General features: G+C 46.0%; 2 protein-coding genes across 2 annotated transcripts; both read left to right on the top strand.

The window, feature by feature from the left end:
* The first annotated feature begins 3,626 nt into the window (after positions 1 to 3,626).
* On the top strand, positions 3,627 to 18,966 carry UMOD (uromodulin). The gene is made up of 11 exons (XM_064590372.1): positions 3,627 to 3,648; positions 5,119 to 5,316; positions 7,436 to 8,212; positions 8,314 to 8,421; positions 9,898 to 10,106; positions 11,063 to 11,211; positions 13,110 to 13,355; positions 15,868 to 16,030; positions 16,625 to 16,706; positions 17,458 to 17,499; positions 18,650 to 18,966. The coding sequence occupies exons 2-11, from the start codon at positions 5,223 to 5,225 to the stop codon at positions 18,709 to 18,711; spliced, it is 1,932 nt and encodes a 643-aa protein (XP_064446442.1). The 5' UTR covers positions 3,627 to 3,648; positions 5,119 to 5,222; the 3' UTR covers positions 18,712 to 18,966.
* A 5,243-nt stretch (positions 18,967 to 24,209) lies between these two features.
* GP2 (glycoprotein 2) lies at positions 24,210 to 40,560 on the top strand. The gene is made up of 10 exons (XM_045870691.3): positions 24,210 to 24,309; positions 27,852 to 28,238; positions 29,108 to 29,218; positions 31,369 to 31,580; positions 32,068 to 32,216; positions 33,433 to 33,678; positions 34,725 to 34,887; positions 35,741 to 35,825; positions 37,059 to 37,103; positions 40,037 to 40,560. Exons 1-10 carry the CDS (start codon positions 24,210 to 24,212, stop codon positions 40,093 to 40,095), a joined length of 1,557 nt encoding a protein of 518 aa, XP_045726647.3. The 3' UTR covers positions 40,096 to 40,560.
* The last annotated feature ends 30,941 nt before the right edge of the window (positions 40,561 to 71,501 follow it).

The following is a 71,501-nucleotide window of genomic DNA, read 5'->3' as shown; positions in this document are numbered from 1 at the left end:
CCACTTATCCCTCATGGCTGAGCACGGAATGCTTTTTACCCCAAGGAGCGCAACGCATCATAGAAGTAAATCTGAATAAGGTAAGGGCTATAGTATGGATTTACCACGGGCTAGCTGGGTAATCTCATGGAAGCAACTCATTATTTCTGAACTACAATCTTCTTGGTAACATGTGTTGTGGCTCATTGTCTGAGACAATAAATGTAAAAGCATTCAACATAGTCTCTGACCCAAGAGAGGCACTCAGTAAGTGACAACTGTCAAGATTATTTTTTTTTAAGATTTTTATTTATTTATTCATGAGAGACAGAGAGAGAGAAAGAGGCAGAGGGAGAAGCAGGCTCCCAAGGAGCAGGGAGCCCGATGTGGGACTCGATCCCAGGACCCTGGGATCATGACCTGAGCCGAAGGCAGACGCTTAACCATCTGAGCCACCCAGGCGCCCAACTGTCAAGATTATTAAGATCAAGTTTCTTACCCATGTTTAAAAGTTAAGAGGGGAAGAGCATTCCAAGAAGATGGGAACTTTTGATAAACTGAGTAAGGTTTGTTCAGAAACAAATATTTTTTGGCTACTTTTCTGGAAGTAAGCTAAAGAAAAAAAAACAGCGATTGAATTTGGCAATGTGGATGTCTTTGGTGATCCTGATGAGCAAGGTCAACGGAGCTGGCAGTTCAGGAAGCTTACCAGAATGAATGTGAGTGGAAAGTGTGCAGATAAATCTTTTGTGAAGTTCGGCTATGAAAGGTTGGAAAACAGGATGGTGGCTGGAGGGAGTGTGGGGTCAAAGGAAGCTTTCTACAGAAGGGACTAGCAGAAAAAAATAATTAAAAAAGGAAAGGAAGGAAGGAAGGAAGGAAGGAAGGAAGGAAGGAAGGAAGGAAGGAAGGAAGGGAGGAAGAAAGGGACTAGCAGATGAGAATACTCCAAGTGCTTATGAGAAGAGGAAGTTACAGGAGGAAGGGGTAGGTGAAGGTGAGGAAAAAAGGTTATCAGCCCAGGAAGAAGGATGCTGCTTCCATCATGGGAGAGGAGAAGTGGTAGGTGAATCCAAGGCAGGAAGATGGAGAAGTTGAGGGAGGCAATGCTTAGTGACTCCAGTGAGAATGCCATGATGTCATTAAATGTGTGGGCTGGGCGACGGTAGGAATTTTGAAGAAAGAGTGGAAAAACAACAAACTAGAGGAACACCACAGGATGCTCCAGCTGTGTTGAGGGCAGGTGATGCTTACTGTTTTAAAATGTAAGTTTTGTTATTATTATATGACAAGGTTAACAGATGAGAAGATGAATGCCATTGAAAACATAGTTGATTAGATTCCCAGATCACAAGAGGAGGGGGCACACGAAGAAGTACCAGAGTCAGTCAGGAGGCCAAGGGATAGGGGAAACATGAGCAAGAGCCTTTCTTGTGGTTCCCATGGGAAGGAACAGGAGAGGCAGGGAAGCAGGCTGAGGACTGGATAGTTTGAATAATTTCAGCAGGTCTTGGGATGAGGGACCGGTCCCGGTTGTCTGGTGCCTGGCCCTGGGGTGATGAAGGCAGGGGAATAGTGGCCCTGAGTGTGAGAGCCCCCAGCAAAGGAGGGCTGATGGTGGGGGGGGGGGGCCCTCTGGGTGGTCAGTTTGCATATAGAAGGCAGATCTCTAGCCAGCTGTTGGCAATCTCTAGGAATTAGTTAGCCTGGGAGGGGCAATCCCTCCAGGGTCAGCAAAGCCCCAAGATGTACAAGCATCAAATACAGAAACTGGAAAAATGTGGTTATTAGACTTATGAGTAATCTATAACACAAATGCCCCATATTCCTGCCTATGGCCTTTGCCCAGACAACTCCAGGAGCCACCCGGAGCCTCCATTTTAATCCTTTAAGGACACCCGAACTCGGGTTTAGACAGGACCTCATATGCACCAACCAGAAATTATATTCACCATCCAAAAATGGAGAAAAAGAATATTAAGAACTTTTATTTTCTTCTTAAGCAGTAGGGGGAAAAAAAGAAAGAAAGACACAGCCAATTCAGAAAAGAAGAATAAGTAACACACATGAAAAGATAATGATTTCCCTTTTCACTGAAGAATTACAAAAGTAAGCAATGAGATTTCTCACTTCTTTTTTTGACAAAGATGAAGGAAAGTGTACAACGCTCAGGATTGGTACTATGGGATTGTAAACTAGTTTATTTTTTTTAAGATTTTATTTATTTATTTGAGAGAGAGAGAGAGAGCACGAGTGGGGGGAGGGGCATAAGGAGAGGGAGAAGCAGGCTCCCCGCTGAGCAGGGAGCCCAACACAGAGCTCCATCTCAGGACCCCAAGATCATGGCCTGAGCCGAAGTCAGATGCTTAATTGACTGAGACACCCAGGCGCCCCTAAACTAGTTTATTTAAAAAAAATCTCTCTCTGGGGGTGCTGTTTGGGAAGAGGTATCAAAATTCTTAAAACTGCACCACCTCTTTGACCCAGAAATTTCACTCCTACAAAATTATCCTGAGGAGATGATTGCATGGTGCTGATGGTTACCCTACCACTAAATGAGACAGGATAAGAAAGATCCTGAAAAAGTAAATGCAATGGGTCATTGTTCTATTTCCTGCTCAGCCCAAAAGTTTACACATATTCAATTTTTCTCTATGGGACTGACTCTTAGACTGGATTGCCATCTACATGGGACTGCGTCAGGAGCCATGGGGTTGAGCCCAGTCTCTGCCATTTCGACCCCTGTGACTGTACATCAGCAAAGCAGCACTGACAGTGACTTCCACGGGTAGAATTGTTACATCACCTCTGTTCTTGCATCTTCTCCTTTAACCACCATAACAACTCTAAGAGATGGGTGCTTTCCTTTCACAGACAACGAAAATGACCTCAGGAAGATTATTAAAGAAATGAGTCCTCTGGCACACAATAAATGGCTGATCAGGAGCCAGGCGGACGGACTCAAAAGTCAGTCTACTCAGTCACAAAGTTACCCACCTCCCAAGGGGGCCTATCCTCATGGGAACTCAGATTCTTTGTTTCGCAGAGTGGGTCTGGTCTGGTGATGTCTCAGTTATCTTCAGGCTTTGACTTTCAACCATTGTCACCTCCTCTCCTGCTCATGTCCGGACCACAGAGGAGCTTGCTGAGCCATGAGGATGGAGTGTACTTCAGCAGGGTGCCCTCCCCAGGGCAAGAAACCCAAATGGCCACAGGTGCATGTCCTAATGGGGGCAATAAAAACCCCCTTTTGCCCCAGCGCAGCCTGGCTTCAGATACAGGCCTCTGCCGGGCTCCTTAGGTCCACCTTGTCCTTCTCAATGACCAATAAAACGCCTAGTACCTTGGCACTGCTTTTCCGGTTAATTTCTAACTAAGGAATCTCTTTGTATCAAAAGGTGCAAAACAGAGGCCTTATATTTGCGGGCACAAGTTTGACCCCCAATGTCAGTCATTTGGGGCGTCCACATATTAGGAAAAAGAACAACAATCTGACAGCCTAGGAAAGGAAAACACTGTGCCCACAGGGGAAAATATCCTACCCTCAAGAATACAATCTCAAGAAACAGAACTAGAGAATAATTGGAGGAAAGACTGCCAGCCAGGGGCAGATGTATATATAGGAGGCACACACTTGGAAACAGACTAATTCTACCTCTCTGGCTTCAGGTAAGGCTATCTATGGCTCTCTCTTCTCCCCCACCTAGTTCTCTGCTAATTCCCATTCTGTTTGGGAGAGGGGGGAAGGAAATGAAGAGATTGGACACCTGGGTCAGACCTAGATTGGGTCATTCCTCTGCTGACTATTGGCTTATCTTCAGTTGGTCAATCTCCCTCCCTTCAAGGCTGCACTTTACTAATAACAATGACTACTATTTCTTCACTCATTCAACAAATATTAGCAAAGTGCCTACTATGTACTAGGCACTGGAGATATAGCAGTGAACAATAGCATTTGCTATGTGCCAGGCCCTGCTTTGCTTATATCATCTTAGTTAATCCCCATGACAATATGCAGTCAGTTATCATCTGCCACAGTGTTTTCACGACCCATTAGTAGATCATGAAATCGTTTGTGGGTTATACCCAAAATTTTCTTTTAATTAAATGTTAGAGACTATGTCAGCAAGCAAAGCATACAATATTAAGATTTTCATAAAACTTATTATTTTGTGTGTGTGTGTGTACCCATGCACATACACAAGCAACTACACCAGGTTATGGCAAAAAGTATTTTCCTTATAGCAGATCGTGATCATAAAGGCTTGGAAAACACAGCTCCAGAACACAAGTTCTCTGATCACAGGGACTTCAAACTGAGCCTGGCACATCATAGGCACTCAGTTTGTGAAAGCAATGATCCATATTTCATAGATGAGGAAACTAATTATTAGCAAGTTGAAATACCTTGCCCAGTGTTACAATGTCAGTGATTAATAAAACAGGGATTTGGATCCTGGTGGCAGGCTCCAGGTCCCACACATTTAACCACCACTTACTACCCTAGTTTGCTGCTGTAAAAATTGAGGCAATAGTAATACCCACCTAGGATTATTTCACCAATTGAGTGAAATAATAAGTGACTGCTCTGGAAACACCAAAATCCATTGTGAAGGTTAATCATCTCTGGAGTTGCTTATCTAAAGCAACTTCTTTACAATATGGGTTGCATGAAGTCAGGGATCTTGCCTGTCCTATTCATGGCCTTCCTCGGTGTGTAGCTCCCTGTTTGGCACATGGTAGCTACTCAGTAAATGTTTGTTGAATGGATAAATGGATCTGGGCAAGTTGAAAGTATCCCAGCAGGGGATCAGGAGTGGCTGTGAAAACCTAAAGCTGCCTCCGGTAAGATGAGGAGTCCAGAACACACTACCCCACCTTGCTGCTTCCTGTTCCAAATGAGACTCAGTTCTTCCAGATTCGCTGAGACTGGGGGAGCAGAGGCTAATATGGGGGTGGGAGGATGGGTGGGGTAACAGAAGGAAAAACAACAAAGCAAGGGCCACAACACTGTACACTTCCTGTAGTTCATATAAATGGCACCTTCTGGAGTTGTGCAGTGCAGGACCAAAGCACTCCTCCCAACTGTGGGAAAGTGAGTTAGATCATGCATCTATCCCATCCATCTCTGTTCCACAGGACTCCAGGCATCACAGACAGGGAGGAAATCCCAAGGGGTCAACCTGTCTTTGCCTTTGGGCAGGTTCTCCCCAGACCAGAAGAAGCTGTGAAGAGCAGAAAGAATGGGGCAGCTTTCCTCTCTGATCTCGGTGTGGATGGTAGTCATGGTAACCTCTTGGGTCATCACAGCTGCATCCACTGACACCCTGGAAGCAAGTAAGTGGGGGGAGGGGGGTGTTTGTGTGTGTGTGTGTGTGTGTGTGTGTGTGCAGGGAACAATGCTGCTGTTAACAGAGGAGGTCTGGCTTCCTCTCCTATCATGCTTAGAATTTATTTTTTTTTAAAGATTTTATTTATTTATTTGACAGAGAGAGAGACACAGCAAGAGAGGGAACACAAGCAGGGAGAGTGGGAGAGGGAGAAGCAGGCTTCCCACCGAATAGGGAGCCCGATGCGGGGTTCAATCCCAGGACCCTGGGATCACGACCTGAGCCGAAGGCAGACGCTTAACAACTGAGCCACCCAGGCGCTCCTCTAAATCCATTTCTTATACTTTAATGTATACAGGACTCACATGGGAGTTTTGCTAAAATGCAGATTCTGATTCAGCAGGCCCTGCATAGGGCCTGAAATTCTGCATTTCTGACAAACTCTCAGATAATACTGATGCTGTGGTCCTTGGATCACACATTGGAGGCAAGAGACTACCACTAGGTCCCCTGGCAATTTACTGGAAGGTCAAGATCTGAACACACCAAAGTGGCTCCCAAACACCTTCCCCTGCATTCTTTTTTTTTTTTTAATTTTTTTATTCTTATGTTAATCCCCATACATTACATCATTAGTTTTAGATGAAGTGTTCCATGATTCATTGTTTGTGCATAACACCCAGTGCTCCATGCAGAATGTGCCCTCCTCAATACCCACCACCAGGCTAACCCATCCTCCCACCCCCCTCCCCTCTAGAACCGTCAGTTTGTTTTTCAGAGTCCATCGTCTCTCATGGTTCGTCTACCCCTCCGATTTCCCCCGCTTCATTCTTCCCCTCCCGCTACCTTCTTCTTCTTCTTTTTTTCTTAACATATATTGCATTATTTGTTTCAGAGGTACAGATCTGAGATTCAACAGTCTTGCACAATTCACAGCGCTTACCAGAGCACATACCCTCCCCAGTGTCTATCACCCAGTCACCCCATCCCTCCCACCCCACCCCCCACTCCAGCAACCCTCAGTTTGTTTCCTGCAATTAAGAATTCCTCATATCAGTGAGGTCATATGATACATGTCTTTCTCTGTTTGACTTATTTCACTCAACATAATACCCTCCAGTTCCATCCACATCGTTGCAAATGGCAAGATCTCATTCCTTTGGATGGCTGCATAATATTCCATTGTATATATATACCACATCTTCTTTATCCATTCACCTGTCGATGGACATCTTGGCTCTTTCCACAGTTTGGCTATTGTGGACATTGCTGCTATAAACATCGGGGTGCACGTACCCCTTCGGATCCCTACTTTTGTATCTTTGTTCCCCTGCATTCTTAAGAGGTCATTCCATTGGGTCTTGCATTATCCTCATCTAGCTTTCAGCTTCTCCCTGGGGAAGGGAGCTGGGCGTCTCCCCTGAGCTGGAGTACTTTGGGGCACAGTAAATGCCATTTTAGTGTCATGGTAAAGAGGCTAAGAGCATATACTCTGTGGTCCTGCCACCTAGGTTTCTGTCCTGGCTCTGCTGCTTACCAACAGAGCAAGTGGCTTAAACCCTCTGAACCTCAGTTTGCTTATCTTTAAAATAAGGGTAAATACAAAAGCGATCCCACAGGGCCATTGGGGAGGATTCAACGAGATAATGAGTGAAAAGCATACATCCCAGTGTCTGGCATATTGTAAGTGCTTAATAAAGGACAGCTCGTTATCTTTACTGTGTTTATTGTCATGGAGGATGTCACACAAAGTGCGACTGTCAGGGAGAGTTGGGGAAGTCTTCAGAGGGGAGGCAGGGAAGATCTGAGCAAAAGGCATTAAATGTTCAAAGGTGGGGAAGGGGCGACAGGGTCACCTAAATCCTACCAAAGTGTCAAGAACTCTTTATTATTCCTCTGGATGTGGAAGCGTGGATATTTTAAAAGAAGACATACTTTGAAAGCAATGCTTAACAGAGAAGAATGCACAGTGGAAGCAACGGGGGAGTTTTGTTTAGTTGTTTTGGAGGGAGTCATCCAGGGACCAAGTCTTAAAAGAACATGATACCCTAATGGATGCAGGAGGACTCTCTGAGTGACCACTGGCCCAGCTGCCCCCATCTGAGGCCGGACTCTTCTGTCCACAGGAAACTGCTCTGAATGTCACAGCAATGCCACCTGCATGGAGGACGGGACTGTCACAACATGCTCCTGCCAGGTGGGTTTCACTGGTAACGGCCTTGTGTGCGTGGACCTGGATGAATGTGTCATCCCTGGGGCCCACAACTGCTCCGAGGACAGCAGCTGCGTGAACATGCCGGGCTCCTACTTGTGCACCTGCCCTGACGGCTTCCGACTGACGCCCGGGCTGGGCTGCACCGACGTGGATGAGTGCGCAGAGCCCGGGCTCAGCCACTGCCACGCCCTGGCCACCTGTGTCAATAGCAAGGGCAATTACTCGTGTGTCTGTCCTGAGGGCTATCTGGGGGACGGGAAACACTGCGAGTGCTCCCCGGGCTCCTGTGGGCCAGGACTGGACTGCGTGCCCGGGGGCGACGCGCTGGTATGCGCAGACCCATGCCAAGAGTACCGCATCCTAGATGAGTACTGGCGCAGTGCCGAGCACGGGGCGGGTTACACCTGCGACATGGGCCTAAGCGGCTGGTACCGCTTCGTGGGGTCGGGCGGTGTGCGCCTGGCGGAGACCTGCGTGCCGGTCCTGCACTGTAACACGGCCGCGCCCATGTGGCTCAACGGCACGCACCCGTCCAGTGACGAGGGCATAGTGAGCCGCACAGCCTGCGCGCACTGGAGTGGCCACTGCTGCCTGTGGGACGCGCCCGTCCAAGTGAAGGCCTGTGCTGGTGGCTACTATGTCTACAACCTGGGCGCGCCCACCGAGTGCTATCTGGCCTACTGCACAGGTGAGTGGGCGTCTCCCCCTACGCCCCACTCCAGACCTGGGTGGGCCCCACGGGAGACCGGGGAGCATCCCTGTTGACTGACAGTGTCTGTGATCCTGCAGACCCCAGCTCCGTGTTGGGGACATGTGAGGAGTGCAGTATAGACGAGGACTGCAAGTCGGATGATGGCACATGGAGCTGCCAGTGCAAACAGGATTTCAACATCACTGGTGAGACCAGTAGGAGGAGGGCAATGTGTTGAGAAATGTCAGCAAGTGGGGGAGGCACACATTCCTATGCGCGAGTTGGGGACATACGGGGATGATGCAGGGATGCATATCATCCCATCTGAGTGAAAAGTGGGTCCAGTAATATCTGTTAAAACCAGGAGAAGCTCTCTGGGCTCCTGGGATCCCTTTAGTGGACCCCAAAGCTCCCAGAGCTTGAGGAGCCTCCTTAGCCCCAGCCTTCTTCCTGAGGCTCCCACACCACAGTACAGGTGGCTGCCACTTGTTGGCCAAAGGCTGCCTAAGCCGGATTTCTGCAGCTCAAGAACACAGGACTGGTGGGGCACCTGGGTGGCTCAGATGGTTAAGCGTCTGCCTTCAGCTCAGGTCATGATCCCAGGCTCCTGGGATTGAGCCCCACATCGGGCTCCTGGCTCAGCGAGGAGCCTGCTTCTCCCTCTCCCTCTGCCTCTCTCCCCTGCTCATGCTTCCTCTCTCTCTCTCTGTACCTCTGTGTCCCAAATGAATAAATAAAATCTTTAAAAAAAAAAAAAAAGAAGAACAACACAGGACTGGTGACCAGCCTGCGGTTTCTAGGGCTGGGCCCTCCTCTGATCAGCAGAGGATCCCGAGCAGGGCTCTTTGGGTCTCCAAGCCTCAGTTTCCCCATATGTACAATGACTGAAGCAGGATAGTATTTCCCAAACTTCAGTCATGATTTTAGTACCAATTTTATAATTTCGTTTTATCCAAGTACTACCTAGACTGTGGTTTTTATTATTAACTTGTTCTTCTTTAAGTTGGTTGAATCCTTCTTCTTTTAAATAAACTTGGGACACTTATGGCCACTGCTGCATCTATCTGTGGCAAGTAACTCTTACTGTAGATAGAAGGTAACAGTAAAAATAAATACAATGAAAGAAAATTATTAAATTCCAGCAGCTGTGTAATACTTCAATTTAAAAAAGTTTAAAAAAAATCCACCTGGATGTCACTGTGTGCCCCAAACACTTAGCCTGATGTCTGCACTCTGTTGTTTTAAAAGGGAAATTAGCAAGTATATAGCATTAAAAACATTAGTAGCTAGTGTGGACTATCTCTTTGATATACAAAGGATGGAAAGATACTGCGATTAATGTGTTAGTGTGTTTGTTGTTTTCTTTTACTGAGATTCAGTGTATTTAATGCTGGCGGGGGGGCAGTGAATGACCTGAAAATAATATTGTTTTTTGCATACAATCCACACTTAGGGTAACATGGAGCTGATGGTTGGCCATTTGGATCCATCCAGTAATGCTGGGAATCCAGTCTTGCGTCTCCGTCCCTCTGAGAGAGGAGACCACAGCAAGATGAGACGGGGCTAAACTGAGCGCCCCCAGCTAGTGGCCAGCCTGACCAGCTGGGCCTAGGCCCTGGGGATGTGCTTGATGCTGAATTGTGGTCCCAGGTTTCCAATCCTGCCTTCCCTGCCCATTTCAGATCTCTCCCTCCTAGAGCGCAGACTGGAGTGTGGAGCCAATGACATCAAGGTGTCCCTGAGCAAGTGCCAGCTGAAAAGCCTGGGCTTTGAGAAGGTTTTCATGTACCTGCGTGACAGCCAGTGCTCAGGCTTCCGTGAGAGGGGAGACCGGGACTGGATATCTGTGGTGACCCCAGCCAGGGGTGGCCCCTGTGGGACAGTGATGATGGTATGTCCTGGCCAACATGGGACAGGGTTGGAGCACTGCCTGGTTCAAGCCCCAGCTTTACCACTTCCTAGTCATATGAGCCTGGCTGTGCCTCAGTTTCCTCAACTGTAAAATGGAATAATGATACTAGTACCTACTTCACAGGGTTGTTAAGAGGATTAAATGAGTTAATGTGTGTGAAGTGATTGAGACACCGGCAGGCACAGTGTAAGTGCTCAATAAATGTTAGCTTTAAATAAAGAGAATGATCCGTGGTGACAGTGCCCCATTTTACAGATGGGAACGGAAGGGCCCAGATAGGACAGTGATTCTTCTCAGCCAGGAGGTATCAGCACTGGGCTCAGAAGCAAGTCTGCCTGTCTTGGGTGGTCCTCAGAGGCAAGGTCTGCATCACCACTGTTCAGAGAACCAGGACCTCACCTCCAGAAACTTCCTCAAAAGGGACCCAGAGGTCAATATTTGAGTGGAATACTGCTTCTCCAACTCCCTCATCCCCCAGAAAGAAAAGGAAAGAAGACAAAAGAAAGGAAGAAAGAAATTGTTATTTGCTTAGCACAGTGTTTGAAATTCCAGCATTAATAATGAGTCTGGAGGTGGTTTTTAGTGTTTTTAGTGTTTGAGAGGAAGCGTGGCCTAATTTGGAGAGCTCAGGCTTATTAGATCCCACATACTGTGGGCAAGTTACTCAAGAGTTACTCAGCTTCTATGAACCCCCATCTCCTCATCATGAGGCAGGGAGATAGTAGCCCTGCCTCTTAGGGTCATTGAAGAGGCTAATACAGTCATGCAGGACCAGTGTTTAGCTCAGGGCCTAGTTCATAAATGGTTGCTGTCCTTGTAACTTTTGATTATGACAGCTCGGAGGGCAGCTCACAGGTGGCCATAGAAACCCCTTTGACTTTGAGTCCTACTCAGATTCTCATGCCCCTTTCTCCCGCTCCCATCCCCCAATACAGAGGAATGAAACCCATGCCACATATAGCAACACCCTCTACCTGGCAGATGAGATCATCATCCGTGACCGCAACATCAAAATCAACTTTGCGTGTTCCTACCCCCTGGACATGAAAGTCAGCTTGAAGACCTCCATGCAGCCAATGGTCAGGTGCGGCCAGAGAGGGTCCCCAGTGCCCCCAGCCATCTCTACCCCCACAACCTCTTAACCACCAGGCCCTCAGCTTCCCTGTTAACTGCCATCCATCTGTTGCTGGGTGGGGGAGCTGGGAGGCAGCATTTTCCAATGGGGGAGCCCAGTCTGGAAGGAAGGAGCCCAGATTCAAATCCAGGCTCTGTCACATACTAACAAGATGGCTCTGGAAATTGACAGCCCCACTCTGGGTGTCAGTCCTCTCATCTGTGAAATGGATTTAGCAGTACCCGTACTGCCTTTCTTAGAAGCACAACAGGGCTTGGCATGTGTGAATTAAATATTAGGGCCTCTGGCTTATCAGAGGGGCAGGGTGGTTGGACCAGATGGAAGGAGGGAGGGCTCTTGGTCCAGACCTGCTATTTATATGATATATAAATCATGCCATATTTGGACCTTAGTTTCCTTCCTTCTCTATAAATAGGAATTTGATTAAAAAAAAGGGGGGAGTTATAAATTATGCCTCTTAGAGTTTGAGGGTCTTTAAGGAAGTACGTCTGGGGATGCCTAAAGGGTGAACCAGAGACGTTCCACCCATATTGGGTGTCCCATGAGATTTTATTATTAAAAAAAGTAGTAAAAGGATCCTGTTGCTAAATAAAATTGGAAATCTCTGACTAGGACGAATCACAGGCCAATGATGCAAATGTGACGTTGGAAAAAATTACAGTTGTAACTATAACAAGCACTTATCAAGAGCTGACTGTATGTCAGGCATTGTGTTAACTGCTCTACAGGAAACCTCTCACTGAAATCTTAAGAGTACCTTAAGAGCTGTAAATATTACTATTATTAGTAGTGTTCCCATTATACAGATGTGGAAATTGAGGCTCAGAGAAGACTGAGTAGCCTGTCCAAAGTTAGAGTCTAGTAAGTGGCAGAGCTGGGATTCAAACCTAGGGCATTGTGCCCAGAGCCCCCACTCTACCATGACCTTCATTATGAAGCTCATCCACGGCTACATGTTCTTTGGGCCAACCAGACTCAGGGAAGGGCACGGCACTGATGAGGGTGCATGGCTGACCTGGGGGAAGAAGGTTGCTCATTGTCTGCCTTTGGCTGGAGAACCACCTGGCCAAGCAGTGCCCTGGAGCACTGTGGCCGTGTCTCAGGCCTGACAGACGTCAAGGAGCAACACATCTATATGGAGATGTCTCTCCAGTTTGAGCTGGAAATCTTGCCCTAGTCCAAATCTGAGTCCAAACCAATAACCCAGTTCTCACCTGCAAAATGGACTTCTACATTACTGAGTTTTTATCATGTGCCTTACTTCCTAGCGTTATCAGTCTTACAGGGTCCTTTATTGGCTCATTCTGTGAAGTCTCATCAGTGTAGCTATTTTCAATGTGGTGAAAAATAACCCATTTACAAAAAACCCCTATCTTCTGCTGTAGGTGGACCCAGAACTCTGACCTAGGCCTGTAGGACTCATAGCCATCCCTTTTAACTGCTCCAGGTTAAGACCAAAGAAGGAATGTAGGTGACTCCCTTGAGAATTTGTTTATTGGACTCCTTGAAGGCAAGAGTCCCCAAGTGAAGGGGATGGGCATGCTACAAAAAATGTGGTCTGTGGATCAGCAGCAGCAGCATCACATGGGAGCTTGTTAAAAATGCAGAACCTTGAGCCCCACCTGAACCTACCAAACCAGAACCTGCATTTCAACAAGATCCTGAGGTGACCCATGTCTGCTCATCACAGTTGGCAGCCATTGCAGTGGTTGGTGGGTTCCAGTCCTCCTGCTAAATAAACACGCAGAGAACTGCCAGGGATGGCCTGGGACTGCAGACCAGAAGGGGTGGCCCATCTGTTGCTGTTCTCAGCTCTGGTTTTCTCACCAGCTCCTCTCCCCCTGTAGCGTCCTAAACATCAGCGTGGGAGGGACAGGCATGTTCACCGTGCGGATGGCACTCTTCCAGAGCCCTGCCTACACACAGCCCTACGAAGGCTCCTCCGTGACCCTGGCCACAGAGGCCTTTCTCTATGTGGGCACCATGCTGGATGGGGGTGACCTGTCCCGGTTTGCACTGCTGATGACCAACTGCTACGCTACACCCAGCGGCAACGCCACAGATCCCCTGAAGTACTTCATCATCCAGAACAGGTAAGTTCCGTAGATGGAATTCTGGGGCAGGAGGGGGCAGCCTTTGGATTTGGATTTGGGGGCAAGTACATCTTTATATTCACAATGTCTAGCTGAAATTTAGCATCACCATCCATTATGAACATAGGCAACAAACCACAGTATTAGCAGGACACGTGAAAACATTTACACATGTCAGTACTTTTTAGTTACTAGAGTATTAGAGTTTCTACTAGAAATTATTATTTAATGTATTATCAAATATACATCCTTACAAATATGTGTTTATATATAATAGATATGTAAATATATAATGCATATATCAAATGCTCTAATATTTTAAGAACTATACTTCAGTTGAACTGGTTTCCTTTATAATCTTAGGTACTTTATGCACTTAAAACATTATTTTTGAAGAGGGAGGCATGGGCTTCACCAGAAGGTTGGAGGTGTCCAGGACTCAAGAAAAGGTTAAGAAACCTGATTGAAAGGTGCACTCACCCAGGGTAGGAAGCAAGATGGCACTTGGCTGGGAGGAGTGAGCTGGAGACACAGTTAACCAAGGACCAGTTGTAAAAGGGGGGACACAGGTGGCACTGGAGAACCGTGGACCACACTGTGAGGAAGTAATTCATGTCATTCAAATCAGAATAGATGTCTTTGGAAGCTTGCTGTGTGCCAGGCTCTGTGCATAGCACAGTGAATAGAAGGGACAAAACTCTCTGCCCTCATACAGCTGATATTCCAAGAGGGGGGACCAATAATTAAACAAGAGAAATCTGTAGCATGTCAGTGGTAAGGGGGCTATAGGAAAAACCCAAAGCAGGGAAAGGGGAGGCGCATATGCTATTTAATAGCATAGTCAGAAAAAGCATCCCCCAAAGGCACTGACCTATTCCTGTTTCCGTTCTTAGAACCTGCCTGGTTACATCAAGGGAAGAGTATCAGTTGGGTGCTCATCTGACACTTATACCTCTCTGTTATTGCTCATTCCCTTTGCAACAGAAAGAAGTCTTTTTAGGGCCTTCTGCTGTGATGGGAGCTAAGATTTAATAGCACTGTTTTACTTTGTATAAATAAGATTTAATAGCACTGTTTTACTTTGTATTTATCTGTAAATGGTCATGTTGTGCTTATGGCAAGTGATGCTGGTTTGTTATTTGTGGTCAGGACCTAAAGATTCTTCTAAAAAATAGATGTATTCCAATAAAAATATATGTATATTTAAAGCAAATAGCAAGTAAATTATAATAATACGGATGCTGGGAAACACAGGAAAACATACACGAAGGTGGTTTCTAGGTAAGGCCAAAAAAGCAAATTTGGAAAGGGGCATTGATGGAGATTGGAGCATCATGGAGATTTGGGTCCACATCTTGGCTTTGCTATTTCTTAGTCTGGAGACACAATTCATCTCATCTCTCCAAATATTCATGTTCTCATATGTGAAATGGGCATAAATAATACCTACTGTGCAGGGATTTGTAAACTTTTTTTTCCTGAGTAAAAACATTGAGCATGTATGTCATGGGACACTTGGAAAGTTTTGGAAAAGAAGCAGGAAGAAATGCTGAGTGTGCCTGTGTTCTTCTGTCTGGGCATGTGTGGGAGCTGGGTTGGGGAGCACCAGTCCAAGAGGGGTGGCGAACATCCCAGGATGTGTAAGGAAGAGCCGGCTGAGGAGACAGCAAGGGGCTGGAGGGGACACTTGGATGCCCTGCTCAGGTTGCGTGCATGGGGCTTTCAGGGGGTGGGTCCCCTGAGCCTCAGAGCTTTTATTGTGCCAGGTGGAGTCTGCACTTTTACAAGCCGATCTGAATTGTTTGCACAAAGCAGGGAGTTCCCTTCCCAGTTCTTCGTCTGTGCAGTCAGCATTCCGCCCCTCTCCTAAATCAATTTTGAGCAAATCTTATGTAAAATAGCGGAGAAAATGCCCAATTTGCCTGCCCTTGTACCCTGATCCAGCCCAGCACACACACGAGTCTCTTCATGTGCAATTTTGAGTTTCGGTACAATTGTGTATGTCTATAGATGGGCGCCGCGCACGCACGCACACGCACACACACACACACTCACTCACTCCCTTTTGGTCACGGCCCCTCAGGACTTAGAAGTGTCCACTGTTATCATCAGAACCGGGCACATAGGAGATAGCCAACAAATGGTAGCTAATGATCCTGAATGTCATTTCCTGGGAAATCAGAGGTGCTGACTTTATAGCATAGTTTCAACCCTGTGCTGATGACATTTTTATTTCAGCGTTATATATATGCATTAAGGTATGTAGCATCTACTATGTGTCATATACTGTAGTACGCTCTTGGAAAAGTTAACTCATTTAATCTTCCCAGCTATCTTATGATATGGGTTACAAATAGTATTTCCTGTATATAGATGGGGAAACTGGGGCACAGAGAGATTAAGTTGCTCAAGGACACATAGCTAATAGGTGGTGGAGTGAGATTTGAACCCAGGCAGTTTGGCTCCAGAGTAGCTGCTTAACCAACCATGTTATATGACTTAACCCTCCCAGATGTCCACGCACTAAGGACTCAACCATCCAGGTGGTGGAGAACGGGGAGTCCCCTCAGGGCCGATTTTCTGTTCAGATGTTCCGTTTTGCCGGGAACTACGACCTGGTCTACCTGCACTGTGAAGTGTATCTGTGTGACACCTTTACTGAAAAATGCAAACCTGTGAGTTGCCTCTCCTCCCTCAGGCTGCCTGCCATGATTTCCCCCTTGCCCGTCTCCCATAACCAGACATTTGGCCACAACATCTAAAAGAAAACAAACATTTCTGCTGTGTTTCTCTTTTAGTCCAGGAATAGAATGAGCAGTAAGATGGGGTGGGCAGAGCACGGGAGGAGACCTAAGCTGTTAGGAAATCAGGTGGAATCGGTGCAGTGTGACAGGCTGGTAAATGCTCTGGCTTATCTGCAGGCTTGTGTTCTGGTAATAGAAGCTGACATTTTAAAGCACCAGGTGCACCTTATCTGTGTTAACTTTTTAATTCTTTGCAGTAACTAAAGGGGAGGCATTTTTATTAGCTCCCTTTTCTATACGGGGAGAGCAGCTCAGAGAACTTAAGTGATTTTCCTAAAAGATCATAAACCTAACAGAAGGTAGAGGTGGGGCATGAGCCTAAGTATACAGATCTCCTGACAACTCCTGCCTCGACCATCCTCAAGCCCCAACCTGAGGCAGGAGGAGGCCCCTGTGAGGAGTGCAGCCCACTCCCCATGGCAGTCTCCCTCATGGAAGGCTTTCTTTGTTGCCCTCTTCCTGCAGACCTGCACCGGGACCAGATTCCGAGGTGGGGGCAGCATAGATCAAACCCATGTCCTGAACCTGGGTCCCATCACACGGAAAAGTAAGAGAGCCACTCCCTCCTCCATGTTTCTGGTAGGGAATATTCTCTGGAGATGATAAGGGATGACAGAACCTGGCACGTGGAACTTACTGGGTTCTGAAGAACCTGAACAAGTGGATTCTGTGGGGCAAGGTGGACTATAAGCTGCCTTCCAAAATTTTACCAGTTCCTAGTCATTCATTCATTCCATTGCGCAAATTTGTTTTTGTACCTCCTGTGTGCTAGGCCCTGTGCTAGTGTTTGGGGATCTTGTGGTGAGCAAAAGCAGAGACAGACCCGGTTCACATGTAGCTTATAGACCAGTGGAGCAGTCATTATTCAGACTGAGGAGAGATTAACCAAGAGGTGTCAGGGAAAGGGGGTGAGGGGAAGAGAATCCCAGGCAGAGGGTACAGCATGGGCAAAGGGCCTGTGGTGGTGGGGCTAAGGGGGTGGGTAGCCCAGCCTGCTAGAAGAACTGAGAAAAGGCCAGGCAGGCTGGAAAGGGGAGGAGATTGGTATGGGATGAGCTGATGCAGGTGGGCCCAGTCCATGTGGGGACATAGAGTTGTTGCTAAGGTTTGGGGTCTTTCTCCTGAAAGTAGCAGGGAACTCCTGAAGGGTCCAAAGCAGGGAAGTGACATGATCGGATCCGGGTTTCAAAAAGACCACTCTAGCTGCAAAGAGAAGAGCAAACTGAAGGGATATCTCTCAGGCTTCTTGCCATCTGCATGCCCTCTCCTTGCACTGATCCTTCTCTTTCCCTTTACAGGTGTCCAAGCAGTAGTCTCGAGGGCTGCTTCCAGCAGCCTGGGTAAGTTCAGGTCCTCTTTCCAGGGAGACCTCCACTAAAACCTTTCTCTGGGGCTTTTATATGTGGGCCCAGAATGTGCTGGAGTGCCTGGCCTGCTTGGCCTGAGCTCTGAAGAGGTGACTGCATCTGTAGAAACACCTGGTTCTGGGGCTGTCCATAGGCACATACACCTGTGCAGTCCCACAGTAGTGCATAATGTGCACACAGACACAGGCGTGCCCAGACGCAGAATGTATATCATCCAGACATGTTTGCACACATACACACACCAGGTCACATGCATATGCTCATATTTGCACACACAGATGCACAGATAGCTGGAGTTACATGCATGCATATTTGCAGGGACAGACATACACATACTCATACAAACTTATACCCAGTAGACATGCACACGCTAGGTCTGTACCTTGAGCACTTCCTGAAGCTTTGTGATTCATCTCTAACACCTTTTTTAGGATTCACTCAACAGGTGACAAATACATGTTGAGTGCTACTACATGCCAAGCACCAGGCTTAGTTCCGGGATGAACATCACAGACAAACAAGAAACCCTGTTTCTCTGCCTCTCTGACCACAAAGGCTAGGGACAGGTGGCATTTTATGGCCTTTGATTTTCACAGACACTGACTTGTCTGAAAATCTGGATGAAAAGTGAATTCATGTAACTGTTGCCCTTCTTGGCTCCTGGCATCTAGATCTGAAGGAGTTGTTATACCAACCTAGTGTTTTACCTGAGCTAGGCCAACTCTGTACCAACTCTGTAGTGAGCTTGGAGCTGAAGATTCAAGATGTTCCTAAGAGGCTTGTCCTCTGTGAATATCCCAAGGTCACCAAGGATGGTTGAGTAGGTTGGGCACTGTACATGAATGTCCTTTTGAGGGGCTACCAATCCTAGTGCCAGAAGAAAGGCTGTCTTCTTCAATCTGGTCCACCTAGGAGGGCACCTTTTTCCTATTTTTCCACCCCGAGTGGCACCTTGTTCTAATTGGTTTTCAGGGCAGATAAAGAGAAAGTTTCCCTTTTCTAACTGATCAGCCCAGATGGGGTGTCCTTTCCTAATTGGTCAGTCTAAAGGTGGCATCTTATGTTAGTTTTGCACACAGGCACATCAGTGCTAGCAGCAGCCCTATAATTGCTTTCTTTGCAGGGTTCCTGAAGGTCTGGCTGCCTCTGCTTCTGTGGGCCACATTGACCCTGATGTCTCAGTGACTGGCAGCTGGAAACCCTGTGCTCTGTGGCTTCATTCCCTGCTGGCTGGGAATGATGCAGCTTAGTGCTCCAGCCACAGAAAAGGGAGCTCATACTTCAGTCAACCTGCTCCTCTTTCCCCCGCTTTAATCCTCACTGTCGCAAAATATCCTGTATCTTTAAATTCTGCCTTCTCTCAAAACGGGACTTGTGACGTGTCTGCACATAAGGTCCCATGTCTCCTTAAAGAATGTGGCAAAATAATAATAATTTTAAAAGCTCAGTCTTTGAAGTCATTCATTCATTCAGCAAGTATTTATCGAGCACCTACTATATACAGGAACTGGTCAGAGTGCTGAGGATCCTGTGGTGAGAAAAAGCAGACTGCATCCCTGCACTCATGGAGTTCACACCCTGGTTGGAGAAACTGGCTTCAACTGGTTCTGCTGTGTAGTCAGATAAAATACATGATGTCTCTGAGCGTCATCCATCCAAGTCTTTCATTCATCCATCCATCCATCCATTTATTCAAGAAATATTTGCCGAGCATCCTATGCGCCAGCCCTGTGCTAGCTGCTGGGGATATAGCAAGGGATGAGCCCCACACAGCCCCTCCCCTCCTGGAGCTTACAGTCTGGCAGGAAAGGGAGAACTTGAGTGGTGATTACAATGTGGCAGGCGTGGGGGAAATGGCAGACGTGGAAGGTGTAACTGGGGGCTGCTGCTGTTGTATAATGGGGATAATAATGATGCTTTCACAGGGTCCATTCAGCTTTGCAGAGACATTTATGTGAGCACCCAGTATGTGCCAGGTACCGTGACAGGTGCTGGGGAGACACTAGTGAATAAGACAGACACAGTCCCTGTCTTCAGAAGTCTCACAGTCTTTAGAGGTGATGTACTGACCCGTCCTAGGGACCTCCTCCCTCCACTGCACTTGTCCTTCTCCATCCAGAAGATGGAGGCCTGTGTATAGAGCCACAGCAGCAGTGGAGAGCAGACCCACTACCCACATTGGGCAGGGCCGCTTCATGAGGGGGCCTCCAGGAGGCTCACTGAAGGCACAGTCAGAAACCAAGAGGCTGCTGGGCCCAAGAGCCCCAGATATTCCAAGGGACTTCTTTGTCAAGGCCAGCGGAAGCCGATGCTGATGGGAAATGTCTGCCCTGACACCAGCTGCTTCCCAGGACTCCAGCTGCGGCTTTCCAGGACAGACCAAGGCCCTATTGCGTTAGTAGAGTCTTCTGACCTCAGGGAAAACCACACGTGTGTATCAGCAAACAGGGGCTATGGGGACGTGTATCTGGAGTTAAAGGACCTCACAGGCGGACACGCAGACATGCACCGAATCCCCATACCTGCTGCCTTTACAGAAGAGCTTTATGTAGGAGGACTTTGGTGCTGAGCCCCGCCCTGTCTATGGTCAATCCGTGGTCAGTGGAGCCTGGCTGGATTGTGTGCAGATTCACTTTGACCCAGGTACAATAGAACATGAAGAAAAATAAAAACAAGGGCCAAAGGCAAGAGCCAGGGAAAAGAAAACATCAGAATTAATCCCTTTGTCCGTCTGTTACTTTTCTTTTCTTTTCCTTTCTTTCCTTTTTCTTTACTTTCTTGTTTTTTTTATCCTTTAGGTATTCAGCTCAATATTCAAGAGATATTTTAAACATAAATTCAATGCCAGGCACTTTTATAGGCACTACGGAAAAAGCAAGTAATCAAAACAGAGACCTTGATGGTAAAGAGCTCAGGTTTAAAAGGGGGGAATACATTTAAACAATATGTGAAATGTCAGGTGGGGACAAGCACTTTGGGGAAAAAAAACAAGGAAGAGAATAGAGCTATGGGGTGTTATTTTATATAGGATGGTCAGGGAAAGTCTCTCTGATAAGCAGAAGCTGAGAGAAGTAAGAGAACGAACCAGGGGGTTATCTGAGGAAGAACATTACAGGCAAGTGCAAAGGCCCTAAGGCAGGATCTTGTGTCTTCCCAGCAAGGTTTCACTAAGACTTGGACAACCATAAATTTTGAGGCATTACTCACAGGAGAGGCTCTGATGCATGTATGTTATTTTTTTTTCCATTTGTTTACTCAACAAGTACTTACTAGGTGTTGGTTAGAACTGCAGACAAGATCCCTGTCCACAAAGAACTTACAGCCTTCAGAGGGAGACAGATAAATTAGTAGGTAATTGAGTGGGATTGGAATCAGCCCAGAGAGGCACAGGAGCAGAGAAAAGATGCACCAGCAAGCCTGTGGTGTTCAGGAAAGTCTTCCTGGGAGAGGTGGACCTAAATATGTGGTAGGAGGCTGGGCATAGTATGATCTAGGCAGAGAGAATAGCACATGCAAAGGTTGGGAGGTGGGGAAGAGTTCAGAGAGCCACAGATTGGCTGGAGCATAGAATGTGTGGGGGATAAGCTGTAGGTGAGGTAGGAGCTGTGGCCAGGGGTCAGATCCCAGGAAGCATGAAGTGGCGGGAGTGGGGGATAATGCTGAGAGGTGATGTTATGGCATCTGGCTGCAGGAGAGGTAACAGAATCAAAGGGGGACAAAGAATGAAAGCAAGGAGACCCACTAGGCACCTGTTAAAAATCACCCTCATAAGATGACGGTAGCCTGAATTAGGGTTGGTGAAATGGGGCTAAAGAAGGAAAGACAGATTCAAGAAATACTTGAAAACTGAGTGACAAGTTGTGGTAATTACTGGAAATGTGAGACTGAGGGAGAAAGGAAGGAACCAGGTTTCCAGCTTGGGTGACCAGGTGCATAGCGGTGCCATGGATTAAGACAGACGATGTAATGAAAAGGGAGAGATTTGGAGAATGGATGAGTTCAGATTTGAACCTGCTGAGTTAAAAGTGCCTCAAGCATCTCAGCCCAAGGAGAAAAGTCCAGCAGGCAGCTGGGTGGATGGATCCGATGTTCAAGGGAGTGGTCCAGGATGGACATACAGATCTGAAACTCACCAGCCTGTAAAGGTACTAGAAACCAGGAGATAACTTGACACCTTCCAGTGAGAGTTTATGGAGTGATGAGAATAATGGGATCTATTGAGGACATCTGAAGGAAGAGGATAATGACAGAGCAAGAATATCCAAATCAAGAAAACAATAGCACAGGGGAGTCAGGGAGATGCAGAGTATCTGGAGGAAGTAGCAAAAAAATGTACTGACAAGGGGCCAGAAAAAAATGCCTTAAGACATGGCCTTAGCAAGACAGCTCTAACCACATGGTTCAGACTGGAATGGAGGAGTTGGAAGAGGGAAGGAGGAATTGATTGTTTTGTGGGCCCAGATGAATTTTGGAATCCTGCATTTGTGGTGGTTATAAGTTCCACATTTAGGGGATTTGTCTCCAAATGCACTAGGAGTAGAGAAGGTGGCTTGTAGCACCTTTTCTTTGCCCAGGTTGGGGTTTTGCTTGAAAGTGTTACCAATGCCAGGACCCCTGTGCTCCCTGCCTTCAGTAGCCTTGGCTCCTTAAGGAGTCCCAGAGAAACAAGAACAGGCAATGACCACTTGTTCTGCAAAAGCTTCGACTCCCTTATTAATGCCACAATACCATGCCATGGAAGCCAGGTCCAAGCCTGACATTTCCAAGTCCAAGATCTACGGCTTCCTCTCTGTTCCATACCTTCCAATCTCTAGGGTAGCCCACTATTTTAGGAGGGATTGGAGGAGAGGTGATTCTGACACTTATTTGGTCTGTCCTTTGGTATTATTCCATGATTCAGCATCACCAAACTGGCCCTTCCCATACTCCTCAACACTGAGTATCTGAAGGTGGGTAGAGTCTACAGGCCAAAAATAGGAAAACACCCATCCCCCACTTCCTTATTTATTCCCTTGCTCTAACTAGCCCCAAGTGGAGTGGCATCTAGACAGAAGCAGAAGTGTTCTAAGGTGATTAGCTAAGAACACAAGGTACAATTGGAAATCTATTGTGCAAACAGTGCCTGTTTGATTTCTCTCACTTCCCTTTGGGTGTTAAGCTCCCTTTTGATTAGTGTTTGGTTTCTGGTAATAAATATGGCACCAGCTTCACTGGTTTATGGAGGGGGGCATTCTTCCACTCTTTTCTGTGGTAAATCACTTATCTTACCTACGCCCAACAAGACCAATGTATACCTGGGAGATTAACTCCAGTCCTATCTGGGCACCAATCATGGAGAGCCACGTGGGTTGGAAACTGCAATAAAAGTATGGTACACAGCAGGCTTTCCCACGCTGACCAGAGGAGAACAGCTCTGTGTTCTTATCCCAAGGTAAGTCCTATTGCAAGCCCCAGCAGGCTTTTCTTCCAATCTTGGGGGCTCCCCCACCTCCCTTGACCCACTGGATGTGCTAGGGTTGTTTGTTTCTGGAAACTTTCAGAACTTTCAGCCCAGTCAAGTGCTCCAGATGTCATTCTGTGTCCAGCTCAACCATAATTCCCACCACCTGCTGGCTACTCCAGGTCTAAAGATGCCCCCTCACCCTGTCCCTCCTCCAGGAACATAGGCACCTACTTGGGATCTCATCCCTAAGAATTACCAGCCCTGGGTGCTCTCTCCTAACATATTCATGGTATCCCCTCCAGAAACAGATGTCTAGCTTGAGTCTTCCAGAGGCTTTAAGAAGTCATCAAAGATTTGCCCGTTGGAGGGAAGTTTCCCAGAAGGGGGACTGTTAATAATTTGAGTGTTGGCAGGCTCTTCACAGCTCTTTGTTTCTGCCCTCCCCATCCCCATTTACTTATTAATTATTGCTCAGACCTTTATTGAGCACCCCCTGTGTGCCAGACACCATGCTAGGAACAAGCAATGGGGGCACAGTCTGACATGGTCCCACCCTCACAGGAAATCTGTATGCATCTAGGACACTTCAGGAGTCTCTTAGGACAGTGCCCAATACACCAGAACTAAGAAAGCAGCTGTTACTTTTGTCTGTAGATATTCATAGCACTGTAACTTTCCCTCTATCCAGTCTCCCAGAACCTATACCCCTACTTGAGTTGGAACCAACCTGAGGGATTCTAGGATGTCCTGCAGTGCCAGCCAGCTCTAAGCTTACCTTTGGTTTTCTTGCTGTCAATCTCATCCCCTTGGCAAGCCTCCTACCCTCATTACCCCACCTCCTCTCTGCAAGTCACGCCTGCTTTAAAACAATACAGCCCTTCACGAAAGAAGTCTTGGGTCCATTTCTGCAAACATGGGCCTGTGGCCTTAAGCAAGCTATTTAACTTCCAGCATAGTGCCTGCATGTAGAAGGAGCTCAGTCAATATTTCTGGGATTGATATGCTCTGAGTCCCATCTCCCTCTTTATCTGGGGGTGGGAGCAAGAATAGTACTTTCCCTGGCGGGGGGTTCAGAGCCTTAAATGAGCTAATGTATCCGAGGGGGTGAGTACAAGTCATGGTGCTGAACTGATGTGAATTCCCTTCTTAAGCTTATCCCCAGAGGAATGACCTCTGTCACCCTCATTGTATCTGAGTCTCTCCCTTCCCCTAGCTGCATGGAGAGTCTGCACGCTGCTGAATGACCTGCACATCTCAGCTTATGGAAAGGATGGGCTCTTATGTCTTGTGGCTGGCCTTGGCCTCCTGCATTCTGACCCTGGCATCTACAGAACAGCAAGGTATGTGCTCTGCTCACCTGGAATCTCAGATGCCCCGTAATACCTGGGGAGAGGGGGAGCGCAGAGAAGGCAGTTCAGGGTCAGTGAGGGGAACAGGGACATGTCTAAAGCGAAGACTTAGCAGCTAGAAGTCAAGGGGTGCAAGATGAGGGAAACTAGAATACAGCAATAAACTCTCGAAGAGCCAAATTGGAAATCCCCCATGCAAGGACCATGGAGTTGGTTAACGTAACTTCCCATGCCCAGAATATGTGCAGCTCAGAGAGCCCAGATTCATGGGGACATGAATCACCTAGTCACTCTGTGCCTTCGCTTTGGCAAGCACCTTCTCCTTCATCTGAAGGTTTGCTCATATGTACAAAGAAAGGACTAGAGGTACTGATCTCTCCGTGATCATTTCAAAGATCTTTGGACTGGGCATCTTAGATGCTTGTAGGAAGGGTCCTCAGGCTTAACACCAGGCTGAAATTTCTGCCTGTGTCACCTGTGGAGGGGGCTGTGGGGAGGGGAAGGAGGGACTCAGCTCATGGCCTCCCTTGGGAAAACACAGTGTGTGTGCAGGAAATAATCCAAGAACAACAAGTACAGTGACTCCTTTCCTTAAAATAAGTACATATGTAAGCAAGGCTTGAAAATCTCTTTTTCAAAAAAGTCCCTCTAATGTGTATTACAAGAATGTGATCCTGTGTGTGTACTCAGTCCATAATTCAGGCGTCACATTGTTCAATAAATCAGAACTGGAGAAGAGAACCAGCCTGAACTCCTACTAGGCCTCAGGGGCTGTGTTTGGCATTTTACACTTATTATCTCATTTAATCCTCTAGCAATGCTTTAGGGCTTTATTTCTCTAAAACAGGGGATACATCCTGAGAGGAGTACAGTGGTGCATGGCAAACTCTTAAAGAATTTTTTAATGGCTATGTATATTTTTTCATGTGTATCAGAAAAGTGTAACTAAAAGGGGAACCCTCCTACACTGTTGGTGGGAATACAAGCTGGTGCAGCCACTCTGGAGAACAGTATGGAGGTTCCTCAAAAAGTTGAAAATAGAGCTACCCTATGACCCAGCAATTGCACTACTGGGTATTTGCCCCAAACATACAAATGCAGTGATCCAAAGGGATCATGCACCATCAAACATGGAGCCCAATGTTTTTAGCAGCAATGTCCACAATAGCCAAACTATGGAAAGAGTCTAGATGTCCATCAACAGATGAATGGATAAAGAAGATGTATATATATATATGTGTGTATATATATATATATACACACACACACACACACACACACACAATGGAATATTATGCAGCCATCAAAAAAATGAAATCTTGCCATTTGCAATGATGTGGATGGAACTGCAGGGTATTATGCTAAGCTAAATAAGTCAATCAGAGAAAGACAATTACCATATGATCTCACTGATATGTGGAATTTGAGAAACAAGGCAGAGGATCATAGGGGAAGGGAGGGAAAAATGAAACAGGATGAAACTGGAGAGGGAGACAAACCATAAGAGACTCTTAATCTCAGGAAACAAACTAAGGGTTGCTGGAGTGGAGGGGGGTGGGAGGGATGGGGTGGCTGGGTGATGGACACTGGGGAGGGTATGTGCTATGGTGAGCACTGTGAATTGTTTAAGACTGATGAATCACAGACCTGTACCCCTGAAACAAAAATATATTATATGTTAATTAAAAAAAAAGAAATGTGTAACTAGTATACCATACCTACGGTATCACAGATATTATGCCTTAAGATGAAACAAATTTATAGAGAGTCATTGAAAGAAACATATTAGGAGCGCCTGGGTGGCTCAGTCGTTAAGCGTCTGCCTTCGGCTCGGGTCATGATCCCGGGGTCCTGGGTTCGAGCCCCACATCGGGCTCCCCGCTCGGCGGGAGGCCTGCTTCTCCCTCTCCCACTCCCCCTGCTTGTGTTCTCTCTCTCTCTGTCAAATAAATAAATAAAATCTTTAAAAAAAAAAAAAAGAAAGAAAGAAACATATTAAGTAGATAATTGGACAGGCGGACACAGATGTGGCAAACATTGTGACTTGAGGCTTAGGAATGGAGGGAGTTTGGGAACCACTAACTTGCAGGTGTTGTTTTGCAGACGAGTCTCAGGGGAGTCAAATCACCTGTCACGGTCATCCTTGATGACCTAAATCCAGGAGGTGTGGAGCTGGATTTAAACCCAGACTGACCAATACACCCCTTCACTTCTCAGCCTCCTCATAGATCATAGTTCCTGAATCTGTTAAAAACCATGAGATCGGGGTGCCTGGGTGGCTCAGTTAGTTAAGTGTCTGTCTTTGGCTCTGGTCACGATCCCAGGATCCTGAGATAGAGCCCCACATCAGGCTCCCTGCTCAGTGGGGAATCTGCTTCTCCCTCTCCCTCTACCCCTCCCCCCAACTCCTGCGCTCTCACTCTCACTCAAATAAATAAATAAAATCTTAAAAACAAAAAACATGATATCAAGGGCTCCTGGGTGGCTCAGTCGGTTAAGAGGCCAACTCTTGATTTCGGCTAGGGTGGTGGGATCGAGCCCCGCATGGGGCTCTGTGCTCAGCGGGGAGTCTGCTTGGGATTCTCTCCCTTCCCCTCTCCCTCTGTCCCTCTCTTCTCCTCTCTCTCAAAAATAAATAAATAAATCTAAAAAAAAGCCCCATGAGATGAGCAAAATCAGAAATGGTCCTGTTAGAGCAATGGTTCTCCACTGGGGCTGATTTGGGCAATGCTTGGAGATAATTTCCAGGAGGAAGGAACTACAGGAATCTAGTGAGAAGGGCCCAGGAAAGTTGTTAAACATCCACCCACAACACAGAATTATCCAGCCCCAAACATCAGTAGGGCCCAGGTTGAGAAATCTTGTGTTAGATCTATATCTATTAGTAAGGGGGAAATGTCTATGATGTATTAAGTAAAATATGTAAGTGGGAAAAAAAAGTTGTACAGCATTAAACCCATTTTTAAAAATCCCTATATTTTAAACATATGCACAGAAAGAGTCTGAAGACTATACAGCAAATTTATGGTTAAATGACCATAAATTCATGACCTGAGCCGAAGGCAGACGCTTAACAACTGAGCCACCCAGGCGCCCTGCCCTTGGTGTTCTTAATGCCTATAATATATCACACACAAAGTCCTCATTATTATTCTGACCCTAAGGTGATGAAGGCTGACATGTAATGAATGGGTTGTGTGCCTCATTTCTTCATTAGGGTCCTTATGCACCTTTAAAATTCAAAACAGAGTGTGTGGGGGACATCTGGGTGGCTCAGTGGCTTAAGCATCCAATTCTTGATTTCCGCTCAGGTTATGATCCAAAGTCGTGAGATAGAGCCCCACGTTGGGCTCTGCACTAAGTGTGGAGCCTGATTGAGATTCTCTCTCTCTCTCTCTCTCTCTCTCTGCCTGCCCCCTCCCACTCTAAAACAAAACAAAACCAGAGTGTGTGTGTATGTGTAGAGGGGGAGGGTTAAAATCCTGTGGGCTCTGAGGATGCTCAGTAAACCCAAGCGCACTGTTGCTTTCCAGATGACAGAAACTCCACCCACATTCGTTCCTATAACCCCTGCGAGAGTTACACCCGCCTGGATGAACCCTCACGGAGTATGGAGTACACAGGACAGGGCCAGCTGTGTGACAGGGACAAGAATGGCTGGTACCGCTTTGTGGGAGACGGAGGAGTGAGGTTGCCAGAGACCTGTGTCCCAATGTACCGATGCCAGACAGATGCCCCTATGTGGCTGAATGGGACTCACCCCACCCTGGAGGAGGGCATTGTCACCCGCACCGCTTGTGCCCACTGGAGCGGCAACTGCTGTCTCTGGAAGAGCAAGGTGCAGGTGAAGGCCTGCCCGGGCGAGTACCATGTGTACCAGCTGCAGGGCACCCCCAAGTGTAGTCTGAGGTACTGCACAGGTAAGTGGCCAAGAGCCAGGGATGGCTGGGGGGCGGGGCCCCCTGGTGAGGAGCCCAGGCATCAGCGGTGAGTGAGGCAGATCGGGAGACGAAGCGGAACAGCCTGGACTCAGCTCCCGCGTGTTACTGCCCAGTGGGGATGTCACCCAAGGTTGCCAGGCCTTCCAACATTTCAAGGAAAGCCAGAAATTCAGAGTTGAGGGCAAAATCTCCTGATATAAATATGTATCTCCATATGTGTAGCATGATATGAAGAACACAAGCTCATTCAGATTTAGATCCCATTTGGGCAGTTTAATTTACCTCTCTGAGCTTTAGTTTTCTGATCTGAAAAAATGGATGATGGCAAAAGTCACAGCCAATGCATAGTGTCCCTGCTCCAATCCAAGTGCTTTACACTATGAACTCATTTAATGCTCTCACCAGCCTCATGAGATACAAGTACTATATAATTACACCTGATGAGAGGTCTGGGGCACAGAGAGGTTAAGCAGCTGTCCCAATGTCACAGAGCAGGAACATGACAGAGCTGGGATTTGAACCCAGATACTCTAGTTCCATGATCTATATACCTAACCATTATGCTACCCAGTTTCATACACTTACCATGAAAACTGAATGAGCTAATTTGTGGAAAGTCCTCAAACAGTGTCTGCCACGTAGTAAGCCTTAGGATGGCAGCCTCTAGGTTCTCACTTCACTGGACTGGGAGTCAGAAAATCTGAGTTTGAGGCTTGACCCTTCCACTATGTATCACACACCCTTGGGCAGGACTTCTGGGCCCTGGTAGAATGACAGAGTTGGCCTTGGTGGCCTCAGATCGCTTTGTTCTGCATTCTAATCCTCTTCCTCTGTGCCTCACCCCGGAGACCCCTACACTGCGAAGAACAAGTGTGAGAACACCTGCCGCCCGGAGGAGGAGTGCAGCTTTCTCAACGGCACCTGGGACTGTTACTGCAGACAGGACCTCAACAGCTCTGGTGAGTGGCTCAGCAGGGCTGGACAGTGGGAACGATGCCGGTCTGAGCAGGCAAGGCAGCAAGGAGGAAGTTGCAGAGGGTCAGGACAAGGTGTGGACCAGAGCCAGTGGGGATGGAACAGAGGTCAGGGAAAAGGTTCTCAAAGCCATCTGTAAGGATGGGAGAGCAGGGATGGAACAAACTGCCAGGTCAGTCTTTGGATCACAGCCTCAGGAAGCAGCTCTGGCATGGGTGAGCTTGGCCCATGAGGGACAAAGGTACTAAGGACAAGAACTCTGCAAGTGTGGGAGCTGCATTCAAATATCTGCAGAGTCTGCATGTGAGGACACGGGCAGACTCCTATGCCAGTCCTGGATTTGCGACGTGGGGCCTGGGACAAGGTACCTAGACTTTCTGAGCCTTAATGTCCTCATCTGTAAAATGGGACTCAGATAATAGTAAAAATAAGCACCATACAGGGCAAGCAGTCCAAATGGGCAGGCTTTTAAGGTGATAAGGTTCTTGTCCCAGGAGGTAAACAAGCAGAGGCACATGACTCATGGATACAGATGCCATAAACAAGCCCTAAGCCCTGGATGGGGGTTGGATGAATTTCCCAATGAGATTATTTCCTTCCCACCTAGAATTCTAATTAGGGCCTTTGACTCTTGCCCTTCGCATAAGCATGCTTTCTCTGAGCACACTCCCAGTCCCTGTGGAAAAGAAAGTGTTCTAGACAGTGGGGCAAGAACAAGCATGTGTTTGGAAAACTGGGCTGCAGTGTGGACCAAGTGGTGCTTGGGTGTGCCTAGCAGGAGTGGGGTGGGGATGAGGGGCAGGACTGGAAGGAAACAACCCCGCTCTCCATGAAGGCTCTTTCTGCTCATTGGGTGGACAAGCCCCCAGAGGCTCGGGGTTGTCTCCCAGGATTTGGGCCATCACAGAATCAGATGTTGGATTTCAAGGATGCTCTTCCTGTACCTGGAGACTCCAAGGGCATCCTTGGCAGGTCCTCTCCGATTGGGTGGGCGGGTGGCCTGCCTCGAGTCTTCATTAGTGGCTACTCAGCAAGTCCCCATTGCTTCCAGGCACAACCCAATTGTGATCTGGCTTTTGCTTACTTCTCCATCTCTCACACTCCACCCCCACCCATTCTAAGTTCCTGTACCTCTGAGCTCCGCATCTCTGTACACACACCATCCTCTCTCCCATCACCACACTTTTGCCCCTGCTGTTCCCTTAGCCAGGGGTGCCCTCACTTGCCCTATGCACCTGCAAAACTCCTACTCCCGACCAAGTTCCAGCCCTCAGTGAATCCTTCCCTGACGTTAACTAACAGATTCAGATATACCTTCTTGTGTTTCCCTCTGTACCTAGAACTTACTTCGGTTAGTATTTTCATCATACTGCACCTTAATAAGCTGTTGACATGCTGATTCTGACACAAGACCAAGCAATCTTCATGGGCTGGGTCCATGTTTTCTTTATTTTTGTGTTGAATGTGCCTCACACATGGAGAAGGTGGTTAGTAAATGTATTTGAATCAATGCATTCATGAATACAATCAAAATGGTATTTCTCTTCATTTACTATCTATCCCCCCATCAGAATGTTAGCTCCATAAATAAGGGTGGGGATTTTGTCAGTTTTGACAAACACTGTATCCCCCGTATCTAGAACAGTGCAGACAGTAAATGCTCAAGATGCATTTCATGCATAAATGCTGAATGAATGAATGGAATGAATCAGTGAATGAACGAATGAATGAAAGAAATGAGCAATGGCTCTGAACCTGGTCAGATATGCTGGCTTCACAAAGCCAGGGAGTAGGAGTAGTATGTATCTACCCTTGATTCTAATCTGGAATGCAGGATAGCCCTGCTTCTCTAGAGACCCCGATCCCCACAGACCCTGATCCCCAATCCCCAAGACATGAAAGCCCTCCCTATACTTGCACATAGGATGCTTAGAAATCTTGGACCAGGGGCTTTTTTGCCAACCTCACCCACTACAAGCCTAGGTGTGAATCCCACCTCGGTCTCAGGCCCCTATTAGTCTACCCAACTCCCCACTGGGTATGATGGCTTTTCCAAAGGGCAGGGAATGTGGGCTGTGCCCACTGCTTCCAGAGCCCTGTCCACTCCACCTTATCCCCTTTCTCAACTTTCCAGATGTCCACAGTTTGCAGCCTCAGCTGAACTGTGGGGCTGAGGAGATCAAGGTGTCACTGGACAAGTGTCAGCTGGGAGGCCTGGGTTTTGGGGACAAGGTCATTGCCTACCTGCGAGACTGGAACTGCAACAGCATCACGCTAAGAGAGGAGAGAAACTGGATATCCGTGACTAGCCCTACTGAGGCTAGGGCCTGCGGAAACATTCTGGAGGTGAATGGTGTTTACACCACTGCTGCCAGAGGGTGGGAGTTGGGCTGTGGAGCTATCTCAGTAGCTATGAGACCTTAGACAAGTCACTTAGCCTCTCTGGGCCTCTAGTAGTATGTGAGATTACACATGTTGGTTCACATAAAGAGCTTAGAACAGGTTTGCTGCTTGAGCTGAATAAATGTAAGCTATGATTATGATTATTTTAATTAGGGGTGATGTGGTAGGGGTCGACATGGGAGCAAGCATGGTGGTTGCTGACTGTCCCCAAGGGCCAAAAATTATTGTTCTAGTTTTTGATCTGGGATTCTCACTCCCCTTCCCATAAGGCATTAGAGCCACTAAGGGAAGAGGCCCACATGCTTCCTGGAGATCAGAAGGCAGGGTGGCAGCATGATGGAGAGTATCAACCTTGCAGTCAGGCAGGCCTGAGTTCTAGATACACCTGCACACACATAAACATATATGTGGTCTTGTTTTTATGCCAAAGAGAAATGGAACCCATGCCATCTACAAAAACACCCTCTCCGTGGCCAATGAGTTCATCATCAGAGACACCATCCTCAACATCAATTTCCAGTGTGCCTACCCACTGGACATGAAAGTCAGCCTCCAAACCGCCCTGCAGCCCATTGTAAGGTATGGCACTGACCCTTGCCCTTTGATCTATAACCCTGACACTGATCACATTCACTTCAGGCAAAGCTTAAGATGTCCTCAGATTGCTGCCTACCTCCTACAGGAGCTCTCACTCTTTCCATCATTCATTCTGCAAATATTTGTTGATCATAGATTAATGTTCAGCATGCACAAGGCAGACATAGAATATTTTGTGGCTATTAAAGATTATTATTAAGAAGCAATGCAGCAACATGAAATAATGTTAATTAAATATGCTAAGGAACAAAAACACACCACAGTTTCATTTATCTTGAGGAAGACAGGAATTAAGCAACTAATTATACCAATCATTATTTACAAGTGAGATGAATGCAATGTGGGAGAAGCACAGGGTGCTGTGGGATCAGGGAACAAGGGTCCCTGATCTAATCTTTGTGGGGCGGGGATGGTGGGAGCAGGAAGGCTTCTCCGCAGATGTGGGATTTAAGCCAGGATTAGCTTTGATTGGATAAACAGCACCCTCAATTCACTAGAAGTAGAACCAAGTAGCAATTTGGGTGGGGATCCATTTCGAAGAGGCTTTCATCTATTTTGGTCACTGGCTTTCATCTATTTTGGTCACTACTATCGTCCTGTGGAATGGATTCCTCAGCATTTAGATACCAATAGACTTGCCGGGGGATTTTCTGAGGGTGTCAGAACTCCATGGTGCCCTTTCCATCCGCTCATTGCCTCCTGGGCTCACAGAGTAGCACAATTAGGACTAGTAATTTTCTAGTTCAGTGGTTTTCAGACTGTATTGTGTTGGGGCCCCAAGTTTCATAATAAATAAAAATTAAAGCCATTCCTCTTTTAAAATGGATGTTTCATTGGATGATTCCCTGGTGGAGGGAGGAGAACTGCTGCTAAAACGGTGAACCCACAGGACTGATCCCATTGTACAGGGGGGAAGACAGAGGTGTGCACTTGCAGTTATTCTGTGAGTGAAGGAGATATGAGTGATCTGTGAGGCAGGGAGAATGGGTGGAGATCCCAGAGACACACCCGTCTGCTTGTCAAGTTTAGTGCCTAGCAGATACTAAATGCTTGTTTTAAATGGGTGATTGAATAGTTCCTTTAGGAACCAAATATGTGCCTTCACCTTAATAGCCTCACACAAGTGCAGGGCTGGATTTATTTTGTTCTCACTGGTGGAAACCTAATGTTTCCACTTTTATGGCTTTCCTCTTCTTAGTTCTCTGAACATCAGTGTGGACGGGGATGGAGAGTTCACTGTCAGGATGGCCCTGTTCCAAGACCAGAACTATACATCTCCTTACGAAGGGGCCGTAGCTGTGCTGGCTGTTGAATCCATGCTCTATGTGGGAGCCATCCTGGAGAGAGGGGACACCTCCCGGTTTAACCTGTTGTTGAGGAACTGCTATGCCACGCCTACTGAAGACAAGACTGACCCTGTGAAATATTTCATCATCAGAAATGGGTAACGGGCAACTCTGGGTTATCTTTTGGCCTGAAAAGGATTTTGGGGGGAGAAAGATCACCATGGCCCTGCCTGGCAGTTGTGTAAACTGGCTTACCTCTTTTGGAAAATAATTTGGCATTACATATCATGACCATACTTTTGACCCAGGAATATCACTCCTGACATTTTAGCCTAAAGCATTAATACAAAATAGGTCAGCAAGAAAGAGAAATGCCAATTATTTTTCATTTCAGTATCCTTTATAACTTTGGAAATAGGTTCACAGTTCAAAAATAGAGATCCATTAAGTAATGATGGGCTACTATACAGATATTAACACTGACTAATCAACATGAAAATGGCATGACAAGTGTTATGGGACAAAATATCATTGAAATTGCTAACTGGCAAAAACAAAGGGAAAAGGCATATCCATAGATCATGATTCAAACCATGGTAAGTAACAATATTAGCTAATATTTATCACTGAGCTTAGTTATGTGCCATGCACTGTGTCACTAAATGCTCACATCAACCCCAAGAGGTATGGATTACTGTCTCCGCTCTAGACAAGAAAAGTGAGGCTCAGACAGGTTAAGTCATCTGCTAATGATATTTAGCTAGAAAGTGGTTCTGGCTGGAATGTGAAGCAGTCTATTTCACCTCAGAGACTGTACCCCACAAAACTGAAACCACATGGGCTGATGAATAGAGGGGGTGCCTGGGTGGCTCAGTCGGTTAAGCATCTGCCTTTGGCTCAGGTCATGATCTCAGGGTCCTGGGATCGAGCCCCATGTTGGGCTCTGCGCTCAGTGGGAAGTCTGCTCCTCCCTCTCCCTCTGCTCCTCCGCACCCCTCATGCTCTCTCTCTGTCTCAAAAAAATAAACCTCTTGGGGGAAACCCGGAGGAATAAAAGTCTATGTCAGGAGGGAGGGAATCAGGGAACTCTTTAATTCTCTGTGATGATGTTTTTATACTGGATACAGATTAAAGATACAGCGAAGGGCCTCAGGTCCCTTAAGCTGTTCTAAAAGTTAGACCCTTGCCCCTGTCACCCTCCCAGCTGCCCAAATCAATATGATTCCACCATCCATGTGGAGGAGAATGGGGTGTCCTCAGAAAGCCGGTTCTCAGTTCAGATGTTCATGTTTGCTGGAAATTATGACCTAGTTTTCCTACATTGTGAGATTCATCTCTGCGATTCCCTTAATGAACAGTGCCAGCCGGTGAGTAACTCAGAGTGAACGATTCAGAGTTTCATATGGGGCCTGGTACCTGGTAGTCTCACGATATATATTTATTGGAATTATGGATGGATGGAAAGGAGGGAGGGAGGGGAAGAGAGAAGGAGGGGAAGAAAGAAAAAAGGATAAATGGATGGACAATCTCCAAAAAGCCCATGTGTATATAATTATTGTGTCCCCAGGAAGCAGATTAGACAAAGGAGCCTGCCCACTAAGTTTCCTTGGCACAAGACATATTTTGAATGATTTCGTAATAGTTGACTTTTTAAGTGCTTATTCCATGTCAGGAATTGCACTAAAACTTTCATATGCTTTATCTAATTAAATTCTCACAACAACCCTTAAGTAGATTCTTTTATTGACCTCATGGTACAGATGAGGACACTGAGCTTCAGAGAGGTCTTTTGCCCAAGGGCAACACAGCTAGAAAACATCAGAGCTGGGAGGTAACTCCAGGGTCCATGCTCTTAACCCCTGTTTGGTACTGCGGGCTAGTAGTTGGCATTTGTTGAGTGCTGACTATGTGCCTGGGTGTTACAGACACATTCATTTTAACCTTTACAACCAAGAAGGTACTACTTAATAGTAATAGAGAGGTGAAGTCATTAGTCCCAAATTAGACAGCTAGAAGAGAGTGGAGATGAGATTCAAACCCATGTTTGTTTGACTTGACAGTAAGAATTTTCTCGATTGAGAAAACCACAGCCTCAGAGTCAGGGCCACATGGTGGGTGGGGTCCCATTCTTGGGCCAGATTCTTGTCCCATTGCAGGGACAGCCTGGATAGGAACTGTGACTTTAAATTTTGATATAATGAGATTTCTCCATCCCCACAGTCTTGCTCAAGAAGTCAACTCCGCAGTGAAGTAGTGGCTATCAACCCAGCCCAGGTTCTAGATTTGGGACCCATCACTCGGAGAGGTGAGTGGCTAACTTCTGGTGAGAAGGCCAGCTGGTCAAGTTCTGAGAGTTAACCACAGATGCCTGGGGTCACCACCCTAACAACCTAGAGCCTTTTCTGCCTCCTCACTGCAGCCCCCACCAGTAAATCTATCTTTCCATGAGGTGCTCTGGATAATAAAATAGCATTTGCCATTTGTGCTGAGCCTCCTATGTGCTAGAGACCAGGCTAAGCTTTCAGTATCCATCAACTCCCTTCATTGTCCTGACTGAGTCCGTTTTACAGGCAAGAAACTGAAGTTTGGAGAGATTAAGTGGCTCACCCCAATCACTCAGCTCATGAGGAGCTGGAGTTAGAATTGAACCCAGCTCAGACTGATTCCACAGCGTATGTCCTTTCCCTTATTCCTCCTGCCAGGTCCCCTTACCTCAGCCCCTTTTGGGTGAAGTCTAGGTTCTAACCCAACTTTGTTTTCTGGTGAATGACTGTTTTTCAAAATCCAGTTATAATATTCTGGGGCATGATGTAGGGGAAGCTTTCTAACTGCCCCAAAATGCTTACCCATCCTACCCATGGGTTAGCACTACTGTGGTGGTTTTTATTCCTGCTGGAATGGAGGAGTCAAAAAACCCAGAAGAATGAAAGCAATTTTTTTTTGTCCTAAAGAAATTAGGACGCAGTAATGCTAGTAACAACAGCAATGACAGTAATAGTAATAACACATGTGGCTGGCACCATACAAAACATTTATATGCATCATCACATGGAAGGCTCACAACAGCCTACGGAGGTAAGCACTATTTCCACTTCCATTCTCCAGGTGAGTAAACTGAGGCTGTCTTGTAAAAAAGGCTTTGCCCTGAGTTGTCCTGCCTCTTTACTGAGCCCTCAACTTGAAGCTTCATGTGGTATCACAGGGTAGTTGGAGGGTTAGGAACTTTCATTTTGGAATCAGAGAGATGGGAGGCTCAAATCCCAGTTTACTACCTACAACAAGGTCAACTTAGCCTTGGTCAACCGAGCCTCAGTCTTCTCACAAATATTTTCCTCACAAATCTGCTGGAAGAACTAAGTTTCAAATGCATGAAATGGGCTTAGAAATGGAACTGCTAAAGAAAAGACACCTCAACAGTGTGGGTGGCCAGGTCAGTGGCCGTGGTGGCCAGGTCCAGGAGGACCTGGAGCAGCTACAGCCACAGTGCCAGTCACAGGCACATGACTGAGGAAACCTTCACCTCTGCTCTTGTCCCCAGGCACTCCGTCTCTTGGCGTCGTGAACGGAACCCCCAACTCTGCAGGTACATCGTTATCTCCTGCCTATCCCACTGCCCTCCCTCCCAACCCTCTCTTCTTCCTCTTTTCAATTCAGTGCACATTGATTTAGCCTGTGCTAGTGACTATGGACACTGAAATGAATCAGTCCCAAGTGTGGTTCTTGAGATGCTCATAGTCTAGCGCAGGGTCCAGTCATTTAACAATAAATACTTATTGGGTGCCTACCATGTGCCAGGCATTGTTTTAGATGCTGCAGATATAATAGTGAACAGGATAGACCAGGCGCCTGCCCTCATGGAGCTTATGTTACAGTGTGGGAAACAGGCAATAAAAAGTTAACAGGATAATTTAGAAAGAAAAGAGGGTGATGTGATAGAAAGTTACCAACATGGGTAATAGCGTCTTAAAAAAGATAGTCGTTTATTTTACTCACATGTAAATGAAGTCCAGAGGCAAACAATCCAGGGCTCCTGGGGTGGCACCACAAGGTCATCAAGAATCAAGTTCTTTTAAGCTGTCCCCCTCCACATTCTTCATCCTCACGGTCCAAGATGGCAGCCAGAGCTCCAATCTTCATATCTAGTCAGCAGGATGGAAGGAATATGGAAAAAGTCACAGAGCGTTAAGGAACATTCCTGGAAGCTGACACCTTATACTTCCACTTACATCTCATTGGCCAAAGCTTAGTCACACCTGGCTGCAAAGGAAGCTGGGAAATGTAATCTTTATTCTGGGTGGCCATGTCCTGAACCAATGTTTGATGGTTCTATTTATAAGGCAAGAAGGAAAAATAAATATCGAATGGGTAAATGGCCAGAAAAATGTTCAGAGGAGGTGATATTTGAATGCAATGAGAAAAAGGAACCAGGTTTGCAAATAATAAAGGAACAAGCCCTATAGGCAGAATGAACAACAACTGCAAAAATGAGACACTCATATAAGCAAATAAATCATAAGCAATTAGATAGTGCGGCAGGAGCACATAGAAGAGTAATTAACCGTACTGGATAAGGTCAGGCAAGAATTTCAGCAGGTGGCAATATCTGAATGGGGTTTTGGTGGGTGACCTGGAGTTTAACAGGGAGACCAATCCAAGAAATGTATTTTGGACCCAAGGGAAAGCAATGCTACTAAGATTTTACTGCCCCCTCTTCCCAATACACAAATGACCTATATTGGTGAACCCACACATGAAAAAGTTCTTTCCATCCTTAATTTTCCAGTTAGATAACAGCCTAAAAGTTTCCAAATAAGGTCAAGATGGCCTCTCCACACTTAGTGCTAATATTCAGACAACACTCAAAAAAGTAGCACTCATCAGAGAGAGGGGTTAGAGCTCAGACCAAAAGGAGCTTGAGAGCAGACCTCACGTCTCGTTCACTTCTCCCAATATTTCAGGTTAGCGCAGTGCCTGCAGCAGCCTGGTTTCCCAGTAGAGTTTGCCAAACTGACTAATTTCTAGAGTGGGCAGTGGATTCTGGAGCCTTCTGGAAGAAAAGGGGAACAATCTTATGTGGTATGAGACCACCACAAGAGGGCACTTATGGTGTTCATTGTTTGCTATCTCCCACAAACATGTTTGACGTTTTAAAATTAACTGAACATCAGCCTGTGTTTCATAAATACAAACTGGTTGTCATACACTAATATTTCAAAAAAATTATGATATTCTTCACTCCCTTCTAGGACATCACCAAGTTACTTTGAAATTTATGGGATGGAGAAAAGTTATAATCTCGTAGTACAGTGGGAGGGGGTACACACGCCTCCCCAAGGCCCCCAAATACAAGGCATCTATCACTCAGGATCCACACCCTTCATTAACACTGAGTATATGGTCATTTTCAGAGGAGGTATGATCCCAACCCTCCCAGATCTTAGAGTCTAATATTCAAAACTGACACTTATATGGTGTTTATTATGTGCCAGGCAATGTTCTAAATGCTTGATATGAATTTACTCACTTAAGCCTTAAAAAAGTCACATGAGGTAATAGCTGCTTGTGATATTTCAATTTTGCATACAGATAAACTCAGTCATGGTGAGATGGTGAGGCTCAGTAACTTGCCTGGGCCTGCACAACTAGTTGTAGAGCTGTGATTCTTTTTTTTTTTTTTTTTTTTTTTAAGATTTTATTTATTTATTTGACAGAGAGAGAGCGTGCACAAGTGAGGGGGAGAGGGAGAGGGAGAAGCAGACTCTCTGCTGAATAGGGAGCCCGATGCAGGGCTCGATCCCAGGACCCTGAGATCATGACCTGAGCCAAAGGCAGACGCTTAACCGACTGAGCCACCCAGGCACAACTAGAGCTGGGATTCTAAGCTAAGAAGTCAGGCCTCAGAGGTTTTTTAACCTCTGTGTCTTTCTGCCTCTTTAGTATTAGCATAAGTAATGTTAGCTGCTATGATAAACAATCCTCAACTTTCTGTGCCTTTACACAATAGTTTATTTCCCACTAAATCACTGGGGGATGCAATTCTGTGCTTTGCAGTCATTAGGAAGTCAGGCTCTTACCTTCTGGTAACTTCTGGCAACTCCACTGTCCCCGGCAAGTCCTCTGCTGGATCCTTGGCATCTGGTCCCTAGATGGTGGATGAGAGAGTATGGAAAATTATGTAGGAGGTTTTAAGGACCAGGTCTAGAAATGGCATGTATAATTTTTACCCATATTCCACTGGCCAGATTCAATCATGTGATCTCACCTACCTGCAAAGGAGGCTGGGGAAAAATTGCCTTCCAATGTGCCCAAAGGAATATGAAAAAGTGTTTGATGATTAGATAGCTTTGCCTCTACCACATGACCCCTTTGCCACTTCCCAGGGGCTGTAACCTAGAACAGATATTAAGGATACTTTGCCTTTCTTGTCCTTGTAAGGTAGAGGATAGAAAGGCTAGCTTGCTTTGGCTGTTAACTTCCAAAGCCCAACACTTGACAGACATCTCTCTTATATTTCAGGGTTCCTGGTGGCCTGGCCCATGTTTCTCCTGCCTGTGCTCCTGGCTGGGCTGTTCTGAGAACTCAGATTAGCAACTAGCCTTGAAGCTCATGTTCTTCCCTCTGGTGACGGCTTCCAGTCACCCATCAGTTATGCCGGTTCTCTCTCCAAATCACATTGAAAATCTTCATGTTTATAGATTCTGCCAGGCTAGGTTTGGGGAAAGGGAAGGTATTTCCCTTGTTCAACACTCTCTGTGCCTTTATATTCCTCTTTTTCTCATGGTGGGGGCCCTGTTGGCCTGGCCTGGCCTGAGTTCCTCATTTATTAGCAGGATCTTGGAGCCAGAATTGCTTCGTACCTCTGTAGCTCCAGCCTTCACCAGAAATGTATTATGTGTTAGTCTGTAACTCCAGGAAAGAGGGGCTGTGTCATTGGGCAGTGCGGGGGAGAAAGAGGATGAGCTTGTAAAAAAGGCACCTCCCATGGTTCCTTCCCAAGAACCCCCTGTTCTTACTGCTGATGAATTGAACAGACTGATCCTTGCTTTAACCTGTGTCCTCTGATGTATTTCCATCATGGTCTCAATAGTGGCCATGGGAATAAGTTGTAAAGGGTCCACTTTTGGAGACTCTACTCCAGGGAAGACTGGTTCCCATTGCTCCTCTGTCCCCCACCATACTGTAGACATGCTTTGATGTGCCTAGGAGTAGGCAAAAACCTACCCTAGGACCCAAATGCTGGAGGAACTGCTTGATTTGGATGCAGGGATGCTGTCACTTCAGAATATACCTCTAGCTGTGAATAGTGGTGCACTTGCTCTGAAGTAAACAAGAAGTCCCAGCGGAAAATGCTGTGTCGATCCTGCCATGGGGATATAGCAGCAGCACCTGGGGATGAGTGAAGTCCCTTTCTGGAAACCTCTGATGGGCCCTCATAAAACACTCCACAAAGATGCCACAAATAGAGAACGCTTCCCCTTCCCATAGCTATACACAAGGCCCCTCCAAGTTGGCCTCAGGAAAAAATGATCAGATCAGGACCAGGCCACAGGGGAGTGGAGCCTGTTTATCTGCCAGGAGGAGACTTTCCAAAGTGCTCTCATGTTCAGAGATAGTGTGGTTGCAAGATACAGAAACGCACTCTAATTAAATCAGGCAAAAGGAGAATTATCAGAATATATGAGCAAATAGTCCAAGAACAGAAGATACAACCTGGCTGTAAAGGAAAACTACCAGAAACCAAGGTTTGTCTGTCTTTCCATCTGTCGGTCTTCCTGAAACCACACAGCCTTTACATCTGCTTATCTTTGTGTGTCTTCTTTATTCCCCCTTGCGCTGAAACTAGCTCTTCCTGTTCATTCATCATGCCTTAATTAAATATGGACATTGAAGCTTCATCTCACTTCCTAATTCAGGGGCCACAGAAACCAACTAGCACTTGGTATCCTACATTCAAACTGTACAAGGGAGAATGTGATTTCCCTGTTTGGTCAGAATGCTTCCCTTGGTCCAAACATCTGAGGGCAGGTGAGTGGCCTCATCTAATGCAAACATAGCCAATGGGGCCAACCTGAGGAGGCAGGTCTCGAACACATGGCAGTGTTTCTTGGATAGATGCCCCAAAGGTCTACTCTAATAGTGACTTTTTTTTTTAAGATTTTATTTATTTATTTGACAGAGAGAGACACAGCGAGAGAGGGAACACAAGCAGGGGGAGTGGGAGAGGGAGAAGCCGGCTTCCCGTGGATCAGGGAGCCCGACGTGGGGCTCGATCCCAGGACCCCGGGATCACGACCTGAGCCAAAGGCAGACGCCCAATGACTGAGCCACCCAGGCGCCCCTAATAGTGACTTTTTAAAAAGAAAATTTCTTGGGAGGAATTGCTTGTTTCCCAGTATGTCAGGGGATTCAAAGTTATTACATTTCAAGGGAGGGGTACACTGGGAATGCACCTGAAATACAGGTCAGAGGCCCTAACCTCTTCCCTTCTCTGGGGTTCATCTTCTCCCTCTTACAGAATAAAGGGGCTGGACTAGAACAAGATTCTCTAATATTTATAGTGGAACCCTTTCTTTAAATACAATTCTACATGAATACCCAATATGTAGACATTAAATACAAATAGACTCTTGTTGATGTCAGGTAGGGGGCTTAGGTCTCCCATATGTGATTCCCTCATCCTCCAGCTCTCAAAGAAACTCCATGATAACCCACAGGGTTACCAAGGGCAAAGTTCTGGAACCCCCTGGAATATATCACATCTAATATCTCTTCCAGTGTAAAGCACATGGGATTCTACTTAACCAGAGCCAACGCTGGCTGTCTAACTATGTATGTATGTATGTATGTATGTATCTATCTATCTATCTATCTATCCATCCATCCATCCATCATCCATCCAACACAAACTCTCCCACCTTACCCATCCCCTTGCTCTCTCCACCTATCTACCTATATATTTATAATCTACCTAGCTAGTTACAGATTTTTGTTTTCTGCAGATGGGCATACTAAATGAATAACAATCTCTGAATGTCCAATCCACTTTATTCATTTGGGCAACACTTAATCTGCTGAGCAATTGTTACATCCCAGACCTAAGGGCCCAGGTACAATAATGAATGAAACACAGTCCCTGCCTTTAGAGGTTCACAATCTGGTGCAACACACACACAAAGGCACTCATGTGCAGGTCCCATTCAAGTATGCATACCCCCTGACCCTCAGACACAGGAGGCATAAACATATACCAACCTCATGTGCCCAAAGACATTTCCACACACAGAGATCCTCACCAGGGCCCTCAGGCCTAGTCACTTATGTATTTATTGCCGTGAATAACTTAGTTAACAGGTAACATTTTTAGCCTGTCCTATGCACCAAGCATTATTCTAAGTGCATTATGGGCAATGCAACAGTCCACCCTCCCCTTAGATACTGAAGGTAGGAACTACTATTATTCCCAGTTTAGAGATGAGTAACCAAGGCTTAAAGAAGGCAATTACTCACCTAAGGACCTATAGCTTTTATTTTTTTTTTTAATATCTTATTTATTTGACAGAGAGAGACACAGTGAGAGAGGGAACACAAGCAGGGGGAGTGGGAGAGGGAGAAGCAGGCTTCCTGCTGAGCAGGGAGCCCGATGCGGGGCTCGATCCCAGGACCCTGGGATCATGACCTGAGCCGAAGGCAGATGCTTAACGACTGAGGACCTATAGCTTTTAAATGATGAATTCAGGGCTTGGGCCTTGGTAGCCTGAATTTGGAGGATATGCTTTAATAGACACGGTATTCTGCCTCTGTTTATACACAAAGCCCCCCTATAGACAGGAGGCACTCATTTTCATACACATGCCACCATCCACACATGCGCCCGCTTGCATACAGGCACATGGGAACACATACATATGCAGTGACACGTGTGGACATACACACATCTGCCAATACAGAGGCCCTCACACATACACAGGCACTGACATTCATGGATACACAGATGCTAGCATGCACACTAATCTATGCATGGTCATTTAGATGCAGACACATAAACCTTAGTACAAAAAAAAACACATTCTATGCTACACACACACATGTACACACACACTCATAGATACATAAACATATGCATACATACCTACAAGACACAGGACCTGGATCCCACTCCCCAAGGCCAGGACCCTGGCCATGTCTCCTCTCCCATTAGCTTTCCTCTCCTCCTTCCCCTAGTCCTGCCCAGATGGGCACTGGGACAAGAAGTCCAAACCAGGGGGCACAGTGAAAATAGACGTTGGACCCAGCATCTGGGAGTTCTGGACTAAAAGGATGAAAGAGACAATGAGATAGGACCTGACCCACAATCAGGGAAACTGGCATCTCTCTTCCGGGGGAGCACCTAGAAGCAGCAGGTGGAAGATGCAAGGAGGGTAGGCAGCCTGCTCTCCAGCAGCTTAAGGTCTGCTTGGGAAACCAGGGCATACAAATTCTAGGCAGCCAAAGCTAAACAGTGTGAGGTCAAGACAGACATTGCTGCAAGATGTGGAAAAGGGAGAAGTCCACTCTTCCTCTGGAGAAGAGGGAAGGATCTGTCCCACGGAGTTTAGTCCCTTCACTTTCCAGATGGAAACGGAGATCCAGAAAAGAGAAGTGGGATATTCATTCTTAATCCTATAAAGGATCCTCTAAGATGTGCTGTCACCAGTTGGGCATAAAATGGGGAAAAAGGGGACCCCTGAAAGCTGGTCATCTAAAGGAGATTTGGAATGGGGGTCCCAGAGGGTAAGTTCCACCCAACCTAACTCATTTCATAATCTCTCCTCACCCCTTCTTCTTCAAACTGTTCCTCCTATAAAAGGTTAGAAATCACCCTTTTGCTTTCCTTCCTCATCACAGAAGATTCTCCTTTCTAAAACTTTACTAAATCCATTCACTTTTCTTCAACCCCACTGACCCTGATCATCTCTAAACTAATGTCCTCTCTCACCTGACTGATATAATAGCTTCCCAGGTGGGCTTTCTCCAGTCTCACCCCTCCCAATCCATTCTCTACCCGGAAGCTAGTGAGCATTTACAGCAAGCTCACTTCTCTCTTTATATCCCTCCAGCAGCTCTTAACCTTCTGTCTGATGAGGTTGGCCTGCTAGAGGGCAGACAAAATCCTCCACAGCTGAGCCATGACTGTTCTCTCCGGCTTCAGATCTTATACTTACTTATCCCTCTCATACCTCATGTTTCAGCTGCCCTGAATTTCCACAGTTCCCTGACTCGTCCTAGTTCACACTGCTCTGCCTTCACCTGTGCTCTTCTTGCTGCATGGAAGGCCCTTTCCGCAAGGGATGACATCCCTAATCAGCTCTAGGGTTATTTCTCCTGTGACGCTATCCTAACTCTCCTCCCTGGCCTAGATCTGATCACACGTCTCTTGTGACCCCTTCTCTACAGAACCTTATTATCACATGCACCATCTGCATCTGAAATGATCTATTTTTACATCTGCCCTCCATCCCCCACCCTAGACTGTTAGTTCCTTGAGGACAGGGGCTTTGCCATATTCAAATATTACTGGCTGACTAAATGAAGACACAGGCTGCACTCTTCTTTATTCCTTTACTTCCAATATAATCACACTGTCATCTATCAGGAGAGAAGGGAACCACTTAATTGCAGAAATAAAGGAGACTTTCTCACTTGGATAATCATGATGAAAGGACCAAATCAGAACCTGAGACAAGATTTCTTGGCTCTCTCCCATACTCTCACCCCATCCCATTGTCAGCTGATCTTACAAAGGGTTGCTTTCCTTCCCCCTTTAGTTCTCATCTTCCTTGGCCTCAGGGGAGTATTGACTGAAAGTTTGGGTGCTTTTTCTTCTTTTCTTCATTGAGGAGGGCTGCAATGGAGCTGATAGAGTGGTTATTGGTGAAGAGTAAATTGAGGGAAGTCAAGAGTAATCACTACTTAGCAGCAGGGGAAAAAAACAAAAAAGCAAAACAAAATCTATAAAGAGCTTGGGAGACTGTTGACCTTAAAAGTAAAACAGCTAGTTATTTACCAGCAAAATGGGCTTATTCAGGAATAGCAAAGGAATTGCAATTGAGGACATGGAGAGCTATGGCAAACCATTGGCGAGGTGGGAGATCAAAGGAAGGAAATAAGAAAAGGAGGAAGTTGGGAGGGGCTGCTTTGAAAAGAAGTCCATTGGAGGAAAGTGAGAATCAGGGTGGTGATGGTTCCTCATTGGCTGAGTTGTGGTATTTTCTCATCAGCTGAGTTTGTTGCTGGGCAGGGAGACATTCTTCCTTCCTCCTGATGGAGCAGTAAAGTGTAGGCTTCTTCCTATACTCTAGGAATGCAAGATATATCTCTTCCTGTTAGGGTCGCAATTGAGGACAGTGGTAGGGCATTAGAGCTCCCCCTTCTGGTCTCCTGATTCCATTTAAAATGAGGTCTACTTTACTTAGTTTCACAAGACTAAGTCCAGAATTTAATGCATATCACAGCTGCAGGGGAGGAAACATAACTTTCCCTCTATACTTCTAGATTCTTGGCTGAGACAATTCCCCTCAATTAAAAAAAAAAAAATTAACAGGAGAAAAACAAATAGAAGTTTAATAACATGTATACTTCCTGTATACATGGGAGATACCCAGGAAAACTGAGTAATTCTCGGATACGGCTCAAAACCATCACTTTTTTAAAAAGATTTATTTATTTATTTATTTATTTATTTATTTATTTATTTATTTATTTATTTATTTGAGAGAGAGCGCGCAGGCGTGCTGTGTGCGCATGAGTGGGGGGAGGGGCAAGGGAGAAGGGGAGAAAGAGCAACAGATTCCCTGCTGAGCACAGAGCCCAACGCAGGGCCCTGAGATCATGACCTGAGCTAAAATGAAGAGTCCAATGCTCAACTGACTGAGCCATCCAGGCACCCCGAAACCATCACTTTAAATATCATCTCCAGCTAAAGATAAAAGAACATGTTATGGGTGGGGAGTCGGTTATGGGAAGTTACCAAGAAAAGCGCAGTAAACAAGGGTAAGTTTGTTATGCAGATTTAATTCTTTGCCTTCTCCACTGATAAGAGTTCCTGGAGATTTAGAGTCGTCCTCTTTGACACAGAGAGGGAGACACCCTTTCAAATGGAGATTTCCCTTATTAACTGTTAAGTCTTACATAAAGGGTGACTTCTACTGTTTTTAGAGCTGCTTCTGCGTCTGCATTTTTTATCTTTAAAAAAAAAATAACTAGTTCAAAATAATCCTTATGCCAAAAAGGCATATTTTGGGGTGGCAAATTCTGTTCCCCTTCACAGCCAATCAGCAACCAAATCTTAGAAAGTCACAGAGAGGGAAAGTCAAGCATAGAAAGCATTTGTTGTGGATTCCATCTTAAAATACCAGACTCTGGGAACCCCCGTCTGAGAGAGGAATTAGTTTTGTTTCATAGAATACTTTTATATGGCGATTTGGGTTTGCAGGGAAAGGGAGGGGTCTGGTTGTACACATTTCATTTCAATGCCTAAATCTGGCTCCAAATTCATTGAGAAGAGCTACAATTTTAAAGGGCAGAACTCTTGGGCTCTGGGTCCCAAACTACCCATGCAAACACTCCCATTCCTTATATTTCACGATGGGAGTAGTAGGTTGCTAGAGAAATAAAGGAGATAAAGGATGTGAAGTCACTTTGCAATGCATGAAGTATCATACAGATGTTAACTGCAGCATTATCATTATTATCATCATCACCTACTGTTTTTCCCATTCTAATGTATTAAGCTGCTTCTAACATCTCTTTATTTGCCCTCTTTTTTTTTTTGAAAGAGTGGGAGGGGAGAGGGGCAGAGGGAAAGAGAATCTTAAGCGGGGCTTGATCTCAGGACCCTGAGATCATGACCTGAGCCGAAATCAAGAGGCAGATGCTTAACTGACTGAGCCACCCAGTTGCTCCTCTCACCTCCTAGATATGACCAAGAGGAGACCATTTTTTAGAATCTTTGTGTTTGCCAGAAACAGGACTCTGGGGAGCATGTGGAAGGGACCATCCCCTCCCTCAGCACATGGAATAATACTTTATGAGCACTTAATATGTGTAAACCAGTGCACCAAACACTTTACATTTATTATCTAACTTAACCCCCACAATAATCCTTTGAGATAGGTGATGTTCCCACTTCACAGAGGAAAAAACTGAGGCACAAAGGGGTTTAAGATGCTCTTCAACATCATATAGATAGCAAATGCCTGTCATTTACTCAGTGCATATAGATAAGTCAGCACTTCCAATTTCACATTTTACAGATGAAGAAGGTGTGATTAAGGAACATTACATAACTTGTTCAAGGTTGCACAGTGAGGAGGTGACAGACTTCACGACTGGAACTCAGATTTCCTTAAATTTAAAATATGTGCTCCTTTTTCTATGCCACACAACCTCCCTGCAGGACCCATGAGGCGCTGCAATGACAACTAAAAACCTACCTCAGAATCATAGCAAGACCTACGCATGTGTATTTATACGTGTGTGCGCATGTCTGTATGTGTGTGTGCCACTAATTAACTGTGGCAAGGCTAAATGATCAAAAAAAAAAACCACTCTTCCTGAGATATCCTTTTACCCTCACAGAACCTAGGAGACCCAGAGGAGATTTACAGATGATCTAATCCTACCCTCTTTGTGATCAGAGTGCCCTGAACCAGGAATCAAGAGATTCATATTTCAGGCTGACTTCTGCTGATGTGTGAGTTTAAGAATGCCACTTAACTTCCCTCAGGCCATCTGTAAATTAAGATAATAACATCCCCTCCGCTACACTTAATGGTCTATGACTCTGTCATTGACAGGCTGTGGCTGTCAAACCTTCTGGCCCCAGCATGGCCCTCTCTTGTCCAGCCTGGGGCTGTCTCAAGGCAGATTCCCACTGATAAACTTAGTCTCAAAACCCTCGGTTGTTCAGAACCCAGGAGAGCGCCTCTCTGGTTCTGAAATGCCAGGCAAGGAGGCAGCTCCAAACTCAAGAGATGGCTTGGGAGCAAACTCTCCCTCCCTTGTTCCTTCAAGCACTTTCTGAAGAGCCTGGTGTGCCAGATCTTTTGTCAGCCTTTTTTCGCTCTTCGGGAACTCAGTGGAACTGGTTACCTTGTCAAGTATTCCCCTCTGGTTGCAGTTTCTCAGGTGGAAAAGTAGCACTTAGGGCCTTGTCCTCAAAGTATTCATGGCTGTGTTGCTCCTGCTGATGGTGACAGTCATGTGATCGTGATGAAAAAGGCAATGTCACTTTGTAGCCACATAGTGCTTATGCTGTATTTGATTGGTGCATAATACACACATCATGCACATATCCCATGTACACAACTTGATGAATTTTAACAAAGTGAACACATGCAACCAGTACCCAGTTTGAGAAACAGAACAGTACCCACTCCCCAAGAAGCCCCCTTCCTGCCCCTCCAGTTACAACCCCTCCCAAAGGCAACCACTATCCCAGCTACTAGCACCACGGAGTAGTTTTGTCTTTTTTTGAGTTTTATATAAGAGGACTCACATAATATCTATCTTTTGAGCCTGACTTCTTTTATTAACTTTATTTTTTTAATTCAATTAATTAACATGTAACGTATTATTAGTTTCAGAGGCAGAGGTCAGTGATTCATCAGTCGAGCCTGACCATATCTTATGTTCAATACTACCTTTGCGAACTTGACCCATGTTGTTGTGTTTAATTACAGTTTGATGATTCTAACTGCTGACATTGGTCTATCGGAAGAATATGACCTAATGTATTGATCCTTTCTACTGTTGATGGGCATATGGGTTGTTTCCAGTATTCAGCTATTGTGAGGCATGCTGCTTTCTTGTGTATGCCTTTCACTGAGCACAGGTCCCCATTTCTGGTGACGTGTGTATATTCAGCTTTAGTAGATACTGTCAGGCAATTTTCCAAGGTGGTTGTACTTTGAACAGACATGTTTTTAACATTTCAAGATACTTTAGCCTCCAGTATCTAGTCTCTATTGACTCAACTTCTTTTGGCTCTTTGAATACTCCTTCAGGGACTTCGCACATGCTATTTTCGTGCTGTCATAGTCTCTGCCCAACTGAAGGATGGGCAAGCGCTTATCCTTTGGTCCTCAAGGCAGATATTGGCTTCTTTCAAGCAGGCCCTGTGCCTCTTATACTCAGCACTTTACACGTAGCATCTAGCCCATGCCTGGTAAATGGTTAGCACTAAACAAATGTTAACTAACGTTGTTGTTGCAATAGATAGTCTTTAAGTTTCTCTTTCCAAAGTTCTGTGATTGTGGAAAGTCAGATTTCCTGACTCTTATCCTAGTGTGCTGATCCGTATGTGCCCCCAAAGCTTCTAAATCCTCCACAGGGGAGAAGTCGTTACCAGGCCTGGTTTCCCCAGGCTCCCATAGTGAACACCTGTTTTTCTGAGGTCGTACCGTCCCTGTTCTCTACTCAACGGCCAACAGAGGGCACTGTGGGAACATGTCTGCAGAAGGAAGGAGGTGTTGGTCAGAAATAGAAAGAGCCTGAAGGGAACTTCATTTTGAAGACCCAAACCTTCATTTTACAGATGAGCAAAAAGATGCTTAGACAGAAGACGTGACTTGCCCAAGGTCACCCAGCTACTGTGTGGCAGGCAGAGATGACTCTTAACCCCTTGGCATTCTCCACTCTGCGGGGGCATCGCCAAGCACTGAATGAGACAGCTGTCTGAGGGTGCTGTAGCCTTGAGCCGGCCAAGGCCTGTTTGCCAAGCCCCTCACTTCCCCAAATTGTCTTCCTCCCTCCTATTCCATGAGAGAAAGGATCCAGATTTTGGAGGTGGGACAAAGCATGCTGCTCCTTTGATTCCACAGTGACCTTGAAGGGAGCATTTTACTTTTCTTAATAATAACTACTGATTATTGGGCACTTCCTAGGTGCCAAATATGCTGCATGCATTGCATGCATTACAAGATTTAATCCTCAAGCCAGGATGGTGTGAGGGTTCAATGTTTCCCTGACTTCTGAGAGTCCTTTCCTGATCACTCCATTGAGAGAGACCTCTCTCCACCCATTTCCTCTCTATGGTATTACCCACTTTATTTAACAGCTCTTAACAATTATGTTTATAATTAACTCTGCCTATTTACTTGTCTACTTACTTATTGTCTGCTTCAACTCCTCCACTCCTTCCAGGAGACCCAGAACTCAATGAAAGAAGGATTCTGGAGCTTGACAGGTCTGGGTTCAAGGCCCAGCTGGTCCATTTACTTGCATTAGTCACTTAAACTCTGTTTCTCCCTTTGCAAAATAGGGATTCATGCATGTATTTTACAAGTATACAGAGGACTGTGCCAGTCATCTCCTCTTCAACATTGTCACCATGTGGTCATCCATCCTATATTTGATTACTCTCAGTGATGAGAAACTCACTACTAAGCAGCACAGAGAAGGCAGTACATCTGAGCATTCCACGCTTGGTCAGTCATAAGTTATATGCCTTTTCAAAATCCAAACTTTCCTGAGTCTCAATTTCTTATTCTGTAAAGTGGAGATGGTGATAATATCCATCTCACAGGGTTCCTATTGTTAATCTTAAAAATAAAAGTTATTTTACCAGCAAAAATGGGTTTACTTGGGAATAGCAGAAAATTGCAATTTGGGACATGAAACTACAGCAAAACCACAGACAAGTCCAACAAACAAAAGAGAGGGAACATTATTTTATGGAGAAGAAGGAGGAAGTTGGGAGGGGTTGTTCTGAAGGAAAATACCTTGGAGAAAAGCAGGAGTTCAAGGTGAGGATGGTTTCTCAGTGGCTGAGTTGCAGCGGTGGTCAGCCTCTGGTAGGAGATGTACTTCTTTTCCTGTTGGGGCTTCCGATTGATGACTCTTTCCTATTGAGAATTGTTCTGTTGGAATCTGTAATTGACAATTCTTTTTTTTTTTTTTTAAAGATTTTATTTATTTATTTATTTGAGAGAGAGAATGAGAGAGAGAGCACATGAGAGGGGGGAGGGTCAGAGGGAGAAGCAGACTCCCTGCCGAGCAGGGAGCCCGATGTGGGACTCGATCCAGGGACTCCAGGATCATGACCTGAGCCGAAGGCAGTCGCTTAACCAACTGAGCCACCCAGGCGCCCTGTAATTGACAATTCTTGGTGTAACTGACATCGAGTGGTATGGCTCCCTCTTCTAGCTTCCCACTATACTTCACGGAGGTTTACCCATATTAATTTTCACAGTATGAAGACGAAATGAAATTGCATATGACTGAAGGGGCTCACACAGGGTAAGTGTTTACTAAATGTTAGTTTCCTCACCCTGTTCCTTAGAAAGGGAAAATGACTCTAAAAAGCACATTTTTTTTTTCACAATTGATGAAACCTGAGGTAGTTACATGTTTTATAAGTTGATGGCATGTCATAGCTTTCTTTTATTCTTGGTGATACATAAAAAATGGTGTGTTTTATAATGTAAGTCATCTCAGAGTCAAAGATATGACAGTAGGTGCCAGGGACAACATTCAAATTCAGGTTTGCCCGACTCTCAAAGGCCATTTTATAGGACTCGTTTCTGGGAAGCAGAGTCAGGTCATGGGGGAAGCACGTGAGAAAGGAACAGAGAGTGGGAGTCAGGGAGTATGTTCGAACCAAGACTTGTCTAAACACAGCTGTTTTCCCTGCCCAGCTGGTAACTGAATTTGGAAATGTTTTACCATGCAGGTCTGTCTGCATAAGACTCTCATAACCACTGGTGAATTGGCTCCTCCCAGCCCAGCCCCAGCCAAGCCAACCAAGTAAAAACTTAAAAACTGCTAGGGGTCATATTAATATGCTGTGTTTATGTGCCTGAGGCAAGGAGGAGAATCTGGGACTGGATTAAATAAAGATGTTCATCATCTGCTGCTGTCAACAGATAAGTCTGCAGATTGTACGTGTGGCCGTTTGAAAAGGCATAGCATTTATTGAGTTTCTACTAAATTCAAGGCATTGGGCTAGGAATTCTGACAAAGGCAAACAAATTAGCTCTTCATCACAACCTTATGAGGTAGTTATTATTACTAATGGAGCTCATTTACAGACAAGGGAAATATAGTCAAGTTTAAGAAATGTGTCCAAGATCACATAGCTAGAAAGAGGTAGAGCAGGGATTGGAACCCAGGGTTACTTAGGGCCTGGAACTTTAAGGAAATTGGCAGAAATTATTAATTATAAACCTTGAACGAGCTATCATCCCTCCTCTTGGCTCCCAGTAATCCCCAAATTCTAATGTTGTTCTCTCTGCAACATATATCTTGTATTTTAAAAAAAAATTTGACAAAGGGATGTGAACCCCAATATACAAGCGTTAACTCACTTCATACTTTTCCGAAAACAGGCCGCTTTGTTGGGTAGGCTTTGTAGCAGAATGTACCAGCTGGACCTACTTGGCCCGAGTTCTTCATAACTTAATGCCCAGTTACCAAATCTAAAGGAGGATGACAACCTTTCATCTGTTAGAGAGAAAACCCTGATAAGATACTCTGAGGTCCAGGACCAACTGTCAAAGGAGAACACACTGGCATTGTCCCAGCTGTGGAGCCATGACTTTGGGCACATGGTTTTCTAGACCCAAATGGAATATAAATGAAAGCAGAGGAAATTGGAAGATTTGAGCCCAGGAGGTCAGGTTCCAGAGTCCACACTCAACCATTGTCGTATGCCTTTCTGATCCTTATGGCTTCTATCCCCTCAAGTTTCTCTGCTCCACTAACTATGAGCCAGTGACTGAACTTGGGCCTCAACTACTTTATTCCAGGACCTTGTAAGCTCAGCGCTATTTACCACTTTAAAGTTAAACCAACTGGGCTCAGAGAGGTTGAATTACCTACACACAGCTGAGCAGCTTGAAACAAGTCTGACTCCTAAACCCAAGCTTGTTCCACTACCGTATACCTTCTACCTACTGGAGCAAGGAGAAAGTAGAGGGAGTCTTGGGAATGAGTGACAAGGTACTAGGAACAGGAAGTAAGTCATTAGGGCAACCATTCCAAGGAGCTTTGGTTTAATGGGAGAAAAATACAGATTTCTAGCTGACCCAATACAACACCTGATATCAGCACATTCCAAGGTTACCCCTGGGATGCAATTCCCAGGTCCGAGTCCCTTGGAAGCCAGGGAACACATCCTCTCACCCTGAAAGTCTGTCTGCAGAGCTGAATGAAAGAACTAAGAGCAGATCTTACTAACAAACATGAACATTGTCTATCATGTTGCAGGGACTGATCTAAGTATTGTAGCAATAGTAAGTCCTTGAACCCTCACAAGGTAGGTACAATTGTATTCTCCTATAAGATGGGAAACTAAGTAACAAAGACATTAAATAACTTGCCAGGTCACATGGCTAGCAGACAGTAGAGGCAGGATTTGAATCCAGGCAGTTGGGTTACAGAATGTGCATCCTTGACCATTATGCTATACTACCTATCTGAACCCATCTGTTTTTGGCCCCAAGGTTTCTCTGCTCCCAGAGCCTTGGCATCCTAGTTTGAAGGGTTTGTTTGATGCCTAAAGCAGAAATAGCCAGTCCTGCTCTCATTGATAGCCACTGGAGTTCAGCCAATAAATTACCAATGGGCTGTCAGCAAGGAGGCCTCAAACTCATGCAGAATGACCCTATAGGATAAATTCATAGGAAAGCTCAATCTGTTCTGGATGTGTCTACTTCCTAGTATCCCCTGGGATTTTTGTCTATTCCCAAGCTAAATTCCAAGGCCGTCAACTTCCCCTTATCTTGCTGTTGCCCTCAAGTGTGTTTATTTCACTGTGGCCCGGAGAAGTCCTCATCCTTGGCAACCAGAGTTATGAATCACACTGTGGCTTTTCACCTTCCATGGGTACTAGGCAAACAGATCACCACTGGTAAAAGTCTCTTCCCACACCTCTTGGAACTCACTGCTATTATGGCCTGTGCTGAACTGTGATGATTTGTTTGTATGTCTCTACCCTTCTAACTTGCAAACTCTGAAAGGGAATAAACCATCTTATTCACCCAACACATCTAGCATAGAACCTGGCACTTAAAGACACTTTATAAATGTTTCTTGATTGGGTAGGTAGGTGGGTAGGTGCATGGATGAATGGATGGATAGGTGCATGGATGGATGGATGGGATGGATAGGTGGGTGGATGGATGGATGGATGGATGGATGGATGGATGGATGGATGGATGGATGGATGGATGGATAAGTGGATTGATGCATGGGTGGATGAGTGGGTGGCTAAGTAAATATACCAGATAACTCTCAATGAGACCAGTTTTCATTACCACCCCCATCCAAGCCCTGTTCAGCTCCTATTCAGACAGATGCAATAGCCTTCTAAAGGGCTCTTCACCTCCACCCTGCCCCCCCAAATCTCTATTCATACAGCATCTAGAGGTTCTGTAATGATGCAAATTTGATTTTATCAGCCTTGTCCCACCTCTGCCTAAAACACATCAATGACTTCCCACTGTCCTTAGAATAAAATCCAAATTCCTTCCCAGAGCCTACATGGGGCTGCAACTGTGGTATCTACTGACCACTCCATCCTCATTCCATGTCAGCCTCCTCCTCACTGATGACATTTGGACACCCTGGCTATCTTCCATTTCCTAGAATGAGCCCAGCTCTTTTCTGCCTTAGGGCCTGTATCTGAACTTGCTGTTCTGTGTGTCTGGAATGCACTTCCTCTGACTTTTTGCATAACTGACTCCTTCTCCTTCTGGTTTCAGCTTCAAAATAAAGTCTTGAGGAGATTTTCTCTGCCTCCTCCATCTAAATTATACCCTCACATCTTCTTTATAGCATTCATGTAGTAATTCACTTTCATTAGAGCACTTCAGTGCACATTTGTAGCATTATTTGTTAATGTCTGTCTTCTAGCCAAACTGTAAGCTCTAAGAGGGCAAGAAGAGCAGGGAGAGCACACCTGTCTTAGTCACAGCTGTTTCCTTAGTACTTAGTAGACAGCAGGTACTCAAAAATATTTGTAATAGGTATCTGCATTAATGGATGGACAGGCTGAAATAGATTCTGACATTTCCTAAAAGTGAGGACACCTGGAGTGCTACATGAGAGTAATGTTCAGGCCTCTTTCACTTTCCCTGAACACCACTAGGTAAATAAGTTTAGGTATAGAATCATGAAATCTGACAACCTTGGAGATGAGTGGGATCTCTGATCATTAAGTCCAACTTCATTTTGTATTTGCAGAAATGCAGGCCAAGAGTAGAAATCACGTGCCCAGGATAACTGTGTTAGGGACTGCTACTTATCTTCACAATAGACATTTTCTTCTTCATCTTTACGAGCAGAACCCAGATTTCGTTGGTGATGATGATTAACACAGTTTTTAAAAAGACAAAAACAAAACTTTATTTCCCAGCTTCCCTTTTAGGCAGGGATGGTCATGTGACTGGGTTCTAGACAATGAAATATAAGTAGAAGTTGTTAGGTATGGCTTCTAGAAAATCTTCTTAAAAGAAGATTTGACTTAGGCATACCCATTGCCTTTTCCCCCTTTCTTCTTCTAGAACACAAGCATGAAAGCCCAGAGCTAAGGTGGATAGTCTGTGTTCATGAGGCTATCTCACAAATTAAAGAGAATAGAGCAGAAAGTTAGGAGTCTGGAATGTTGGTGACATCCAGGACCTACCATATTAGCCCTGGATTACCTACCTCTGCATTTTATGTCACATGAGACCAAAGCAAACCCCTATTTTGTATAAGTCATTGTTATTTGGGTTTTTCATTATAAGCAGCCAACTCAGTCCGTAGCAGATATGGTCACTAATGGAACTAGCTGCACACCCAGCATCTGAAGCCGGGGATCCTGACCCCGTACCGACTACCTCTTTCACTGGGAGAACATGTAAGCCAGTGCATCTAACCACAATGGGCATGGTGATGGAAATGCTGTCCTGGAGATACTGCTGTGATATAGCCCTTCTCCCATCCAAGTACTAACCAGGCCCGACCCTGCTTAGCTTTGATATAGCCCTTCTCAAACTGTGGTCTCCAGACCAGCAATATCAGCATCACCTGGGAACTTGTCAGAAATACAAATTCTCAGGCCCTGCCCAGACCTGCTAACTTGGAAACTCTGGGATGCGGCCCAGCAATCTGTATGTTCACAAGCCTACCAAATGATTTTACTGCATGCTTAAGTTTGAGAACCATACTGAGATAATACTGTAGTGTCACTTAAGGGAAGCACAAATAAAGCAGGTCATTTCTGAAGCGTGAGGAGGCTTCTACAGGATGCAGAGATGTGGAAGTCACTCATAGGGCAAAAAGAAGGGAGCTCTCTCCAAGTTCAAGCACACATGGGATCCCACAGATAGAGAAAAACAAATTATATTTGCATTTTTATTCACTTGCTACTCTGATCAGCAGAGTAGCTGCTGGGAGCTACTAGGAGTTTGTTGGAAGTGCAGAATCTCAGGGCCCATCCCAGACCTACTGAATCAGAATCTGCATTTTAATAAGACCCCTTCTGTGGTGGTTCATACATACGTTCAAACTTGAGTGCCCATCTCAGTGAAGACTGGGGCTAGGGACAAGGCAGCCTAGGTCCTGATCCCTAGAAACACAGGTTGGAGATATTTGTAGGAAGATGGCATCCATGCCTGGTGCCACAAGAGATGGGGTCACAAAGCTGACAATCAGTAGCAGCCCAAATGGCACCTATTACCCACCCACCCACCCTATTCTCTCCATCTTGCTATCTCCGATTTTCCCCTTAACACCTTCTCCATCCTCAGCATAGTGGTTAAGAAGGCCCTGGAGTCAGATCTGCCTTAATTCAACTTTACAACTTTTTTTAACAAGTTATTTAACCTCTCTGAGCCTTGGTACCAACTTCATAGAGTTGTCATGGAAATTAGTTGAGTTAATACTTCTAAAACACATAGACCAGAACTTTGCAATCCTGGATTCATATTTGCATCACCAAAGGAGCTGATGGCTGGGCCACCCCAGACCAATTAAGTAAGAATCTCTAGGGATAGGGCCAACATTCATATTAAAACAGATCAAATACAAACCTCTGAAGGTTTTTTTAAAATGTGCAGCCAGGAGGGAGAACCACTGACCTAAAGCGATGCCACGCACAGAGTAAATACCCCATAAAGACTGCTATTGCTATTCACACTGTGCATCCTTCCTCATACACACACTCTAGTCTGCCTCACACCTTCGCTCCAGATGAATCCTTTGCCTTAGATAACCTGCCCCTCCTGGATTGCCTGGCAAACAGCCATTCCTCTGAGATTCTGCAAGAGCCTCACCACCTTCGTGTAGCCTTTCCTAATTCCTCCAAGGAGTACTGACCACTTCCTCCTCCCAGTTCTAGTGTAACTGAGCTGCTAATAAAAATACCGACTTTGCCTTTTATGGAGGATTTAACTATCCTGGGCATTGTGCTGGGTCGTGTGTACATTTTCTTTTTTGATCTTCACAACAGCTCTGTAAGGTAGGTTCTATTCAAAGCCCCACTGTATAGATGAGGAGATAAGGATCCAGTAAAGTACAGTGATGTGTCTAAGACCACTTAGCTGGTACCCTGGGCAGGTGATATTTGCACTCAGACTTAGTGGCTCCAGAGCCTGGGCTCAAACCCCTATACCACGCTGCTGGTATCTGCATGACTGTCTCCTGCTACAGCCTCTTAAGCCTTTCAAGGACAAAGATTGTGTGTAATTTATCATCGTACTTATAACCCCCGGGACATGTTAGGCACATAACAAATGATTTAATTAATTAACTGTCAGGGCAGGGTGTGATAGATATCCACCACCTACTGTGTGCCAGGCAATCTGATTGCCACTTTCCTAATACTGGGTGCAAGAAAGGATAAAGTTCAAACCCAAGAACCCTGGTTTCAGTCTCACTGGGACCAGACTGCCCACAGGACTCCTGGGCTGGTGACCTTTGGTGAGTTACAGGATCTTTCTAAGCTTTAGCTCTTCATTTGTAAATGGGGACAATAAATGTGGCTATTTCACAGGACTGAGTGACACATATATGGTGCCTATACATAGTACCTGGTACATAGCCAGGGCTCAGTAAATGTGAGCTGCTATTGGTCTCATTTTATCCTCCCGACAACCTGTTGAGGTGGCTACTGTTACCATACTGTTATTTTCTTTTTTAGCTGAAGAAACGGAATCTCCCAGCAGTTGCAAAGCTAGTAAGTGGCAGAGTAGGGACTAGAACCCAGGATGGTCCAACAGTAAGTCTGAGCTCTTTTCTCTCCAGGTTCTCTCAGGCAGACAGAGTGGTTTAGTGATCTTGCCTGCTCCCCTGGAGAAGGCTGCCTACTGGGGAGCAGTGGGCAGAATAGCCTGCTGGAAGGAAGAGGCTGCCTCAAGCATTCAGGCTCAGAGGGAGAGTCCATCCTTTCCCATTCCCTGCATCTCTCTGTGTGCCCAGGAGAGAGGTGGCCCTAAGGCCTGAGGGGTGTTGGCTGGTGGGCAGAGTGCAGGGAGAGGAGAGATGGGGAGGGGAGGTGGAAGGGTGGTGGAGGATGATGGAGGGGAGAGGGGTGGTGGCAGCATAAGATGACTGTCCAGAGCAGACAGAAAGGTGACTAGGAGAGTTGGGGGCAGGGAGTTGGGGGGCTGAGGAGAGGGAAGGATAGCCTGGAAAGGGGAGGGGGCTGAGAAGGTCTCCTCATGGTGGTGAGCTGATCTCTCCCTGAGTGGAAGAGCTGTTGCCATGACAACGCCCAGAGCCAGATCGATGCTTGGCATTGGATGGAGCTCTCAGTCACTGCCATCTCCCTCCCCCTCTCTCTCCCCTGAAGTGGGGAGTATGTGAGGGAGTGTGTGGGGGGAGGGTGGGGGATCATCTCTCCTGGGATGATCATGAGCCTCCTGGAATCACGACATGGGTCCCCAGAGCCCCCAACCTAGTACCAGAGAATGGGCCTGGTGGGGGATAGGAGGGGATCCTTCCACCTCCCTCCCAGTTCCTTTGAAGATGGGGCAAGGAGGGAGGAAAGGGTTCCCCTGAGAGCTGGAGGAACCTCTTGGCCGCTATCACTGGGGCTCAAGGGTACAGAAGCCTAGTGTCACCTTTTTCCCTCAAGTCATACAGAGAGGCCTGTAGAGGGGATCACAAGGCATGGGTTAAATTCCTTTCTAGGCCTCCGCTTCATCATGTGGAAAGTGCCAGCAGGGAAGAGATTTTTCTCTGAGAGGTTCCTTCCAGCTCTAAAAAGCAACGACTTTTTTTTCCTGTTAGCTTTATGAGGCCGGGTCACCCTTCTGATATGATTGTAGAACCCCCATGGAATGTCTTCCTGCTTCAATGCTGGTCTCCCCAGCGGCCAGTTAAGGAGATCTGAAAGGCCACTAGAGGGTCCACTTTCTTGAGCTTCTTGTAAAGAAGCAAACACCATAGGGCAGGACAGTGTGTTGGCATATTGCCAGGCCACAGGCTAGAGGCTCTGGAGCTCTCACACCTTGAGTGGAATGCTGAATCCACCAGTGACTGACTCATTGATGCTGGCAAGTTACACACCTTCTCTGAGACTTAGTTTCCTCCTCCGAAATATAGGGTTTGGGGGAATATTAACACAGGGGCAGGTACTGCTACTGCGGGCATTAAATAAGATAATAGAAATGAAAGTACATTTAAAAAGTAGCAATCATTATATAGATATTTTAAATTATCATCAGTCACACCTGAGTGACTCTGCCCATGAGCCCTGATAGAAAAGAGGGCTTCGGGGCACCTGGGTGGCTCAGTCGTTAAGCGTCTGCCTTTGGCTCAGGTCATGATCCCAGGGTCCTGGGATCAAGCCCTGCACTGGGCTCCCTGCTCTGCAGGAAGCCTGCTTCTCCCCCTCTCACTCTCCCTGCTTGTGTTCCCTGTCTCGCTGTGTCTCTGTCAAAAAAAAAAAAGGGGGGGGGGGGGCTTCATGAGCACGGTGACTGTAGAAACAAACCCTAGCACCTATTAGGTGCCAGGCACTTTACTATCCCATCTGATTGCCTCAACAACTCTGGTGGGCCTATTATTCCCAATTGTCAGTTGAAACAGTCTCAGAGAGGTTAAGTGTATTTCCAGGGTGACACCAAAGGTCAGGGACCAGTCTGGGATGCAAACTTGGGTCTCTCTGACTCCACAATCTTCAGTAGAAGGATAGTTCTTGAGCTGAGTCTCCTGTCCAAGGAGGCCCAGGCTTGGGGACTATCTTGGCATAAAGATGTAAGGCTTTGGCAAGAAAGGCAGTGGGGAGCAGGTCAGTAAGAGACTGAAGATCAATTTGTCCATATCCCCTAAGGGGGTCCCAGAAGGAAGATTTCTCAGTGAGTCCAAGTTCAAGGGGATCCATTAGGGATGAGCAGTTTGTCACTGATTTCAGCTCAGGGAGGAAGAAAGGGAGGAAGGAGAGAGGGAGGGAAAGAGAAAGAGAAGAAGAAGAAGGAATGGTGAACAAGAAATCCCAATTGTAAAACAATGAACTTCTCCTTTCTCTAGTCTACAGGCCACAGGATTTGGCCAGGGGTCCCACCTGGATGGTCCAGAGAAGACCCACCCCATCACCTCCACTTTCCCTCAAAGTCTGGCTTCATGGTAGTGCATGAATGGGGGGTGGAGCATTTCAGAGCAAAGCAAGAAGTTGACAGAGTGGGGCTTTCCAGGAGGGCAGCATGAACCACACAGGTGGCCCTTGGAGCCAAGAGATTTCAAGAAATTCCAAGCCTCCAAAAGCCTGGCAGTGGCTCCCCAGCATCCAGACTGGAGCTGTTAGTGTCCAGGAGGCTGTGGGTGTGAGCTGGCCCCAAAGGATGGAGATGGGGGTTGGGGAGAGGGCTGGCACTGAGGAGAAGGCAGCAGGTTCTGCTCACTAACAGCGCTGGGGATGCCAGCCTCCTGCTGTCTGCTTTGGTTTGGAAAATGAATACATTTTTTTCAAAGGAGTGAGTTTTGCTCTTATTTTGAAAGTGAGCAGATTTGCTGGCACACAGTGGTCATTTGCCTGTTAAGAGCATGGTCTCTGCAGTGAGATGATCCCAGATGCTGCTCCTGGTCCAGCCCCTTGTTAGCAGTACAACCCCCAAGTATCAGTGTCTCCTTCTGAAAAGGGGGTAGGGGATGTCTACCCTGGAGTGCAGCTACAGAGATTAAATGAGATGATGTGTGAATGTTAGCTTACAACTGCTGTCTTCTAACTTCAGACGTGCAAAGTGGCTGAGGGAGATTTCTTCTAGAATCTCCAGGTCCAGGGAGGGGGGTTCCAGAATGGTCTCTGAGGGGCCATCGGAGGGCACATCACTGCAGCTGCGAGGAAGCCAGTGTGTGAGGTGACACGGATGGACATGGGGCCATGTAGGAGCAGAGCATTTCCCTTCCATGGGGTGAGATACCATCGGCCCCATTTTACAGATGAGGGACTGAGGCTTACAGGAAGGTTGATACTCAAGTTCACCTGGTCACCAAGTCCCACCAAGTGATGGAGCCAGAATGCAAGTTCAGGTGTTTCTGCTTTCAGAGCCGAGGCCTTTTCCATACTCCCCTCAGAGAGGGCAGCATGTGAAGGCAGGTGGTACCAGCACTCACTCAGGCAGGGGACTTCCCCTCTCTGAGCCTCAGTTCCCTATCTGTAAAATAAGGTTAGATATGCTAATATATATAAAAGAGTCTAGCAATTTCAGGTGCATGATAGTGTATGGGGAAGACGTTGTTCTAAGAGCCATGAGTCCTGGGCTCTCGTCTTGCCTCTGCCTCATTGTGCTGTGTGACCTTGGGTAAATCACAACCTCTCTGGGCTTTAGGGCATTAGAATTTCCAAGGCAACTTTATTTTATTTTATTTTTTTTAAAGATTTTACTTATTTATTTGGCAGAGAGAGAGAGAGCATCAGCAGGGGGAGCAGCAGAGGGAGAGGGAGAAGCAGACGCCCCGCTGAGCAGGAAGCCTGATGTGGGGCTCGATCCCAGAATCCCGAGATCATGACCTGAGCCGAACACTGATGCTTAACCGACTGAGACACCCAGGCGCCCCAAGGCAACTTTAAATACATGAGTGACTCAGCCTCCCTCTTAGAGATTCTGATTCAGTTGGTCTGGGAGGAAGTCTACATATTTGGGTTTTTTTAAGCCCCAAGGTGCTTTGGATGAGCAAATAGGGTCCAGATGACAACACCAGTCCTCAGATGTACTCCCTGAACCAGCAACGTGGACATCACCTGGGAACTTGTTAGGAATGCAAAATCTCAGGCCTCACAGGGGCCAACTGAATCAGAAACCTGAGTGATCTGTTTTTACAAGCCCCCTTCCTACCTCCCCTGGTGATTCTGATGTATATTCAAGTTTGAGGGCCTCTGGGCTAAAGGAGTCAAGCCAAAGAGCCTACACTTTTTAGGTTGTGCATCAGAGGAACAAGATGAAAGAACTGGGTAAGAGCAGGAGAAAGTGTGGGCAAAACTGGGAAAACAAAGAGGGATGGGAGAAAAGACCCAAAGAATCCAGAGTCAAAGTCGACTTTGTCCCTGGGTGAGTTGGTATCACAGCTATGAAATCTGCTAAAAAGTTTAAAAGGCCTCCAAAGACATGCTTCTCAAAACAGGGCATGTAGTGGGGGTGGTTGAAGCCACAGGATGAAGATGGTGTGTCTTCCTGGAAAGTCAATTTACCAGTACATGTTTCAGGGGAAAAAGTTAAATTATTTCATCAATGAGTAATTGAAAACATGACTGTTAGATTAAAGCAAACAGATCTGGTGCCACAGAATACCACCTGCTTGTATACTTCTTAGATAAAAGGAAAGCCTCAAGGACATTTCATACTTGCATTCGGGAGCTTTAGACAACAGCCTCAGACCCCTGGGGACCAGTTCTCTTTTCCTTGCCCTTTGGTGAAAAACACAACCATTAATTAATGAATTAATTGATTGACTGATTAGATAAATGATTGAGTCCCTACCTTGTGCCAAAGACCCCACTGGACATCAGGGATGTACCAGTCACAAAAATAGGCGGAGTTTCTGCTCTAGGAAAGCTTACAGTGTAACAGAGGGTGGGGAGCAGGCTCCAGCAGTAATCCAATTAGCACACTTAAGTAAACACATAATTACAGACTATGATAAGTATTCTGAGCAAAAAAAAAAAAAGGTAATGAGAGAGAGAGAGAGAGAGATGCAAGAGCATAAGAGAGGGGACCAGACCTGGAGCGAGGTCAGGAAAGGCTTCTCTGAGGAAGGGACACTGGAACCAAGACAGGGAGACGGGTGTGGGAAGCCTGTTCCCGGGAGGTCTGAAGAGAGCATGCCATGTCTCTGGCTTCCTTCACCAGAACCTTTCCCTTCTTCTTTCACCCCTAGATCATGCCCAGCCCCCTCCAGGAAACGTTTCCTGTCCCACTGTGGCCACTCTGACCCTCCTCTGAATTTCCACATCTCATTCTTGCAGCACCTCTGGAATCATGACTCACTCTTTAACTTTCTGTCGTTCCGGTCCCACCTTCATGATGTTTTCTATACCCAAGTAATACCAACACTAGAGTTGACTTACTCTTTTATCCAGTATCATGATAAGAAAACCATAAATAAATAATGCCATAAATATGCCAGAGAAAAAGGTATAAAGGGATAGGTATAAAGGTATAATTCTCCCTTTGTTATGAAGGGAGATTTGCAAATGTTAGAAGGGTGTTCAAGGCAAATCAGCACTACCTGAGACATTCTCCTTGAGACCTTAGAAAGACCAAAGAAGATATGAGAGGGGAAATGCAGGCACTCTGTGATCTGATTGTTGTCTGTGTAGCTCCTGAAATAACTTCATGAGTTCCACTAATGGTACACAGCATTGCTTTTTTTTTTCTTTTCTTTCTTTTTTTTTTTTTGGCATGTTTCATGTTCTGTTTTCAGGAGGATGTTAGGGCTCTGTAACAAAACTGTAAAATCTGCAAGGATAAAGGCTCCTTTACATACCCCATAGCACCTACGGTAAGTGTTCGAATGTTTCTTGATTCAGAGGACACTTTCTGACAAGCCACAGCCCATGAGAGCTGAGGTATGTTACATCCTTAATGTCTTCCTTGAACTTGCTAAATCCTTTGCCTGTGTCACCGTATTTTTTTCTCACAATATCTCCGGGACAGAGGTAGTATGTAATCTCAGCTCTACAGAGAAGAAACTGAGGCTCAAGAGATGGGAGGAAATGACTTGGTTGGGCTCAACCAGGAAGGATGAGGCGGGACCAGGTCTGGTGCTGAAGTGCTCAGGGTCACTGCAGCCAGGGGTTCAGACCATGTGGACACAGCGGGGCTGGTTCAGGTCTGAGCCACAGACACATACTCTGATTCACAGAGCTTACTTCTGTAGAGGTGCCCCAGAGCATAGGATTCTTAAAACAAGATGAGAACACAGATGCGAAAAAGGGTGGAAGGAAAGAAATGAAGCCAAGTGTTGCACCCAAATGATGAACTCAGTAAAACCCATTATGAAACTCTCCTCACCTGCTCAGCCCTTCTGTGACTCCCCACTGCCTCCGTATGGGTTTCAGACACCTGACTTTCATATTTTGCCATGATGATATTCACCATATGACCTGTGTGCATTAAGTAACTGAACTTTGTTTTGAGTGCACTTATATAGCTCAAAATGCAAAGATTATAAAAAGGGTACATAGCAAAACCTCTCTAACCTTCCCCTTTCACTCAGGTCCCCTTCCCAGAGACAACCACCATTGCTATGGTGTGAATGTTTGTGTCCCCCCCCCCCCCCAATATTCACATGTTGGAATCCTAGCCCCCATGTGATGGTGTTAGAAGGCGGGGCGACGTCATGAGGGTGAAACCTCCATGAATGGGTTGGTGCCCTGAAAAAAGAGGCTCCAGCGACATCCCGAGCCCCTTCCACCGTGTGAGGACACAGTGAGAAGGCTGGAGCTGGGAACCAGAAAGAGGGCCTTCATCAGAACATAACCGTGCTGGTACCTTGATCTGAGACTTCCCAGCCTCCAGAACTGTGAGAAATAAATTTCTGTTGCTTATAAGCCACCCTGTCTATGGTATTTTGTTACAGCAGACTGAGCCAACTAAGATAACCTGTATCAGTTTCTTGTGTGTCTTTCCAGAGGACATCTACTAATTTATAAGCAAATAGACACACATATACACATACACACAAACACACACACCCATGCACACACATACACCCTTTGTAAACAAAAATGAAGCATATAGGATATAATGTTCTTCCAACTGTTTTTATGACTTAACAACACACCTTAGAACTTGTTTTATATCAGAATATAAAAAGCTTCCTCATTTGTATTCACTTGCCCCATTCTTCAGCCAGTCGTCAACTGATGAGCAATTAGGTGGCTCCTAATCTTTTGATACTGCAAACAATATAGCATGAATAATCTTCCAACTATACTATTAATGACATAGCATCTTCCTTTCAATCAACTATTTCCAAAAACTTTTCCCTCATTCTAAGCAATATTATGAAAGCACAGATTTGATGAGTTAATGATATATTTTTCTAATTCACATTTACATGAATAGATAAGAAATTCACAACCATCTAAATCAAAGTACTTGCCTGTAATCACCTGTAACCATTTTGCTTAGCGCCTGGGCCATGCATCCACTATTTAGGGGAACAATGGCCACCCGGACATTCCAAACTCCTTGGCCAGACACGGGAGGCCCTTGAGGATCTGCCCTCTGCCTCTGTTTCCAAACTCATTTTCCCAGTCTCCTATGCTCCAACCTTGTGGAATCATAGGCTATTTTACGTTCATGCCAAACTGGATCATGCCCAGTAACTTTGCCCATGCTCCTCCCCCTGCCTGGAACAGCATCTGCACCTTGTCCCCTGGACAACTTCTATTCTCTCCTCAGGTCACAGTCCAAGTTCTCCCCCTCCAGGAAGCCCTGTCTGCTTTCTCCCATCCAAACCTGCATCCACTCACTTGGCCCGTACTTGCTTCTACTTTAACCCTCGGCACACAGAGTTAATATGGCAGAGTAGTTAAGAAAGTAGGGTCTGCGTTGGGTTGCCTGGGTTCCAAGGCCAACTCCACCACTTATTAGAGGCTTGACCTTGGGCAAATGGCCTCATCTCTTGGGGACGTCACTTTTCCCATTTGTAAAATGGTGATGATGGTAACATCTGCCCCATAGTGAGGATTAAAAGATGTGTTTAGCAGAGTAAATGCTCAATAACTGTGCATTATAGCGATTACCTTTACAGCTCTGTTTCCCCTGCTACATTATTAGCTCTTTTTAGCCTCCAAGCTCTCCAGTTTCTAATCCTGTCAGGCCTACCTTCAAAATAGATCTCATTTCTGAGCACATCTCACCCTGACTAGCTGAATGCGAGCCACCATCCTCTCCCATCTGGGCAACAGCCTCCTAACAGCCTCTGTGTACTGCTTCCTATCCCTTCAGTCTATGCCTTACAGCAGTCAGAGGATCAGAGTCTCCTTTAACATAGAAGTCAGATGCGGTCATATCCTGCTCTGAACCATCCAGAAGTTTCTACTCTTCTTTTTATAAATAAAGGTTTCTTACCTTTTTTTTTTTTTTTAAAGATTTTATTGATTTATTTGACAGAGAGAGACACAGTGAGAGAGGGAACACAAGCAGGGGGAGAGGGAGAGGGAGAAGCAGGCTTCCCGTGGAGCAGGGAGCCCGATGCGGGGCTCGATCCCAGGACCCTGAGATCATGACCTGAGCCGAAGGCAGACGCTTAACAACTGAGCCACCCAGACGCCCCAAGGTTTCTTATTCTTAAAATAAAACCCAAAGTCCTTACTATAGCAAAAGAGTCCCACACGATCTGGCCCCTGCCTCCCTCTTCGTGGTGCTCCCCCTTCTCCAGCCACACTGGGCTCCCTGCCCTTCCTGGTTCCTCAGGAACAGGGAGCAAGACCTCATTCCTCAGTCTGTTCCTCCCCCCAGGTAACCGCAGGGCTCACTCCCTCGCTCCATTCAGGCCCTGACTCTTATCCAGAATGACTGTTACAATCCCTCTCCCGTCCCTCTCTGTTAAAAACATTCATGGCTTCCTGACATGATGTTTATATGTGTCTGTCTATCTGTCCCACTGAAATGCTCCATAAAGAGAGGGACTTCATTTTATTTACTGCTGTCTCCCCAATCCCCAAGCCAGTGCCTGGCACACAGTAGATGCTCAATAAATATTTGCTGAGTGACTGGACAAATGAGTGACTACAGTGCCCAGAACAGGGCCAGGAACATTTCTGAGGTTTAGCAAATGTTTGGAGAGGAATGGAGAGCCAGGGAGACAGAAGAACCAAGCAAGGAATGAAGAAAGGAAGGAGAGAAGGAAACCCAGAGGATTTTGGGTTTTAGCTGTCATATCTCTTTATTGAGATATAATTTACATATCATGAAAAGTACCCACTGCAAGTGTACAGGTCAGTACATTTTAGTAAATTTCCACAGTGAGGAAACCATCCCCACCACCCGGTTTTAGATTTATCCCTTACTCTTCTGATCCATTCGCTCTCAGTCCTGCTCATAGCTCCAGTCCCGAACCACCACCAATCAGCTTCTGCACTCTCTAATTTTGCCTTTTCTAGAAATTTCATATAAATGGAATCATACATTATGTAGTCTTTTCTGTCTGGCTTTTTCCACAACGTTTCATAATTATTTTTAGGCTCACCCATGTCATGCATGCATCAGTAGCTTGTTCTTCTTATTCCTGAGTAGCATTCCACTGTATAGATATGCCACATTTTGTTTATCCATTTTCCAGTTGATGGGTATTTGTGGGGTTTCCCATTTTAGGCTATTATGAAGAATGTTGCCATGATTTTCAGGCACATGGGTTTCCAAATGTCTGGGGTAGATACCTAGCAATGGAATTGCTGGGCCATATAATAAGCTTATGAGTCCAGAAGATTTTGATGCCCTAAGACTTTTGGAAGCTCCACTGAGGCTTGTAAGAAAATGCTCCAAATGTAGTAGAGGGAAACGCACGTAAAACTCAGTTTGAGCTGCAAGCTCAGCTCCAAGTCCTAAGTACGTGGCCAATTCATTATGCCTATGTTTGAAGCCCATTTGCAGTTGTGTTTGATGTATTGTCTGTAGGGAGACGGTGAAATTTACCAGCCTTCAGACTAACAACTGAGCCTAATTTTTCACCCAGTGATTCTAAAGAAGTTTCTTCTTGGCAGAGGTTTGGGCGAGGAGCAGTTGAAATTGATTGTGGCAAATGATGCGGGAAGAAGTGATACAGTCATTACCACGGAAAAACACAAGTGAAAGGTGAAATGAACATAATCATGTGGAAGAGTCCCTGGCCCCCTGTGAGATTCTGGTCCCTGCCAAGCATCCTGGAACCCCTGTCATCATTCCCAACTGCAGAGGCCTCGAAACCTGAGTCTCCAGCACCCAAGATCTCAGATCCTGCCAGGTACATCCTGACAAATCCTCGCTTCAGGTTTTAAACCCTGTTACTGTGATGATGAAAGTCATCGTGAGCCGAAGCTTCCTTGGGCTGTAATGGCATTTACAGAAAGCTTCCAGGCTTTCATCTCCTGCTTTGCTACCCCCACCCCCTTTGCTCTACTTTGCTTTAGTTTCAAAGACTTCACCCAGTGAGGGAATTGACCTCTAGGTGAAAGCTTCAAGGGCTAGACCCTCTTGGTCTCTCTCCCCATCCTACCCCATGAGAAAATGAAATACTCGGGGCGCCTGGGTGGCTCAGTCGTTAAGCATCTGCCTTCAGCTCGGGTCATGATCCCAGGGTGCTGGGATCGAGCCCCGCATCAGGCTCCCTGCTCGGCGGGAAGCCTGCTTCTCCCTCTCCCACTCCCCCTGCTTGTGTTCCTGCTCTTGCTATCGCTATCTCTCTGTCAAATAAATAAATAAAATCTTTAAAAAAAAAATGAAATACTCATCACAGCTCTCCTTAGAGATCTTCTATAGCATAAAATCAGAGTTGGTCCTAGGATATAATTTTGGCTTCAAAAGTCAATCTCTGATGTTCCCAATTGAACAATGACCATTTGAAAAAGTTAAAAAAAAAAAAACAAAAAAAAAGGCAGAGTTCTCAGAACTTTGGGTAAATAAACATTGTCTCCGATGGGCTCCAGCCTCCCTGCAAAGAGAGAGGACACTGGGAAAATAATTGGTCAAGTGGGCAGATTTCGTAGGAGTTCTTGTTGCGGTTGTTTGTTTGATGTAACAGGGGTTCCATCCGAGAAGGGACTTTAGGCCATCCATCTCTCAGGTCTGATGAGGAGGGAGGTCAGCAGCCCCCAGGTAATCCATGTGCAGGAACTGACTGACATGGGTGGAGATGGGAGAAAGAAGTGGGGCTGCCATCGGCCTCAAGGCTGGGGTCTGAACCCTGGGGAGAGATGCTGAAGGAGCATCTGTGCAATTTAGGGGGCCCAGGCAACACAGCTTTCAGGGCCAGGGGACAAAGTGGGGCACATGCAGAGCAAGGCAGCATTGACTCATTCCAGCACAAGCATGTAAGTGAAGCTTCTGCTCAGGAAAGAAGGTGGGGCAGGCTACAGGCAATGGGCTGGATGACCTGGGTTCAAATCCTGACTCTGCTTCTTTCTAATTGACTTTGGACAAGTTGCTCCACCTGTCTGTGCCTAAATTTTCTTGTCTGTAAACCGGATATATTAATAATGACTACCTCCTAAGTTTGCTACAAGGAACAAGTGAGTTAATACATGGAGAGGGCTCTGCTTTACATGCAGAAAGTGTTTGCTAAATATGTTGATATTGCTGTTGTTGTTATGCATTTCCAGCCTGGAGGAGCACTGGCTGACACCATCTGACACATACATTAATGTCAAGGTGATTCCAGCAGGAGCCACTGAAAAGAAACCTGGAGCAAACATACCCTGAAAGAGTCATTTAAGAGCTGATGTGAAACCTCCTTGGAACTCCCAGCAAAACTTTGGTGAGACTTTGCTGGAATGGGTTGGGGGGAGCACAAAGCCCTTTATTATACAGATGGGGTGACAGCCAGTGGAGTAGGTATGACCACTGTTAGTCATCTCGTTAGATGCAGCTTTAGGAGCCTGGGAATATCTGGGTTACCCAAAGAAGAGACTGGCAGGAACGTAGAGGACACAGCTGCTCAATGGTTCAGCACATCCACACTCCCCAGGTTTAAGTCCCAGATCTGCCACTTCCTAACTATGTTTTTTGAGTGAGTTAATGAAATTTCCCTGTGCCACAGTTTGACTCAACTATAAAATGGAAATAAAAATAATAGTCCATATTCATAAAGTGAGTGTTGGGTTTTCAAGAGATTAAAAGAAGACCCTTAACATGATATAATGCCCAATAAATATCAATGAGCCAAACTAAGCAGATTAAGAGCAAGAGGGTCTCAAGTGGTGGGAACAGCATGTGCAAAGGCCCAGAGGTGGAGAGAGAGGTTCAGGGATCAGTGAGAGGCAATGTGTGAGGTTGTAGCTGCTCTGGGAACCACAAGCCTGTCCTGGGCTCACAGGAATTCTCTGCACAATGGAGTGATGATGAGCAGGAAAGGGATTTCTGGGACATTGGTAAATGACCTTGACTGTGTCTGTGTCTCATGAGCTAAACTGCAAGCCTTTTGAGGGCTGGGACCTTGTTTATCCATCTTTGTACCCATAGCACCTACCACCAAGCCCAGCACAGAGTGAGTGCTAAGTTGGTGTTTATGAGATGTTAAACGCACTGGAAAAATCTCCAGATCAGGAATCTGATCCAGTCTTGGCCTTTACTGATTCTCTCTAGGACCATGACCAAGTCATGCCATTGGTGCCCAGCTTTTGTTGGACCAACAGAAATTATGGAAAGGATTTCAGAGATGAGGAAACAGAGATCCAGAGGATAGGAAGAACACAGTTAATGTCAAACATTAAGTTAGTAATATAGAGTAAGGGCTGGAAACCATTCCCTCTGCTAAGTCCAGTGCCCATTCCCACCTGACGTCTCACAGTGAGATGAACGATTTTTGCTGTAGA

The sequence above is a fragment of the Mirounga angustirostris genome, unplaced genomic scaffold, assembly GCF_029215605.1.
Source record: "Mirounga angustirostris isolate CCGP_5_RB_7025 unplaced genomic scaffold, mMirAng1.0.hap1 SCAF_5, whole genome shotgun sequence".
In the NCBI taxonomy this organism is placed as follows: domain Eukaryota; kingdom Metazoa; phylum Chordata; class Mammalia; order Carnivora; family Phocidae; genus Mirounga; species Mirounga angustirostris.
The sequence above is the reverse complement of the archived record's forward strand: the minus strand, read 5'-3'. Positions and strand labels throughout refer to the sequence as shown.

Excerpts from the sequence above, each read along its gene's own strand:
- UMOD (XM_064590372.1), top strand. The coding sequence starts at position 5,223 with ATGGGGCAGCTTTCCTCTCTGATCTCGGTGTGGATGGTAGTCATGGTA. Across the intron at positions 13,356-15,867 it reads TACTTCATCATCCAGAACAG|ATGTCCACGCACTAAGGACT; the intron begins GTAAGTTCCGTA and ends TAACCCTCCCAG. Across the intron at positions 17,500-18,649 it reads GGCTGCTTCCAGCAGCCTGG|GGTTCCTGAAGGTCTGGCTG; the intron begins GTAAGTTCAGGT and ends CTTTCTTTGCAG.
- GP2 (XM_045870691.3), top strand. The coding sequence starts at position 24,210 with ATGACCTGCACATCTCAGCTTATGGAAAGGATGGGCTCTTATGTCTTG. Across the intron at positions 31,581-32,067 it reads CCTGCGGAAACATTCTGGAG|AGAAATGGAACCCATGCCAT; the intron begins GTGAATGGTGTT and ends TTTATGCCAAAG. Across the intron at positions 34,888-35,740 it reads TTAATGAACAGTGCCAGCCG|TCTTGCTCAAGAAGTCAACT; the intron begins GTGAGTAACTCA and ends CCATCCCCACAG.